The following is a 60948-nucleotide window of genomic DNA, read 5'->3' as shown; positions in this document are numbered from 1 at the left end:
AGACTTTCAGAGTCACGGACACATCTCAGAGGCGAGCCATCACCAACACGGCCACTATGGTCCTAACGGCGTTTGGAGCAAGCTGACTAAGGGAAATGTTGTAATAGTTGAGGATTTCAGGGACTAGAGGACGCAATGGAAAACAAAGACCGAAGTGGAGGTAGTTCTCATGCACAGACACATCCCCCTGTGCGAGCTGCCATGGCCGATCACATACGTAAGGGACTAACTCTATAGTCCATCGGGATATGATACATCTTGGACAGAGCCCTCACTTGCTCTTTACCGAGCTCACTATCAAAGTCAGAGTGGGGATAATACATCAGCATCACACCTCGGCGTTTGGCCTTGGCCCACTCCTTGGGTATAGGTTCTTCAGGTTCCTCCAGCTCCACCACTTCGGGAAGCATAAGGGAATTCCCCGTGACGTCAGCCCTCGTCCTCATAGATCCAATACTTTCATTAGGAGAATCTATGCCCCCATCGGTCATGCTCGGCTCCCCGTGGGGTAGTCCTCTCCCTTAATACATGAGTGCTAGATGCCCAAGGGGAGCTCTTGGAGTCACTGTTGTCTCTCCCACTACTGGTCGAGGTGGAAGAGGAGCTGCTAGGATCACTCCAATGTCGAAATTCATAGCACTCAGGTCCAAAGTCTAGGACCAGCATGTTAAAGATGGGAGTCCTTTACCTAGTGATTGTTGGAGGAAAGAAGACTTAGGGAATTGGCTGATTGGTGCTCGAGGTCTTTGAGATCACAAGTGAAGGCTCAAAGTTCGAGTAAATGGTGAAGACTCACTCAACCAATGTCCCTATTTAAAGGAAAGCGTACGGCTCAGATCTTTTTGATCCAACGATCGTAGACTAGCCGATTTGATAGCCCGAACCGACGAGCTACATGTGGCATCGACCTCAGGAAGATGAAATGATGCCGAAGGAATGAGCCAGTTTGCCCATCAACTCCGAGTCAGGAGCGACCTAAACCGGATGCCCCTTCGCACGCAACCTTGACCGATCAACACCGAAGCTCGTCCCATGTACGGGCTTGCATTGGATGACATCACCACTCGTATAGGGGCACGACCAACGAATGCGGACATCTCACACCCATGCCGGCCACAGTCACATGTTCTCGGTCCATCATGATCCTCCATTGAGGCAGGGAACGAACAGGGAAGTAGTCGCCACATAATCGCCAAGAAGAGTCCTCTGCAGCTGAAGCTGATGCCTCCACACAACTATATAGTAATCTCTTCGGCCGAAGCCGAGGTCTCAACTCAACACACCGTTCGACCTCGACCACTAGGGCAAGTGATGGCATCAGCTGTGCATCACCAACTCTCAACACTGAAGCCGATTAGTTAATCAGTTGATCGATTTAGCTAACTATCGGTTTGATTTGTTGGTTTTTTTTGTTTTTATAAAATATATTATACAATAAATATATAATAAAAATTAGTCGGTTTCATGGTTTTAAAAAATGACCCAAAAATGGAACCATTCTGGCCATCGGTTTTTGGGTCAACAATTTGACCATCCGGGTCAATGGGTCGTTCACCGATTCAATGGTTTTTGGCTAGGGACCGGATTTGGGGTAAAACGGAATCAATTGCCTGGACAGTTCTCGGGCCAAATGGTCCAATCTTCCGGGTCAATGGCGGTTCGTAAACCATGGCCATGGCCAGTTCAGTTAATTTTTGATTTTTTATACTAATTAACCAAAAACGAACCGGTAGCTTCCGCTTTTCAAAAATACCGAATCTAACCGATAAAAGTTCGATTAGCCAGAATTTTCAGTTCGGTCTCGTCGGTTCGATTTTTCGGTTTACTGCCGGCATGTGCAGCCCGCAGCAGCCCAAAAAAAAGTGCAGCAGATCTCTCTCCCACCATGGAGTTCAGACTTTAGAGTTCTAGTAAGTAGCAACTGTACAAGTGTAGAAGAAGGAATATTACTGAGTTAGGTTCGTGATCCGAGGGTTGAGGGAACTAAAATACAGCAGGCAGCAGCGTCGCGATTTCTTCTCCAGACTCCAGTCGGCAGCGATTACAAATGGTTGTACTGGTATGTTCTCATTCTCATCTCTTTACTTGGTGCATTTCAATATTCATGGATACTCTAACAATGCAAGATTTTGGATTTGAAGCAAATTAAACGGAAGATAACGGCATCAGCATGGCCAGATTCTCCCAGGGAAATTTAAGGGGAAACAACGGTGTCCTCTGCATCTGCTCATTTTAAGCCTACCTAAGACATTTTCCGTCTACACTTTCCTTGTAAGCTAGTCACATTGACTGAGAATGGGATTTCTCCTCTATCTTTGTCTTTTTTTTTTAATGGCATTCAGCCATTTATTTCTGCGTGTTTGGTTAGTTTCCTGTTGTTGTTGTTGATTCTGCTCATAATAAGCTTTGCCATGGCTTCAACCCTATATATTTAAATTAAGTTGTATTAGTGCTTAACTTTTTCTCTGACTTCAACGATGTGCCTTGAGATTGATCTTTCCTTCTAAGAAATAGTTCAAGTTGTACTTCATTATTGTCTGTTTTTGGTAAGCATTGAATTAAGTTGTTAAGGTGTCTTTAATTCGTAATCATTATATTAATTGGTTCTGTACTGTGAACCAAAAAGGAAAATCAGGGAAAGAAATTTTAATTAATTTCACATCATTTTCTGGTTTGTAGAACCGTTGCTTCAATATTGAGTGAATTGAGTTTGGGCTACATACTGTGTTACTTGGATTAATTTGGATTCTGTGTAAGACGTTTTATTTTTTCCCCCAAATTTCCTTCTTTCGCAACCTGTTCTTTTTCATACTGATTGAAGAGAGTTTCTCCTCTCTCTTATCTTTTAAGAAGCAGCTAGTCATCGAATTTTGTTTCCTCTACTTGCCAATTATAGCCTGACTCAACCTCATACTTCTTGGTCAATTTGTTTCCTTTTCTATTTTTTTTAAATACTTATTAGGTTAAGTTGTTTCTCTTGTTTTTTATTTTAAGCATTATATTATTTGGATTTCATATTTTAAACTCAGAAGGAAGCATAAAAATATCAAAATTGTATAAGAAGATGGTGTTTGGTTCGCATGAATATTGCTTTAATCTTGAGTGTTTTGATTTAGGGCTCTTGACTGTTTTTAAGGCTTAACATGTAACATGTAACATGTATGGTTGTGTAGGTAATGGAGGACCAAAGATGTGACACTATGGGGCTTGATTTGAATCTTGAACTTTCTGATCCACTGTCTCCTAATTTAGCACAGACACTAGAAGAAATATTAGCAAATGGAGCTGGAACCATCCATCAGGAACAGCTTCAACAAACTGAAGCAGCTGTGAGTAGGCCCAGTCCCAGGTATCACTGGAGCTTGAGACAGTTCCAATTCCCACCTGAGGCAATGCAAAGGAACAACAATAATGTTACAGTGAGAGCGGAGCCAATTGTTGATCGTGGTAGTGAGGCGCTGCAGGCCAGGGATGGCATTATGGTTGCAGAAGAAAGGAACATTGATGACAGCATATCTTGCAATGGAAGTGCTGGTGATTTGTTGGACAATCCAATGCAGAATGGGAAGGATGTTGAGAAGTGGAGTGGAAATGGCATTTGTGTTTTTGAATGCAATATATGCTTAGGCATGGCCAGAGATCCTGTTGTTACCCGTTGCGGTCATCTATACTGTTGGGCATGTCTATACCAGTGGTTGCACATTCATTCAGATGTAAAAGAATGTCCTGTATGTAAGGGAGAGGTGATGGATACAAGCATTACCCCAATTTATGGTCATGGAAGCAATTCAAATGAAATGGTAAAAGAAGGGGAGTCTGGACAGGGGATCCCTCCTAGGCCTCATGGACAGCGTATTGAGAGCCTAAGACAGACCATTGATAGGGTGACAAATACAAATCCTTTTGATATTGATGCATGGATCAGCCACATTCACAATAGGATTGATGAGATGGGGGGTTCACCTTCATCACAAAACCTTGGTGGTTCCCATGTGACATTGGCTGATGATCCTAGCTCATTGACAAGGGGAATTCTTAATCCCAGGGGAATGCATAGAGAGGGATTATTGGCACAAACTCCAGTGTTGACAGCAAATATGATTGGACCAGAACAAGAAACTGTTGATTTAATGCAAGACATTTCATCCAATTTTGAAGCAGCAAGTAGGCAGCGTCTTCTTTCTTTGCAGATTATGAGACTGCAAGTACAAAGAATTGTTTCATATGCACGCTTTCTTTCTGCGATAAATTCAGCTGAGAGATTGGTTCAGGCATATTTTCTTGGACATTCTACAAGAAGAAACCATATTCAGCTTCCACCGGTTGATGATAGAGATTCCAATTCCAGTATTGGAGCTGTTATACAGTTGGGAAGCCAAACAGTAGATGGTGCTGCAGAAACAGATTCTATTGGTTCTAGAAGAGAAGCTGATGCTCCAAGGGCATCAGATGGGGATATTGGAATGTTCCCTGCAACTAGACGGCAAAGGTTGAACTGATATGAATCTGTGTCTAGTTATTGCCTTCTAGGACTTTAGAATCTAGGTTTCCTGTAAAATTCGGTACCATGTATATTGCTGATACATGGGTAAGTGCCAGTTTTTGTTATGAGTTTTGGCTTCAAGCTGTTTTCTCTTTTTCATTTCCCCTCCTCAGTTTGGAATTATTATTGAGTTAATGTAAACAGTGTATTAAAATGTTTGCTGTATACACAGGGGTTGGTTTGCTATGGATGACTCTGTCGTTCAGGTTCTCCTTTAAAGAGCTTACCTATGTTATATGTATGTCAAGCCAATTTGTATATAAACAAGCAAGTCAGGTTATTGGTAAGTTCTGTGTACACATTTGCAAAATTCATAGTTCCATAAACGTTTGTTTTACATGATATACATAATTTTGGTGTTCTGAGGCACTTAATTGTAAACTGAGCATTCACTTTCTGTAGTTCCATTTAGATTTAAACAAAACTGGCTGGTTAAGCACACCATCAGCATATTAAAAGGAGAGTGGATCAGAAAAGAACTAATATACAGAGAGGCAGTGGCATACTTTTATTTTTAAAATTTACTCCAAATTTATTTGAAGCATAGTTTTGCAGAATTATTATATTTTAATTTCTTTTGTGATGTAATTATCAAAAAAAATCTTTTATGATGTGTATTCTATATACGGGTAATGTATAGGCTGGAAAGTAGAATATAGTTCACATGGAAGAAGTTTGCAACACCAAAGAGGAGGCACATCTTTGTACAGCCAACTGATCACAATAGTGTAATCAAAACTGCAAATTTCTACTTCCTAGGAAAATAACATCACAATGGATATAAAGGGTGAAAATCTCTGTTGCTATAAGGTACAGGTGCAAACTAAAGCTGAAAAAGGTTAGAAACAATATCTTTGTCAGATAAATGTCTCATGAAGCAATCTAGGAATCCTCTAAATTTACTTAACGGTTGAGGTTAGGCAACTTGATTGAGTAACCTCCCCAAAATGGAGCCTTGAGTAATATTATGTACCATGGCTACCATATATGTATTTCTCTCTTCTGTGATAACAAAAGGAATAGAAAATAATATATGGTTAAGATTTAGTAAAATCTTCTATGGAACAAAGGATCACATAGCAGCACTGATACTTTAAATACTTAGGAACACAATTGCATTACATTGCATGTGTACAAATCCAATCCTTTATTGATGTAACTTTGACCCATCTTAAGTCCATTTTGTTATATGCAAAAAGTTTCAAGGTTATGGGTAAGTTATCTTTATACTGTACGCACCTGCAAGATTCATATTTACATGTATATTTGCTTTTCATGATTTACATAGTTTTGGTGTTCCAAAGCATTTATCCATAATAAAATTGATTGTTAGCATGTACATTTACTCTTAATGTTAATAGAAAATGTACATGAAAGTTGGTTGTTAGCATATTATCATATGCATTTTCTTTTCATATTGTTACATAGAGTTTTATAACCAAATTGGCTGGTTATTACACCATCAGCATATTAGTAGGGGATGTGTAAAGAAAAGTACCAAAAGAAGTATCAGACTTTATATTTAACACTTGGTCCCAAATTATTAAAATCTACAAAATACACTATAACTTGTTGGAAAAGTGAATTTCCAAAGCTAATTTCAGTAATTTTGATTTTTTTTTTCAAAATTAAATAGAACCAGTTGAGAAGATAAATAGAAGTGCATCTTGAAGATGGTTGAAGGCTCCCAAACATTGTGCAAGGATTAGTGGCAACACTATCTCCAAGATTCAACCTAGAATACCTGATTCCTGCCTTAGAATTTGCCCTGTTCCAAAGTGAATTTTCACTCAAAACAGACATCTAGTTTTCTGTTTAATTTTTGTTGTATTTGTAATTTCTCAGTAAATTACCCAAGTATATGGACTTGGGTATCATCATTATCCAAGCCTTATCTGAACTATATGGAGCATATAACTATGTACTACAGTGCATAATACCTCATATATGCCATGTTTATTTATATTTTACTGCTGATATGAGTTGGGACAATACTGTCAGTGTATTTCTTGGCCATGAAACCTGAGATTTGTTTCACCATGCTTTGATCTAACAGGTGCCAAGCCAGCGCCACCCCGACATTAGAAACTTCATTTATACATAAGCATTATTTTTCTTTTCCTTTTACTTTTATTTGTTTATATATATATATATATGTGTGTGTGTGTGTATGTGTGTTTTCCTTTTGGCAGCCATTGCTTGATACTTGCATATATGTCATGTTTATTTAGATATAACTGTACCATATCAGGTTTGTTATAAAGATTGGACAGGATGATTGGCATAAATGTGTTTATCAGCTTGGAGAAAATTGGCCTGCATTGTGAACTATATGGACCTTCTGTTCATATGGTCTTGATGACTATGATTTAGGTCAAGGCATGCACCTGTTCCCTTCTTTTCTCTTGTGATTGGGTTTCATTGAAGGGTCAGTTTTCCCATTGACGTTGTTAGTTTTATCACACCTTTTGAAGCCAAACATGTAACTATTTTGGCTTCAGTCAACCCCTAAAAGAAGCTGCTTGCACAAACCTTGTAGACAAATAGTGATATTTGAATTCATCATCATGATAAATGTTTGAACTTTGAATTCGATCCTTCCTTGTGTAAATATTGCATTTAACTAATTTAAAGTTGCATTGCCCATGTAGTTCCTAAAAAACCATTATCTTGTGCATATCATTCTTAGACTTCTTCCCTTTGTTCATGTGTAAACAGTCTATCACCTTGGATTAGCAGCTTTTTTCTATTTTTATTGTGTTCCTTTGTTTTCTTCATTTTTTCTGAGGTGTGGGGTAAAGCTGGAGAACGAGTTTGTGAAGTTTCTTTTATTCTTTGCTGATTAGTAAGATGAGTTTGGAAAGTTCTCGAGCTGATTTGTTTTGATGCTACGTATGGCATATTACTTGGCTAAAATGACAGACACCATAATACTCACATATTACAGTTGAATAGTATTCTGTCTTTACATCAAGAATGGAGTCTCCCAAAAAATTATTTTATTTAAACACCATGCTGTCTGCATATTTCAATTGGACTGTCTAATAAAGTCGTCAGCACATTACATTTTTCATATGATATGCTTTTATCCCTTGATAGCCTTCCCAAAAGAGATCATTTGCATGGCCCATTTAGGAAATTTGCTGTGGGAAGAGATGGTTTCTGTAAATTCTGATTTGCTTACCACTTGACTAAGGGAGTGTCTTTTATACATGTCGGTACATCTTTAGACTGAGAATGCTAGACAGATTATCTCTTTTTATTGGTGTACATAATTGGGAGTGTCTTTTATACATGTTGGTACATCTTTAGGCTGAGAATGCTAGACAGATCATCTCTATTTATTGGTATACATAATTAAGTATTACAATGCTAGACTGCACCTGCTAGTATGTAAACTTGACTGAAATGTGCTTTTACAGTGATGTCATGATCAGAGGAATACGGATAGGATTATCTAAAAAGTAATAAGTTTTCTCCTTGCAAAATCAAAAAGTCCAGGATATCATCAGGGAATATTAACTAGTATGTTTTAGTTTAAAGTTTTATATATATTGTTCTTTGGACAGAGGCTTCTTTCAGGACAGAAGTTTGGATTCAAGGGCCTGAGATTGATATAGTTTTGTGGGCTAGTGGGAAATCAAAAGACTAACTTCCTAGGCAGATTTATAGTTAGGTTTTTTACTAGTGTAAATCCTTTACAATGGAAGATGAAGGTTATGGTAGGAGCAAGGTTCAAAGTATCATGTATACACTGGATACGCATGAACATGCATACCGGGTGTTTTGAACCCACATATTTTTTTTTTCTTTTTTTAGTTTTAAAAAGGAAAAAAATTGTCTGGAGGGTCGGTCTTAGGCAGTCCTAGCCCCTGAAAATAGGGTAAACCCCCCCAAAAGCCCTTTATTTGGCATATCAGGATGAAATTTTGAACATTGGTTAGGAGATGTGGAGCTACAAAGAACAGAGTGAATTTTGTAATTGTGCTGTGCATATAGGGGGAGTTTGGGTCTGAAAGGGGTATGATCTAGACTTCTAGATAATGGAGTGAATAATGAAAAGGGGGGATATAGAGCTGCTCAGTGGATGTAAATATGTTGGTTGGAAATTAATCCTTCCAAAGGCTTTCCGGAAGAGGAAAGCAAAACTAACCAGGGAGGGAATAAATCCTTAGTATCTCCTGGACTGCAGCCAATTAAGAATTCAAACACTGACTCCAACCATGTAGAAATGTACCCATGCTCCTCTTTTGATTTTAACTCAAATATATATATATATGTGGCTTATAAGTTATAACACTACTTAAATTTTTGGAATAAAATATTTTCTTCTGGTTGGACACTCAATAAAGGATTTGTGAAGTTTCAAATCCATTCTGATCTCCTTTATAAACTCCAATTTAGATTCAATTATTTGATTATTTAATTTCTTTTCAACTGAGTCAAATCCAAAGGTGAAACATTTTTGAATATAGAAACGAACATAAATAACTAAAACATTGATCAAAAATAAAAGAGAAAAACAATTCAAATATGATTAGGATCGATACCCTCCTTGCAATGGTTATGCCTTTCTCAAAACACATAGATTTATGTAATAGTCTCATCGATACCAAATTCAAGGAAAATAAGAAAGTTTTAGCCCCTAAAGTATGTTGAAGGAATTGTAAGTTTTAGCAATTTTAAGGCCATAATATTAGGACCCTGTAAAGTATTTTTGACCCTTTTAAAATGACTTTTGGAGAAACCTGACTTCTTCCATATTTAGTTTCTATGCTTCCATGTCTGTATCTCCTCTCGGTACCTTCCTTTGAGATAAAGCTGGTCAATATAATTTGTATAAAATATTTACCCTGCATATAAAAAACAATATAATTATGCTGATGTGGCATTTAGTTCTGCTTTTTAAAAGGAAGACATATTTGTTACTATTTCTTTTTTTACCTGAAACTTTTGCATTTGATCAATACAAATTGGTATTCAACTGTTATCTGAGGCTGTTTATGGTTGAAAGTTGAAACAGGCATACCTTAAAGAATTCGTGTATGTGAGGATGTTTGTAGAAATGTTTAAATTGATGTTTTTGCTCTAAGAGGGGGGGGGGGTGAAGTGAACTCCGATAATACATATCTCTCATTAATTTGTTTTGTTCAATCCAAAATGTCTCCGGTAGGAACAATGGTACCAAATACAATTTTAATCACAAAGTCGCTTCAGCTTGGAGACTGGACTGCAACTGCACTATCGGGATTCTGTATCGTTTACCAAATGTAAAAGCATTTGCACCTAAAAATCAGCATCTTCAAGTGATCCGTAGGCATATAATCTCTGGATTAATCTTTTGAGTTTTCTAAGGAGATCAAATAACTGAAAAAAAAAAGAGATCAAATAACTCTTGATAGTCAGTCCTAGTTTAGAGTCAAAACACCGTATCAAAACAAAATAATTTTTTTTGGTCAAATATGGGACAAGACCACCTAGGTTAGGGTCTTATCTACTTCTACTCACTTGGAAGATGGTCCCTTGCCAATCCATATTAACGATGGGACAAGAGCATAGTTAAAGTATTGATACTCATGATACGCAAAATTTGTGTATCGTGAGTGTTCAAAGGGCAAGGGTAGGACTTTGGAGACCCCTTGAATATTCCATATGTTCATAGCTGCAAAAGCACTAGCCTTACTCCCCATTTTGTATGAGTTTGGGTTGAATTGTAATAGCAGCAAAACCTTTCAATTTTCTTAAAAGCCATAAGTTGATGATAATTTTAAAACCTAGTAAGGGCATTTTGGCTGAAATCAAGTGTCAAAGTATCAACCAACCAATGGTGGTTGTTCAGTTGGTAGGATCTCTGACTTGTAGTAGAGTTTTGGGATCAAATCCCACTATCACTAGGGTTGGTGGGTTAGGGGATGGGAGATGGATGGGGGATGGGATACCCCCGTTGTATAGCCTCATGGGGCAAAAAAAAGTTTCAATGTATCAGAAAAGTAATTTTAAGAGATGCATTGGGTATGGATATGCCAAGTAAGGTTTAAAATATCAACATGATACACCTGATATGGGGTGTATCATATTAATCACAAAGCTGGCAGTGGTCATGACCAAGGTTCAAAGTATTGATACATATTGGCCCGTATCAACCGATATGTATTGTATCGGAGCCTTCTCGATACACTCCTACAGGATGTGTTTTGGGTCACAAGTGGTTCAGGGGGTAGATCGGCCTTAAATCGACCCCTCTGAACCAGATTCAAAAAAAAAAAAAATGAGTACCAATACACCTACTGGTGTATCACCCTGTATCGATTCTTTGAACCTTGGTCATGACCACTGCTAAAGGTTTAGCTCCCAGACCACCAGCATAGATAAAAAAATAATGCTGATTTTATCAAATATTTTGACAATTTCTATAGGCTGTCTCAACAACCTATGGGAAATTATAAAAAAAGAATAACTGATTTTTTATATGTTTTATTTTATTGGAAGAAAGATAAATGGATCTATCAATGATCTTTTAAATTCATTAAATCTAGCAATAATTTATCTCAAGAATTCTTTTTGTAATTTTTAACAAAATTTTGAAAAATAAAAAAAAAATATATTTTATATATTTTAAATGATCTTCATGGTAAGAATAACTATAAGATTGATATATCAAAGATTTGTCAAACTCGTTGGTGCAACAACAATTTAATTTGAATTGTAGTGATGCATTATTATTAGTAAAATTATTGTATGATATGTATATGCTTTAAACTCCTAAGTATTGTTGATGGTAATGTGTCTCTTTACATAATTAGTAGAAGATTATATTTTTCATGTGCTTATAATTTATTCATAATTATTTTAACAGTAGATTTATTAGTATTGATGTATTTGTGGGATTTATGTAGCTAAGTGTATCCATTTCTTTCCATTATCGCGAAACATATCCATATCAAAGTTTGTTGATACTATATACAATATTTTGAACCTTACTTATTGCCAAGGAAATTCAAATAAATCACAAAGAATACATCAATAATGCACACATAAAAAACAACGTACTCTAATAATTTGTGTAAGGTCTGTCAGTATAAATGAGGCTTTGTGCCAAGTGCTGAGGTTGATAGAATACTTTGGCGTTTGGGACTAAGAATTGTACTGGGCTTTTAGGTCATAAAAATAATAACAGCAATAAATGAATTGAGTCTCTCAATCAATGGAGGAGGACTACGAACCCTATAGTAGAGCTCAATAAATCCTATCAATACGGCAATCCCTGATGAAAATGTCTCAGTCCAATAGTTATAGATTAAGGAGGACAGCCTCAGCTCAGATTATGGAGAGATAAAGTAAACCATAAACCACTGTTTGTAAACTTTTAGCGCTTCATTTATACTTTTACCACGTAGCAAGCTGGGCGCCAGCAGAAACTAGTTCAGTGTAAGTACTGCAAAACATTAAGGCCCACGTAGGCTGCCACCTGCAGATTGTCTACATCTTTCTTCCAGACCGTTCTCCTACTAATCCCGTTCTAGTTTCATTTCCTTTTTGTGCCCAATTCCATGTTCGTCCTCTATCCTGATCTGTTGAAGGGCTCAAAATTCTGTCTCTGGAGTCTGGAGTAGTCAGGACCCTTTCAATTTCAAGAAATAAACAAAGAGAAAACCACAGATTAAAAGCGATAATATTAATTACTCTTTTTCTATCAGATCACCTCTTTCTCTTCCAAGTTCAAACTAGATGTGTCACATGTGCAGACTTTTAGACAGTAGAGTCTAGAGAGCAGTAGAGCACTTCTCAAAGGGTGGCCACAACGCCTCTAAAGCCTGTTTAGGATTGAGGAGACAGGATTAAGCATGCTGTGGAGTACTCTGGGGTTTCTTTTCAGAAGGTGATATCATTCCAAGAGTTTGATTTGTGGTTATGATTATTAAAGAGTGGCCTGATTATGGTGTTTTCTTATAGTCTATATGATTATATGAGGATCATCAAGTGGGGGGATGAAGAAGAAAGCTGATTCAAGGTTTTGGTGGGAGACTGTAATGAGCAGAGGAGGAGGAGAAGGAGGAGCTAGGGTGGGATGATTCAGGGTGTTCAGGTGCTGTCTCCATTTGAGATCCTTTTCTCAGGAGCATGCCGGCGTGGGGACATGCTTTGGACATAACGCCCTGCAAACCTAGGGCTATCACCCTATGATGATACCATAAGCAAGGAAGGGAGGGAAAGTGAGAGCCTTTCAACGTGGCTAAAGGGGTTGTCACAGAAGGTGGTCTAACTGTCTAGGATCTATTTAGAGAATAAGCTTTTATATGAGCTGTTTTCACCTGCCACCTGGCTATGAATATGGCCACATCGGAACATGGGTGAGTCTCAATGTAAATAATGTAGTAATGGTAATATAATAATGTACTTCTGTCTGTATTGTAATAAGTTGGTGGGTGGGGGTGGGTCAGAGGCATCTGATGACGATTATCATGATTATGGGCCTGACTGACAAAAGCCTCTCTCTCTCTCTCTTTCTCACAGACATGATTGCTCAGCCCAAATGCTATGATTGACCACACGAGAGACGTCTATCCCAAGCTAGGTCAAGGACCAATTGATAAGAAGAGTTCATCGTTTCTTATCTCTTTCCTTTCTTTTCTGATTCCCCTTTTTTCCCCTTTTCTTTTAACCAATAGAAATAACAGTTGAAAGTCCTGTTTGCCCCTTACCCATCACAGATTTTATAAAATGCCACCCTAATTATCCTATTTCAGTTTTTATGGCGAATCCCAACTGTGAGATAAGGAGAAAAAAAAAACTGAGTCTTTGAACAACCATAGAAATTGGTATACTCTTCTGAAATGGTCCCATTTTATCCACAGCCCAACCTCACTCAAATGTCTGGTTTATTCTTCCCATGCATATTAATGGCATTGATCCATTACAACGCAGGAGTGGAACCAGAAATCTTCTCTTGGGGGAACCAATGTAAATCATAAATGAATTAGGGAATTAGGTTTCACTAAAAACTATGAAGGGTTCATTTTACCAAGTAGCATATTAGTCTTCAACTAAGCACAAAAAACCCTTATTAGATTAGCACCAAAACTGTTATATGAAAGATCATTGTATCACCTATTATATACACTAGGGGTTCAACTTGCGGAGGCTCTGGTTGAGTATTTGTTAAACTTTGGAGGGTATGCTGTATAAAACCTCCAAATTAGCTTCCCTAGTTGCAGCCTTGTATACATGTGGCATGTTCAGCAAAAAGTCATGAAAAAATGACTTATATTGGGTACTGCATTTTTGTCAAATTGATTTTCTTATAATTATTTCGGCCAAGGTAGAGACCTTATCAAATGGTAGGTCCTATGAATGGGACAAGTATAATGATACAAACAAATAATATACATAATGCAATGTAATATTAGCAAAAGCTTAAGCCTGGGGTCATAGAATAATTAAGATGGCCTAGGGTTTTATGACTTAACCATGAATTCCCACATTGTGATGATCAGGACCCATTATTGAATAATCCTATCGTGGAAATTAATTGATACTGGAAAAGTAACTAGTAATCTTTATTATATTAAAAAGTAGATACTTGTCTTGGTTTTGGTGCTTGTCATAAAATTTAAATTTAATTATATAAAGCCATCTTGTATCTTTACCCTTTACTTGTGCACGTAAATAATACATGCCCTTACACTAGCACAGATATAAATAAAACCCGGTCTTCCATTTACTTTGAAATCCAATTTATAAAACAAGTGTACAAGGGGAATACATTTTTAGTATTCAATGTATTTCTACTTGGGGGAAAAGGAATTAAGGGGAATCATTGGTAATATAATTGATCTAGATGGGTAAATTGTCCTTGAGAAATCAAGATGCAATTAATTGCTTAATTTCATTTTTTTTTGTTTGAGGTAATTAGACATTTAAAGACAAATCTGAAAAGTATTTTTTTTCCATTGGGTGGGTGTGGGGGGGGGGGGGGGGGGATGGTCCCCTTTGCCACTCTTTACTCTTTGTTCAACCACTGAAAAATGTACCAATCAGAACTTGATCCAGGTTGAGAAGGGCATATCAATGGAGACTGGATCTGCTCCTCACACAGAGCGTCTTACACCAACCTCACATGCACATCCTACCATGCATCGGGAACATCTCCCATACCATATCAATGTGGGTAGTTGGAAGTCCAGCTTAAACCAAATAGGACATGCACATGATCAGAAAAACCTATCCATACTGAGAATGTTGGCAAGGCCATTTTATTAGTCAAGTTGATGATTGATTCCCTTATTAGCAGGGAGAGAGAGAGAGAGAACCAATTTGTTACTAATGCACCGCGATTGGCGCTTACAACCATGCAAGTATATTATTTTGATTACTTCCACATGTCAAGAAATAATTACTAAAACATCCTTAGGAAAAACTCTAGTTAGAACTATGTTTTAAAATTTTGAATTTGTTCATTTAAGAGGTGTTTGACAACATAGTTGGTTTTGTTTTTGAAAATGAAAACAACTGCTACATCAATGAAAACAATATAATTTTGCTGACAGGGATATTGTTTTTGCTTTTAAAAACAAAACCAACTATGTTGTCAAACACCCCCCTTAAAAGTTTATTGACGGAAAAATAACTCACATTTTTTCACAAGGAAATGGAATGAAGATTTTCAAGTTATCCAAAGGAAAACAAAGTAATAAGAAAAAAATGTTGTAAAAAATCCTAAGTTGAACAAAAAATATAATATTAAATGAGATTTATTTTCTCTAAGAAAGAAATCTAATTTAGTATCTCTAATTGGTTAGCAAGCTACTAGCTATTGTCATCCTAATTTGATCCTTGCTTTTGCATTTAGAAGTGTAAGAAGACTAGTTGAAGTTTTTTTTTTCACTCTAAAGAAGATTGGTTGAAGTTTTGTTTATGTTGTAGATGCCTATTGTATTAATATTGTTACTTTTGTTCTTGAGGATTATGAAGGTACACAATAGATATGATCAAATATGTGAGGGCTTTTATCATTTGAATAAATACATCCAACTTTAGACCACATAATCTTTTGTTGTGTTATGATATATACATTAATTCATAATATCACTATAAAATATTATAAATAATAACTGATGATGCGCAATTCGGCCGGTCTTAGCTGTCAGCGATCTTGCCTCTAAATCGAGTAACAGAGAACCTGAAATGGAGGAGATGAGGAAGCTCCGGGGAGGACCCGGTGTAAAGGCTCCGAAGCTTAAGTTAGAATCCTTCAAAGGCAAGATAAACCAGATAGCGCAAAATTTGCATACCTCCTCTTTGGGGGTGGAGAGCCTTTTATAACCACCTCGCGCACTCACTCCTAGACTCCTATCAGGTCGGGAATGAGTATTTCCGTGCTTCTGCCAGTTCGGGCGTCATCGCCTCTGCTGGGGCAGAACCGTCACTGCTCCTTTTGTCGGAGCCGTCTCTGTAACTGGAGGCAGTGGTGACAGGTGACGGTGGCAGGTGGCCGTTGGAAATGCGGCCGTCAAGCGTCAGATCCCAAGTCAGTCAGGTACGCCGCCCCTGTATACGGACTCCTTCGGTGTCAGGTACGGCGTGGTTCGTCCAGTTCAATGCTCCGGAAGCGAAGTGCCTAAAGCAGTGCGTGAGGCAAAGTCTCGAGTTCGGATGAGGGGAGGCCCCGAACTGTCATAAGACGGGCCAGTTCAGGTCTCTGCCTTGTGTGACTCGGGGTCAAAAGGGGAGAGTTCGGGCTCCTCGCAGGGAGTCCGATCACTAAGTAGGGAGCTTGAGCACCTTGCAGAGAGTTCGTCCACTAAGTAGGGAGTTCGGGCCCTTGCAGAGAGTTCGACCACTAAGTAGGGAGCTCGGGCACTAAGTAGGGAGTTCGGGCCTCTTGCTAGGGAGTTCGGGCCTGCTGGTCCCTTCCCTTTGGTGTTTGTACCCTCGGTATGCTGTCTTGAGTGCCGAGCTACTTGCCTTTTTTGCCACGTGCCGTGATTTGCGAGCTCGGGTCAAATCTTCCTTCATCAATAACAATAAAAATGATTTAAGATTTACTTTGTGGCCAAAACTACAAAGCAAACTTATGAGGGTGACCAATGTCAATAATTTAATAATGGATATGGCACTAAATAGAATAGCAAAACAGAATTCATGTCGACGACCACATATAGCTGGGATAAGATGGTGGTGGTGGTGGTGATGATGATGAAACTTATGAGAATAATCAATTTTCATAGTAACATGTAATAAATAAATAAGGTGGTATGTAATAATGTACTATCTATTTAAAGGACAAAAATGTTCAAGATAATCAATAATTACGCTATTGAATTGGATGGTCAAAATTGTCCTTTGAGAAAACATGATGCAATAAATTTCTTTTGTTGCGTTTTGTATAAGCAATTAGATATAAGAAGTAGGCTCCACTATGATTAATATTTTATAAATGAATTTACTCCTAAAATCGACTTGTATGAGTTTCATTTTATTGGCAATTTGATGATCGATTCCCTTATTAGCAGGGCCTACAGTTCTTGAGTGATAGATGAAGAGAGAATTGATTTTCTATTAATGGGTCGCAATTGGTTGCTACAATCACGCATTTTGATTACTTCCACATGCCAATAAATGATTACTAGAATATTCTTAGAAAAACTCCAATTAAAACTATGTTTTACAAGTTTTGAAATTAAAAGCAAGGGTTTTTATTGATTCCCTCAATTCATAAATATGTATTGGTTTGTACAATTGGGAATAATAACATGTGGGGGCAATCTATTAAAATACAAGGGGTATTGTATCATAAGTGTGGCCTTTCATAAACAAAACTAGAAAACCAATAAATATTTATGAGGCGGAGCAAATCATAAATTTCTCGAAATAAAAAAAAAAAAAGACATTTTTGGTTCATTTAAAATTTATTGGGTGAAAAATAACTTGTATTTTTTACAGTGTAATATATTACAAATTTTTAAGGTTTCCAAATAAAAATAAACATAATAAGAAAAATGTTATCATAAATCCTCAATCAAACAATAAATATAAGATTAATTGACATTTAGGGGGTGTTCAAAACATGGTTGGTTTTGTTCTTGAAAGCAAAAACAACTGCCACATCAGCAAAACTATAGTATTTTTGCTGGTGTGGCAATTGTTTTCTTCTTTCAAAAACATCGAACACCCCCTCCTTACTTTCACTAGAAAAAGAAATCTATTTCACTATCTCTTATTAGTTAACATGCCAGTGGTTGTCATCCTAATTTAATCCTTGCTTGTAGAAGTATAAGAAGATTGGTTGAAGCTTGTTTTATGATGTATATGTCAATTTTATTAAGTTGTTATTTGTTCTAGATGATAATTGAGATATCTCAATAGATTTGATCAAATATGTCATGGCTTTCTTCATTTAAATAATTACATCTAACATTATACTACCTAATCTTATGCTGTTTTCTGACATATATAATCATATTAATTCATAATATCACCATAAAACATTAAAATCAAATAATAAAAGTGATTTAAGATTTACTTTGTGGGCAAAATTGTAATATAAACTTATGAGGATAATCAATTGTTACAAACTTATAAGTAAATAAGATAGTATTTAATTGTAGTAACTTTTAAAGGACAAAAATATTGATGAGAATCAATAATTACACTATTAAATTGGATGGTAAAATTGTCCTTAGAGAAATCATGATGCAACAAATCATCCTTTGTTGCTTTTTATAAATCAATTAGATATATAAAGTATGCTCCATTATAATTATTATTTTATAAATGAATTACTCCTATAATCTAATAAAATCTTGAGGAATTAACTTTTTGGTAAATTGAGGAATCAACTTGGTTCTAAGGTTTTTAATTAATTTCTCTAATATATATTAATTAATAATATTCTAAGGAAATTTATATGTTATCAGCTATTAGAATATATTTTTATATATTTATAATGTCCATATAGCATAAATACCTCATATATTTACATACATGCATATCAATCTTAGAGGCTTGAAATATTAAATTATGCATAACTATATTAAGAAATCAATTTGTTTGTTCTTTAAAATATGCCAATTATTTTGTTGAAATTTGACATTGTAAATAACAAAAAAGTTGAAAACAAACAACCAGGCTTTCGTATATACTTTGCCAACCATAATTGAAAGACTTGATAAAATTGATAGACAAAATATTTTCTACTTCAAAGCCCCACCAATTGAACCACTATCACATAATTTCAAAACCAACCCTTATTCCTTGGTCAACTTGATGATTTTCCTTCTACTTATTTGTATTGGTTTTGGTCATTCATTCTAGAAATTTGCTTTATTTCTTTATTTTTTTATTGAATATATTGTTTTCTTAAAATCAATGTTACAGTTTTAAAAAGAAAAAAAAAATTGTTTTTTTGTCCTAATAGTGAATGGAGAAGCATATATGGACATACCAACAACAGAATTTGCAGAGAATAATATGATCTCTAAAAAGAAAACATGTATTTATAACATTTACTAAAAGGACCATAGAGGAAAACTAGCTTACACATAAATAGAAGAAGGATACAAGAAAATCATTGTCAACCTCCAGCAAAATTCATAATTTAAACATTACTATAAGCTTCTTTGATTGCTAAGCAATCAAGAGAGAGAGAGAGAGAGAGATGAGGTTGTTCATTGTGGGTGAATAAGTATCTTCCAACAATAATAGATAACTGTAAGGGCACTAATGATAATATGGGTATATATAGATAGATTGCTATGAGTCATGAGTTATGATGATTACTTTGATTCACTATTCTTAGGTCACTTATGTCAAATAAAATAAAAATGTTAGTTATCTCATCATCATCATCATCATTATCATTCATGTCTAAATGTAATTTCAAATGGGATAGAGACATGTTTACTATGAGAGGAAGGGACATGAGGGATGGATGTAAGATAGCAATTATGATGATGACGACGATGATGATGCATGACAAGTAATACCTAATCATTCTGTCGACAGTCCTTTTAGGGTTCCCATGTTTGCATGCGGGAGTGCCTCTTTCCTTTTTGTTCCTCAATTTTTTTAATAATTAAAAAGTGTCCATGGGGCCCCATGGGGGCCCAAGTCTCCATGCCCCCCCCCCCCCTCCCCCCCTTCCCTCATGTAGGGTGGGGCCACCTTTTCTTTATCTAATTACTTATTGGCAATCATGTAAATGAAAGGTGGAAAGCTTAGTAAACAACAATGAACAATCCAACATGGTAGAAAACCTTTTGGGTTGCACATGTCAGCAAAGCTGACACTTGTCTCCTTTTCATTGGTTATGAACAAAAGTCTATCTAAACTTGTCTCCTTTCTGGACAGAGTCCACCAAAAACCAGAAAAGATCACTAAAAATACATCTTCATCTTGTTTGTAGGAAGAAATTCTGAAGATATAATAATGGATCATGATCATGTGTGCAATCCATCCCAGCCCTAAATAATAGGTGGGCCAATGGTGGGTTGACTAAAACCCAAAAGAAATTACAATAATTAGATGGCCCCAATTGCATTAGAATGTTCCTATTTATTTATTTATTTTAAAAGCTGGCTCTTGTCTAAAAAAATTTGTAGATTAGTGTTAGTGGAGATCACTGTTGAAAAATAGTATTTTCTTTATGCCTAACTTAATATTTTTATAATTCTTTTCGGGTAAACACATGAGCAAGAAAAAAAAAAAAAAAAAAAACATTTTCACTTGGGATTGTCTCACGTGAGGGATTTTGGTTCACATGGTACTAGACAGATGCCATCCTGCATTAATCCCTTCCCACTATGAACCAGTTTAAAAGGTCATATCTTGACCAAGTTAATTAATAAATAGTAAATATATGAATGATGCTCATAATATACTTATTAATAAATTTTTCAAAACAGGATAAATACTTTTACCATAAAAATTAGATGCCAAATTGTTTAAAGATACTGAAAATTGTGGTTCTATTAAATATAACAGTTCAATAATATGAATTTTCAAAAGATGGGATAAAATACAATTTTTTTTTATTTTTATATGTTTTTTATAAATATGCATATTTTTTAAATAAATAATACATACATTTACATGTAAAATATGATGAAGTTTTCCTTGCGTGTTTTCTCAAAAAATTAAAAAAAAATAAAAATAAAAGGGTTCGTTTTTAACCATTTTTTTTATTATACTTCCCTTATATGATTGAACTTTTAACATATTTTTAGGGTAAATTATAAAGACCTATTGACAAATATTTCCGTGAACTTTCATTTGCAACAAAGACCACCCTGTCCGTTAAGTCAAAAATGAAATGTATTAAATTATCAAAATACCCACCTGAACTTATTTTATTTTCCTCGATCTTTTCTCTTAAACCCTAATTGACCAAAAATACATCCATTTCTCCTAACGAAATAACAATAATCATGTCACTGGCATAGAATATATTTTTTTTTCTAATTCTTGATTCATTTCCTCGATCTACCGTTTTATTTGAACATTGAATCCAGCTAGCTAGAAATCTGCAAGGTCTATTGGAGCAACCAAGGCGGGGACTCCAATGCTATATTTAGAAAACTAATTGAACTAGTAACAGTTAAATGAGAATATTTTTCAAAGTTAACTAACGAAACTCTAACGAAAATGGGTATTTATCACAAGTAAAAGTTTTTAAGAGGGTCTTTTTGTCACAAATGATAGTTTAAAGGTGTTTATCACTGATGCCATTATAGAAGGGGGTCTTTATAATTTACACTAATTTTCTAATTCTTGAAAATGAATTGTTTTTCATTTATATACAACTACAACTTTTTGTCCTTAGTTCATACATTTCATGAGGATCTATATAAAATGGGCCCCATGGATTGGAATGGGTTCTACTAGACCACTACATCGATCCGAACTGCATCCAAAAGACTGAACCGTACCATTGAAGCAGACCCTACGAGATCCATCATTTTCATGGCCCCCAATTTGGACTATATAAGTAAGAGTTCACACCAGAGTGGCTTGATTAGCGAATGTTAATATCAAAAAAAACATGAGGGGCAATTTGGACAATTAATGTTCAAAGTTCTCCTGCTTTTTTAAAAAAAACCTCTATTAAAATGCAAAAGAGAATAGGAAGGGCATAATGGAACGACGGCTGGTAACGGTCTGTCATATTTAATCCTTCTCCCCACATCGAGTCAAGCCAAGTTTTGGTAGGGGCTGAAAAAGAAAAAAAAAATTGGTAAAATTGTTCACGGTTTGGTTAATTGAATTATGGATTTTTTTTTCTAAAATGAATCAGAAGTACTAGTTTTTGGAAAATTGGTAATCAAAATTGAAGTGAAATTGATCGATTCGATTAATTGTCGGTTTTTTAGTTTTTTGATTTTTATAATATTATAATGTAATAAATATAAAATACTATATTATAAATATATAACTATAATATACAATGCATATATTCATTTATAATATATAAATATAATAAAATGTATATGATATCTGAAACGTGATAACCAATCAGGTGTTATTTACCAGAATTCATGGGTGAGTTTTGATTGGTGAAAAATCTTCTGATATATATAAATAACCAATCTTTCTCGCATTATAGATTTTCCTATATATATAAATAAATATATGTATACCAAGTCAATTCTGTTAACCAAAATCAAACCAGTACTTTTGATCATTTTAAAAATACCAAACCAATCGATTTGGTCTCACTGGTTTGGTTCAATTTTTTATGATCACCTTTAAGTTTGATTTGATCTTATCTCGAGCAAGAAACATGAACTTAAATTTGACTCGACTCAAATTCATATATTTAGATTCAACTTAAGTTCGACAATGAGCTAAGTTTCATATAAAAAATTATGCATTTAAAAATTGTATATATAAAATATATTTATTACTAAATTAAAAATGTTATATATAATATAAGCTTTATTATACTTGAAAAAACTTAAATTCAAGTTAAAAATCCATTTACATCAAGCCAAATCTAACTTTTCACAAACCGAACTGGAATAATTAAAAAAAAAAAGTATAAGGGCAACTTTTTGCTTTGAATATCAATAAAAAATAATATTTTTATAAAATAACTAAAATAAGATAGCATTTTTAGAAAAATATAAAAAAAAAGGTAGGAATACTGCTCATCATCTTCTCTGACTCTGTATTCATTCATGCGAAGAAAGTGTGCGATAGTTTCACTCTACTTTTATGTTTCATGGAGTAATCGTGTTAGTTGTTTCTCGATAAATCCATAAGGAAGAAAATATGTTAATTAGTCAATCTTCATATGTCGCTGCGAGCCACAGCTTCCCAAATGAATGGTGATAACAAATTCAATGGATGGTTGGTGGTGCCATTGACTTGTTTCTGCCGACTCACAGACTCACAGTTCTGAGCTCTATGCTATGGATCAAGAGGGTTCGAATGAGAGATGCCATGGCCGTAGCTTGAACTTCAAGGCACCGCTTCTATCAACAAGGTGTCTTACCGCAGCTGGTTCCATCGATGTAGATGCAAATGCAGATCCCCGAGGAATTGCTTGCGATATAAGTAAAAGGATCCCATTTTCATGGGAGAGTTCTCCTGGAATGCCCAATGACATTGAGAAAAGCGGCCTTCTTGCTGAGAGCTAGGGTTGTTCATAAGAATGCCTAACCCGACCAAACCAATCAACCCGGACTGACCCAATTCGTGTCGGCCGGGTTTTCATCAGTACCAGTCGGTTTCGGGTTGGACAAATATATAAACCAACCCGACCCGACCGAACTAGTCTTCTACTAATTCGGTAGTTCGTAGTTTGAGTAATTTCCTACTTAATTATAACTAGTCTTCTACTAGAACTAGAAGGCCCATTAGGCAATTACAATTAGAATAGGCAATCTATCATAGTTTCTAACTTTCTATAGTCTTTTACACCAAATAGGCAACCCATTAGGCAATTACAATTAGAATTCAATTACGTGTCCTTTTGTACAGAAGCAAAACTGAAACCGACCCAACCTAACTTAAATCGACTAGATCAGTTTGGCCTATCAGTGGGTCGGTTTTGGTTTTCACCTCAGGTAACCCGACCAGGTCGGGTCAGTTGGGAAAACCCCAATAAACCGACCCAACCCGACTCGTGAACACCCCTACTGAGAGCCCACCACCTTCAAGCTCCCACCGAGTCGATGGCGTCCTCTGGCGAAAGTGGCCTGCGATGATGATGATAAACTTGTCGACGACAACAACGATGATGAAGATGATAATTCAACGGACTGTGATGACGATACCGACGCCGACGATGATGAGGTTTTGTCATCAGATGTAATAGACGACAATTTCTTGTCAGCAGAGTCCATAGATATTGTTGATAGCATGAACCTTGGGGTGCGTGGATTGGAGAATGAAGGTTTAGAGATGGTGGAGTCTAGAGGAAATCACTCATCGAGTTTCATAATACGCCATTTTCTCCTGGCAGTAGATGCCTTGGCTTCTTCTTACTCAATTTCTTCAAAGAAGAAAATGCACAAGAGGGTTCCTTCTTCTTCTGCCTACCATTTCTCAAGTGATGATGATGATGATGATGGGTTGATCAATGATATTCAAGTCCCAGAAACAAAAAGATTTATTCATCCCCGAAGTACACTGGCACGATCGTATACACCTGCCAAGGCGTGTGGGCTTGCACCCTTCTTCCCTTGGCGCATGAAGCACACACTCTACGGATTGAAGAGCCCTATCGACATGGCTCGCCCAGTTCCAAATTTGATGGCAGTTCCAAACAAACACGAAATGCTTCCACCCAAGGAAGGTGGTGGTACGGTTGATTCATCATTCATGCCAGAATATAATCTAGATAGGGTTTATTGCAGATAAGGTCCATGAAAAAGTAGAGTGGAACCATTCACACATTTCTTCGCATGAATACAGAGGCAAAGAAGACGATGAACAGTATTCCTACCCTTTTTTTATATTTTATCTTATTTTAGTTATTTTATAAAAATATTACTTTTTATTGATACTCAGGGCAAAAAATTGTCTTTTTCTGCAACAAACCCAAAAAAAAAAAAACCTCGATTCATATCCAACCCTGAGTCCCACCGGTTTGACTATGAACCGAATCTCGGCCGTTTGACAGTCTTTAAACGCATATCTTCGATCGAATGGTCCTATTCAAGGGAATCAAAGCAATGCATTAGTTTAGAGAAGTGGGGTTTTGAATTCAAACACTGGGAGTGGAGGAAATCAACGGTGGTGGAGAGAGAGAAGAGAGATTCTCAGTCTCTGGGTCTCCGTGGGCGTAGGTTCAAGGGGTAATGATGACGGTTGACTGTCATGCACGCGTAGGGCTGACGGGACCTTGGCTGTGGCTGTGGGCTGTGGGCTGTGGCCAGGGCCAGGGGGCCTGGCCTGCAGTGCAGCGAGTAGCAGCAGCTGCTGCTGCAACCGAATCCGGAAAGGACCGTCCGGAGATCCTCTTTCCCTCTCTCATTGGGCGGATCTCCCAACAATCGGATTCGCGTAGCCGTCGATTCTTCGTACGTACGACCCTACTACTATAACCACTGCCATACCGAATTCCTCAATCACTGCTTCACTATTACCCAATTACTAATCTGTTCCCGTTTCTTCCTACATTTTAACCTAATCCCAAATATATAATTTAAATAATAATAATAATAATAATAATAATAATAAGAAGAAGAAGAAGAAGAAATCCGTTTCTACAAAATGACAATATTATCCTCCTATTATATAACTGTCGATGGGTTAGACCATGGTTTTGAAACCCCGATCGGACCAGACCAGATGGTTGGACCGGTTGAACTAAGAATTGTCTAGGCAATCGCTTCCATTTCACCCTAATATCGCTCTTGGGCCAAAAATTATTGACTTGGTCAATGATCCATTGACCCGGCCAGTTGAGCCATCAATTTGTCGATTCCAGACAATGGTTTTTGACTGTTTTTTAAATTAATTATTTTTTTATTTTTATTTCTTTAAATCATAACAGGTCATCCATTCAAACCAGACAATCAAACTATTTGACTCAAGAACCAAAAAGAGCTCCATGCCAATCCAATTTTTAAAACCTTGGATTAGACCTTGATTTGGAAAAATGCAAGCCAGTTCCCAATCTACTAGTAAACGGGTCTGACCCATTTATAATTTACATCTATAATTACCTACCTATGGTATAATAACTTTTAACTTTATTCTTGGTCATATGAAAGCATTTTATAAAACTTAAAGCATTGGAATTGCAGATCCCAGTGCTCTTAGTGATTATAAGATAAAAAATTAAAAAAAAAATGAATATTGGTGGTATCAATACATACATTGATACCCAAACTTCGAATATGAGGAATATCGATATGTTAATCCTAAAATAATAGTATCATGTATTGATAAAAATAAATGTTTTAACGAAACTTATCATATATACTATCTTCAAAATTTAATAAATATTACAATAAAATTATAAAACTTATATACATGATTTTCAAATCATGATACGGACAGTGTACCATTCAGCTTGGAAACTGTTCAGGCAATCAAATCTGTTTCACCTTTAATCCGTTTTTGAACAAAACACTACTGGTTTCGTCAATAATTCATTGACCTGGACGATTCAACTATTGACCTGTTCGACCTGAACAACAGTTATTGGCCATTTGAACTGGATGATCAAACAGCCGACCTGAAAACCAGTGGCCAAAAAGATTCTAATTACGGATCGATATTTAATTGTAGACCCATTGAGAGCTCTATGCTATTGCCAGTTGCCACTCTCTCAAACTAACCACCCATCTTATCTCTTCTTGGTCTTGGCTGTATTAAAAGAAATATCAGATAGAGACAAAAGCTTCATAATTTATGGTTGAAATCATTTTCTAAGATCAAACTTGATGAGTTTTGACTATTTGCCTTGAATTGAATATATACTTTCTTCAAGTCTAAGTAATTTTCCACCATTCAAAACGGGGAAAAAAAATCAAATCAATGGTCAAGAATCATTCTTTTCTTTCTCTATTATCTACTCATTCTTGGCCTTCCTCATAATTAAACGTTTCACTTGCCAAACTATCCTTATCATCCACAACTCTAGAGTTATTGAATTGTCTCAATGAGTCTATCATCAAATACTGGACCCTTTTGACCTTACAGCAATTTTTGAGCTAAAACTTGTCAAATTCATCCTGTTTCTAAGATGTTTGGTTAAACGAAAACGATGATCAGGGCATTTTTTTTAATTCTTTGATAACTCCCAGTGGGACCCATTTTAATTTGTTTGTGGGGCTTATATTTAATTTGTTCTTGCCTTCTTGGGCCAGTGCTAGCTAGGTGGGTGCATGGGCTTTATATAGATTCCAATTTGACAGCAAGAAAAGTAGGTCCCTCGTACAAGAGGGGTCCCTTATTGAATGGAAAACCTTGTAAGAAGTAGAATCCAATGTAGAAAGCAGGCATTGCAGGTCTCTCTAGATCTCTCTAAGTCCAAAAAAGTGCTTTTTTTTTCAGAAAATAAGCTTATTTTGAGTAAGCTAAAATTTTTTAGCATTTTTCAAACGCATTTACAGCCCGTCTTGAACCGCCTTAGAATTTTCAAAATATCTATACTACCCCATTTGAATTAGGGTAAACGCTTATTAGGGATGTTCACGGTTCGGTTAACTTAACCATGGGTAATTTTTGCAAAATCGAACTAGTACCAACAGTTTTTTCATTTTTCAAAACCAAAACCGAATCGGTACCACCAGTTAACTGGTCCTCCGATTTTGGTTTTTGACCAGTTTGATTCTTCGGTTTTTTATATTTATAATATATATTATATAAATATATGTATAATATTATATTATAAATAATAAATGATATATAATATATGTATATATTTATATATAATGAATATATATATTTATATATAATATATAAAAAAATATGTGACATATATTGAAAATATACAAAATATACATATAAATATATATACCAGTTAGTTCGGTTAACTGCTGGTTTTTTGTAGGTTAACCAAAAACCGAACTGGTCATTCGGTTTTTCAAAAATACCAAACCGAAACCGAACCGATTGGTTTGGTTAACCGCATTTTCCAGTTCGGTTTGGTTTTTCGGTCTTTCAGTTTTTCATGGACACCCCTAACGCTTACTAATAAGCACCAATGTTTTAAAAAACTACCTAGAATTGGAACCGTTTTGGACACTGGTTTTTGAGTCAACGGTTCGACCAACCAGGTCAACAGGTCATTGACCAGTTCAATGGTTTTGGCCAAGGACCAGGTTTGGGGTAAAATAGAACCAGTTGCCTAAATAATTCCCGTATCGAATGGTCCGACTGTTCAAGTCAATGATGATTCGAAAACCATGATAAGTACATATCCTATAAATGCTATGAAACAACCAAACAGGGGCTAAGACTTAAAGAGATTCTTGAGGCTTATGCATTTTGTGTGAATCTCTTCTTAAATTGTTTACATTTTGTCATTTGTGCTTGGAAGAACCAGCCAAGCAGCCAAACTACATGATGTTTGGTTACGTGTAGAGTTGTCAATGAGTCGGGTTTAGCTAGGTAGACCCACTAGTCATGAACCAATTATTGATATTGAAAATTATATTGAAAATTATATTTGTTTGTTTAAGTAATAATATAAAATTTTAATTTTAATAACATAACCTCAACAAAAATAAAAAATACTAAATTATTCATTTATTAATAAATTAAACATTTTTTACTAACATGATCTTATTTATTATTTATCAAATTTACCATTTTAAACATAAAATAGGATAAAAAAAGTTATAAGAAAATTAATAAAATATTTTATATATTTAATAAAATAATCGGTTCTAAATTTGAATCAGTTCAAAATACACATGAACCGAAACCAACCCAATTATTAATCAAGATAAATCATAAATCCAGAACCGTTATAATCAGTCCGATCAATTCAGGTCCATCGGGTAGACCCAACTCATTGAGAGCCCTAATTACATGAATATTGTTTCGTCATCTTCTTTATATCCATTATTAAATTATGAACTTTTAAATCATTTCTTCTGCTTCAACTCATGTCGTTTTCAGAAGTTAAATGAAAGAATATGAAATTAACGATAGTGATGAAGGAAGATTTGGCCCGACCTCGTAACTACTCTACACGTGACAAAGGCAATAACTCGGCACAACAGCACACCAAGGCGCGAGCTCCGAGAGGAGTAACCAGCAGTCCGAACTCCCTGTGAGGAGCCCGAACTCCCCGTAAAGAGCCCGAGCTCTCCCTTAGGCCCCGAGCCTTGCGAACACAAAGGGCAACAACCTGAACTGGCCTGTCCCATGGCAGTTCAGGCCGCACCTCTATCCAAACTCAAGACTTAACCTCGCACACCACTCCAGCACTTTGCCTCCAGGACACCGAACTGAACAAACCACACCGTACCTAACACCGAAGGAGTCCGTATCCAGGGGCAGCGCACCTGACTGACTTGGGATCTGACGCTTGACAGCCGCACTCCAACGGCCACCTGCCACCACCACCTGCCACCGCCATCTCCAGTTACAGAGACGGCTCCGATAAAGAGCAGTGGTGGTTCTATCCCAGCAGAGGTGATGACACCCGAATTGGCAGAAGGACAGAAGTAATCATATCCGACCTGACAGAAGCTTGGGAGTGAGTGCGGGAAGTGGTTATAAAAGGCTCTCTACCCCCCGAGGACAAGGTATGTGAACTTTGCGCCATCTGGTTTTATCTTGCCTTTGAGAGAATACTAACTTGAGCTTCGGAGCAATTTCATCGGGTTCCTCCCCGGAGACTCCCCACTTTCTTCTCCGTTTCAGGCCCCCTATTACTCCAATCAGAGGCAAGATCGTTGATAACTAAGACCGGCCGGATTGCGCACCATCAAATAGGTTATGACCAATTCAGAACAACCAAAACACAAAATCTAGAATAAGACTAGAACATAATGCAGACTTAAGAACCGATATAATTGTGTATTTTTAGCTCGGTTCTGTCGGATCTACCCAGTCCATTTGCTTGTTGGCCTTAACCTGAATCCAGCTTATCCACTATTAAGGGTCCTTTGATAATAGCTAAAGTTGCTGAATTGAAAATTTATTATTTTGTTTTTAATTAATAAAATAATGGTTTTGATTATAATATTGGAACAACTTATAAACCATATTTTTAAACCTTGTATTTGCACTCTTTTCACACTGAACCTTACATCCAATCAACAGATCATAAAAAGGGGTAATCAATCAAATCAGTTTTCATCAAAATTCACTATGGTTTGATTGGTCCAAAGTTAAAATTTTCTAAAAATTTTGAAGGATATAAGAATCTACCCTACTACAATTTCAGCAATTAAAGAGCCCACAACTCTTAAAACTTACTTCCAAAAAAATAAATCTTCGACCAAGGTTTTTAAAACCAAACTAGACAATGAATCAATCAGGGGTCTAGGTCGAATGGTTTGATTGTTCGAACCAAATGGATGGTCTGTTTTGACAAAAAAAATAAAAAAAAGTTAAAAAATAGTCAAAACTGTTAGATAGTTTGAATGGTTCGACTGTCCAAATTAGTGGTTTACTGATCAAATCAACGGTTTTTGGCAAAATAACGGTTATAGGGTAAAACAGAACCGGTCACTTGACAGGTTCCCAGTTTTTCCGATCCAACCGTCCAGTTTTGAAAACCATGTCTTCAACTATTATCAAACAGTTATTATATTTGACTGGGTGGTTGATTAGGATATATTAGTAGGGTTCGGGTTGAATTTGAATATTGCTTGATAAATAAAACAGGGTCCACTTGATTCATAATTGGAATTGGAATTAGAATGACCTATTCTCAAAGTTTGTAAGGTTTAAATAATTTGATTTCATTGCCAAGGGAGAGGGAAGAAACCCCAATTCTCCAAACGGGGAATGCCAATTTACCAAAAATGAAAAAGAAATTTCAATTCTACCTAACCAAACAATTGAAATCGATTCCGATTCCAAACTATTTCCGCCAACCAAATAGGCCACTTTTTTATTTAATTTCGCGAATATTTTTTTTTATAATTTTTTACCCCTGTAAGTCCTTTGCTCTTCTTTTCACCCCTTATTCTCACAGACTGTGTCAGGTGTCACCCAGGTTGCACAATGCTACTATGTTAGTGTCACGTGGGTAGTTGGCGGAAAAGACAGAAACACCCCTAAATAAATCTGTTCTGTTTAAGTACTTAATAATCATGATTAATGGTTAATGAACAGGGGATCAGAGAGATAATTAGATGGAGATGTAAGAAGAGAAGATGAGAGAGAGAGAGAAAGAAAGTAATGATGAGGAGGGAAGGTGAGAAAGGGAAGGAAAGGACGTGAGAGACGAGGGGAAAACTGGGAAAGGACAGAGAGCGCCAAAGAGAGACCATTCAATCAGCCCATAATAATTGCGTAGGTTCTGGGTCGAGTGTGTGTTTGTGTTCCGTGGGGCCCACCCAAGAAAACGGGTAAAAGAAAGAGAGACTGCCGTACTAATGATTGCTTCTGTAGAGTTGTCCCCTCTGGACGGGCAGCTGTCCCCTCTCCGCCGCAACCGCTATCATAGTCCTCCTCCGCCTCGCGCCCCCCACCTCCCCTCATTGGCCCACGTCATCCCTCCTCCCACACCCCCCTCACGTGATTCCCCCTGCCCCCACCCCACCACCCTTCTCTCTTATTCTTATTATTAATATAAAATCCAATAATATCCTATATCTTATTATCTCTGCTACCAACAACACGCTCCTAACATCTTCCAACATGTCATTCAGTCGTTTGGGGCTATAGATTTGAGTCCGAACCAAGTCCGTCTATAATTTGGCACGGTCGCACGGGCTGGGTTTAAATTTTTGGTTTTTGGGTTGAGAGCCTGGGCCCAAAAGTTCGAACTTTAAAATTTTTTAGGTTAACCTTAGGCCCTTAGATAGCCCAAACCTATTTTAGGTCTGACCCGATCTTATTGCGACGTGAGTTTAAATTATACATACATGCATACATACATATACACACATGTATATTACATTAGTGTGAGATAATTGGCCAACCCAAAGTCTTGTTTGAGTCCAAACCTAATTTGAGTACATCAAGTTTTAGTGCAACTCGAGCTAGGTTCAAGTTTTAGACCCAATTCTTAAGGTTGAGTTTGGATTGAGCTAAAACCCGATCAAGCCTATTCAATTTACACCTTTGATAATGGCAATTGCACCAAGATTCAAAGTATCAACCTATATCGATTGATACGTATTGTGTCAATGACTTCTCGATACAACTCCTGTAGTCGGGACTTAAACCAATCCTTCTAAACCAATTTAAAAAAAAAAAAAAGACAAAACATGAAAAAAGCACTGACACAGGCCGATATACACCAACACCACATATCTCATATAAGGCGAGTCCCACTTTATGGTGGGTTCCAGTATCATGATAAGGTGTGTTATGTCCAATGACGTTGGAAGGGTGTTGGAATGTGTTTTATTGGCAAATGATCCCAATCCTTTTTATGAAGGACAGATGTTCGTAATTGGGAGCGTTTTGTTTGTAGCAGATCCTTGCCCAACCACGGCTCACATGACATGAGCCCAATCCAGGGCGAAGCGGACCACTCCATTTAATGGTGGATGGACACCTGCCGCTTATTCTCCTCCTCTTCCCCATTATCTGCCCGCCATGCCCAACTCTACCCCATAAAGGGTCTCCTTCGTAATTTCATTCCTGCGTTTCTGTGCTTCGGCTCCTCCCTAGTTCCCACCAAGATTCGGACAGATCTCGCGTTTTAATGCTCGCTCTCTCTCTCTCTCTGTCAAACTTTTTCAATAATTACCAAACACTCCCGGAAAGAGAAAGAGAGCGCCAAACGGCCAAAGATCTCCCGTGGTTTAAGGGAACCGTGGCAGAGCGAGCCGGGTGTTATGGTGCGTGGAGGAGCAACGCAATAATTACCTCGTATTTGCCCAATTACTGCCGAAACAGAACGCTGGGGTTAAAAAGAAGCTACACAGAAGATGGATCTTGGGTGGACCGTTGATTTCCAACCCCTACCTAGGTGGGACCAGAGTAATTGATTGCTACAGGAACAGGACCAATTAGTTTTTTTTTTTCTTTTCTCTTGGGCCGAAACCAGTGTGGAATGTGGTACGGCACGTTTTGACCATGCACCCAATGATACATAACTTGAGCCTCACGACACCCCATGTTGCCTTCTCTTCTTCGTCTGATCATCCATCCATTCCACATCACTGCCCCGTGGGCCTGTCCCTGGAAAAAGCCCGTGGGCCCATCTTTAGGTGCATGTTTCATGCCCATTGCATGTGACCCATGTTTACACCCACATCATCATACTACTACTCGGTAGGCCCATCCCTCTCTCTCTCTCCCTGCACTACACCTCAGACTCAGAGATCATGCTTCTCCCATGCCCGTTCCTTTCCCAACCAATCTTCTTCTATCATTAAAAGAAAGTCGGCATGACTTCAATTATTTCAATGATCTCGAAAGCATGACATTTGTGACCTCACCTCCACCGGCTATCGCCGGTCACCCATCGCCCCTCTCTTCTCACATTTTCTTTTCCATTTCTAACCCTTGACCCTTGATTTGTACACTTTGTCCAAAACCAAAAGTTGATCCAACCCGTGAATCCGACCCGATCCAACCTGAAAATACAGCGTGAACGTCTCATATCTAGTTACCTGAATTTGAGAATGACCTGAACCTGATTTTGAGTTGGGTCGTTTGGGTCAAGAGTCAACCCAATGACAAAAAGTTTTATTCCTTGATTTCTAGCATTTAGTCTTTACTCTTCTTTGAAATTTCAGTTATATTTAGAGTTGACCGAAATTGGGCCATGGGTCAACCATAATATGAACATTTACGGTCAGGGTCTAGAATTTTCTAGCCAGACCCCAATCAACCCAAAAGTGCCACGGCCCAATCCGATTGCTAGGAATATTCATTTCTGATAATCAATCACGGTTAGGATGAAGGGGTAATTCTGGTAAAATCTCCTTCCCATTAATTAATTTCCCAACTGATCAATCATCCAAAGCCGTTTGTAGGGGGTTGAATCCTTGTATGTGTTAGTTGGTTGGTTGTTGGTGAGTCAGCCGACCTCGCCCATCAACAGTTGTTGATGTGGGGGTGGGGCCCCCTTAGAGTAGAGCGTAGGTCATAAAGCTAGCGTGGTTGGGACGATCACAACCGTCTGATCGAGACATACAATAATTCCATCAGCAATGTCAAGTCAAACAAAAATCTCGCATGGAGTCATCTTCGTTTACCGGATCTCTTGGAGTGCAGAGATGACGTGGCGCATGTTAGTAAAGAACGCAATTATTGTAAAGTTCTAGGATAATAAATGTGTTGATTGAGCCACGCTCTCCTGTGTTCTGCCTGGAATTAACTCTTCTACCCATTTCACCCAAAAAAAAAGAAAAAATTTTAAAATATTGTATTTCCAAATTCTAATTTCTTATATCTTATAAAAAATAAAATTGATTGTCTTTTTTCTTTTCAGTTCCAAGGTGTAAAAAGCAAAAAAAAAAATAATTAATTAATTAAATTAAAAAATATTTGAAAAAAGTGGAAATATTTATATGGATTTCACGTGTGATTGTCAACCTGGGTTTGTCGGTCAAAGCTGTTGGCACAAGGCAAAAGAAAAAGGACTGTTTGTGTATTGAGTGTTTAAATTAGGAGAACAGATAGGGTCTCTATAAAGACTCTTTTGAGTCCTTTTTCAATCCAAACCTCCGTCTCTCTCTCTCCCCTCTCTGAAAGACTGGAAACTCTCTTCCTTGTTTATTTTCTGTCTGGCTTTTGGTTTCTTCTTGCTGTGTACGAGAGATGGAGTTGGGGTTGAGCTTAGGAGACGCGTCCAAGGCGTTTCCGTTTGTGGAGAAGGCTCGTAGGATTAGCGGGAGCAGTAGCAGCAGTTTAGGGTTTTGCATGGGGTTAGGTGTTGGGGTTGTTAATGGTGGAGAGGAAGACAGGATAGAGGTCGATGAAGGAGAAGATGGTGGTGGAGATGGGCAGCAGAGGGAGGAGAGGAGGGACTCTGCAGATCCGCCTGTTCAGCTCGATCTTCTCCCTCCTGGTCCCGTCCCTCGTAACCCGCCTTCTTCCTCGCCGCTGGGTTTTCCATGGCCAACTGAAAACGGTAATACCCGATAGGACCGACCGAGCATCCATTAAACTCTCTCTCTCTCTCTCTCTCTCTCTCTCTCTCGAGCTTTGGATTCTTTTCTTCATTTCGTTAGGCTCCCTTGCATGTGGGTGTTGATTGTTTGGTTTTTGGGGTTGTTGCAGGTAATTGTGAGGCGGGTTCATCGGGCCACTTGGGGGCATCGGCGAGAGGGTTCGACGTTAATCGGTTGCCTGCGGCGGAGGATGCTGACGATGGGGCCGCCGTCTCCTCTCCCAACAGCGCTGTTTCCTCGTTCCAGATGGATTTTTCCATTTATAGAGGTGCTGGTGGAGGCAGCAAGAAAGATGCAGAATCTGCGGGCAATGAAGTTGAAGCGGAGAGAGCTTCCTCGAGAGCCAGCGATGAGGAAGAGAACGGTATGACTAGGAAGAAGCTCAGACTCTCCAAAGAACAATCGGCCTTTCTTGAAGAAAGCTTCAAGGAACACAATACTCTCAACCCAGTAAGTATCAAACCAGGAACCAGAGAGAGAGAGAGAGGTTTCATTATTAATTCATAGAGGAAAAAATGGAGAAAGGAGTAGTTTCTTCTATTACTTTTAACTTATTGGTTCATTTTACAAATACTGCAGAAACAAAAACTTGCGCTTGCGAAACAACTTAACCTTCGTCCTCGCCAAGTAGAAGTCTGGTTTCAGAACAGAAGAGCCAGGTATTCATCTGTTCATATTTTTCCTATTTTGTGCATAATATATATTTGATTGAAGTTGGAGTCGATTAAAAACTTGTTTTTGGGAAATGGGATAGCATTAAATTTCCATTTATTTCTTGAAAAACAACATATACAGGACGAAGTTGAAGCAAACGGAGGTAGACTGCGAGTATTTAAAGCGGTGCTGCGAAACACTGACGGAAGAGAACAGGAGGTTGCAGAAGGAGTTGCAGGAGTTAAGAGCCTTGAAGACTTCCCACCCCTTCTACATGCAACTCCCAGCGACCACCCTGACCATGTGCCCCTCCTGCGAGCGCGTCGCCACCACATCGACAGCTCCCTCCGCCATGACAGACGCCAGCGCCACCACCACCCCAGCCACAAACAAGGCATCCGCTTTTTCTCTCACCAGACCCAGGTTCTATCCCTTCTCTCAAGCCCATGCCCCCCACCCGTCCGCTGCTACATGAGATGGAAACCAGGCGTTTCCGGTGATGGGTATTAGATTAAATAGATTTGATCTGTAAATACAAAGACTCTTATCAGTTGTTTTTTTTTTTTTTTTTAATTTGTTTAACAGTTTTCATTTGGTGTGTCATTAATGGCGGAGATTCTGAAGTTGGGTTTTTTTGCTTCCTTCTTCTTTTGGGTTTTGTGAGGGGGAAAGAAATAGGGTTAGAATTTTAGAGAGAGATAGAGAGAATTAGATTAAAAATCCCTCCTTTTTTCTTTTTTTGCCATTTCCCGCAAGAACAGAGCGAATACTACTTAGTTGTATCTGTTCTTATTTTGTACTAAATTTGGTAAAGAAAATACAGGAATTCAGAATTCAGATGGAACTAGTCTTCGTTGAATGTTTTACTCTTGGAGCTGGAGAAGGTCGTTTTGATAAAAGGGGGCGAAGGAAAAAGAAATTAACCCTTCCTTTATTCAGGCCTTTAATTCCCTACACGAGAAGACAATGTGTGAGCGTGCACTGGTTACGTAGAGAGCACGAGGGAAACAAATGGACATAATCCAGCCATCACAGCAGTCACGTGAGGGAGCATGAGTGATGAATGTGATGTCTCATCCCCACATGAACTCCCCATCTCAACTATGCCATTAAATAATAATTATAATACTAAGTGGTTAATTAATAGCTTAATTAGAACAAGTGGGCAATTACCAATCAGACATGGGTGATGATGAAATACTTTGGATGAAGATGATATTCTCTTTTATTAAATGCTGTGATGATGCTTGTATGCATGTATGTATGTGGCAGCAGTGTAATGGATTATGGAAGGAAGGCTGATGATAATTGATTAAGTTTTAATTATTTGTTTAATCTTGGGTTTAATCAGTGTCAAGCATATTAAAATAATAATAAAATATTGCCGACCATCAAAAAGCCTAATTGAACCCCTGAAGGGACAAAAATGGGTACATGAGCTAAGAGGGAAAAGATCAAGTAACAAATATAAAATAGGTCATCCAATGATTTGTACCGGGTAGAGTTGGTAACACTTGCAAGAATTTGTCTACCATATGTCTTATCTTTTGCTGCTGATGCCATCAACCCGTCTTTTGTGTGAATGCTCTAAAATAATTAGCATACTGTCAAAGGGGGGCGTCTAGGTCTGATGACATGATACATTTGCCACGTGTCTTATGCATTGTAAGACGTGGAAACCCTCACTGGGGTCTCACCCACTTGTAGCATCGGCATGAATGCTCACGATCATGTCAATTTTTAACCATTTGATTGGTGCACTGTTTTTTTTGGAGATTGGAGATTTGTTACAACTTGCAATCATTCATGTGTTTCAGCTTAAATATATTATTATCTTAGACTCACTCAATGGTAGGTATTAATTCTTTCCTTTGGATATGAGAGACATGATTATTTATTGGCAGTCTGTCTGCGTCTAATTTCAGTTTTTGCATTTGTCGAATGTGGGTTTTGAAAATATTGTTAGGTGTCAATTGCCCAAATTGTAAATTTTCAAGGATTGCTTCAGCACAACCCATGTCAAAGAATGGGATTGCTTGTTTTAGTTTATTATAATCGGGGGGGGGGGGGGTTCAATACCCTAAAACATTCCCTTCTCTATGTAGGAATGTTGTGGAGCAGCTATCAAGCTTAAATCTTTGATTTTGGTTCTTTTTCACCCAACCCTTCTGTTATCTTTTTCTCTCTTAGTTGGAGGCAAAATGGGTCTGGTTAAGCTTAAGCCCATTTTTAGAGCTGAACCTGCCTAACCCACGTCACTTCCTTCGCATTTGATCCTAGCTTAGATGGTGTTTAATCTTTGATTTTGGTTCTTTTTCACCCAACCCTTGTGTTATTTTTTCTCTTGTAATTACTTGACAAAATGGGTCTGGTTAAGGCTGGTCTTTAAGCCCATTTTTAGAGCTCAACCTGGTCTACATTACGCTTCCTTTGCATTTTTTATCCTAGCTTAATCTTTGATGTTGGTTCTTTTTTTGACTCACCCTTCTGTTAGTTTTCTTTTTTAGTTGACAAAATGGGTCTAGTTAAGGCTGGTCTTCAAGCCCATTAGACCTCAGCCTGGTCTACCCATGTCACTTGTTTGCATTTGATCCTAGTTGAATCTCGACTTTGGGTTTTTCTTTTTTTCAGCCAACCCTTCCTTTCATTTTTTGTCTTTTGGTTGGAAAATGGGTATGGATCTAGTTAAGGTTTCATATGGTCTTGTCTTGTTCATGGTTTTTAATACTGGGGATGGTGCTGGAGTTGAGGTAGTACAACCACTTAATGGGAGTAGATGAAGCGGTCGAGTAAGGGGGAGTCCAATTAAAGAGGTTGTTGCTTTGTATGGAGGCCAATCCTTCTGAGAAATTTCTGATAAGTGGAAATCAAGAATGTGATGGGATGTGGAGATATGGACCGAGGAAGAGTAGGTGATGGTACTAGAAAAATGAGAAAAAAAAAAAAAGGAGAAACATGAGAAAGAGAAAAAGCATGGCACAAATGTACATAATAAATGAGGTATCCGGACAGGCTCCACAAGTGGGAGGAGGTTGCCATCTTCTACACGCAATGTAGAATGATTGGGAAGGATAAACGTTAGTTTGGGAGAAACCAGAACCCAGAGAGAGAGAGAGAGAGAACATGTTTGAAGGGTTTGAAAATGAAAAAAGAATTTGTCTTTTGACTTGGAGTGGGAGAAGATCTTTGTAAATCTGGTTCATCCGTTAAATCAAGAATAAAGCTTTGAAAAGACGATGATCTGAGCTTCTTTTCTTTTCTTTTTTTATTGTTTTTGTTTTTCTTTTGGGTTGAAATAGAAACAAACCAAAAATTAGGTTGGATGGGTTCTTGTTCCTGTTGTTGTTGGCTGTAATTGAATATGATTAGTATATTATAATGTTGACGGAAGATGGAAATGTTCATGGGACCACTGAAACATGCCTCCCTTCTCATTTATTTTTCTTTTTGGCTTGGCCTGGTGACATCACTGCTTTTATCTACTTGATTTCGATTGACTAACATCCACTCTCCCTCTCCTCTGTACTCATTTCTTCTTCATCATGCTTTGTGCCATGTTTAGATAGTAGAGAGAAAGAGAAAGAGGGATGGAGAGAGAGAGAGAGAGGTCATCATGGTCATTAAAAATGAAGAGTAAAAACATGGTGGGGCTGGGTTCTGCACGGGCTGGAGACAACCCGACCAAATCCAACTGAACTAGGCCCCAACACAAGACTGGCACCATCTTTGATTTCTTACCGGAGACCAGTTCCATTGAACCAAATCACTTGGTTGACCCCGCTCGGGATTTTACTCCTTTACACTTTAGGGTTGGTAAATGAAAATGAGTCCTCAAGAATGTATCAACACAAAAGGTGGTATAAGTTAAAATATAGATGATTTGTTCCTTCTTAAAAATAAAAAGTTTGTGGGACTTTATCAAACAGGTGCGCTTCGGTTTTGGGGTAGAGGAGTAGAACTTATTGATCAGGCCCAACTACAACCAAATTGACGTATCAATTAATAAACTATAACCCAATTGACCCAATCTTATACAATCTATACTTCGGTTGATCTCTCTCTCTCTCCATACAATTTGGGTATGAATGAGATCAAAAGAATATCAAACCCTAATTAAGATCAATTTGACATTTGAAATTGACTTCACGTTTGTATTTGGATATTTTATAATTATCAATCAAGTAGTTTGAAACTCAAATCACATAGTGCTTTTTTTCATTTAAAAATTTTCATATATATACAATTTATGAAATATTATGCTTCTCATTCTCAAATAAATCCCGGCCCAAATTTTGAAATGTAAATATCTCTAGATTAAAAAAATAAATAAAAAAAAAAACATATTATGGTGTGTAATTTTAGATGAAATAATATTATGGTGTGTAAAATGGTTTTTTGAATTTATTTAGGTAATAGATGATTGGATGTTTATTTTATTATTTAAATCTATTTACTGTTTAATTAAACAATTAAGTTTGTTGTACCTATTTCATGTTAATTCATGTTATGCGTGTCATTTAATATAGAATTAAACATGCCATCGTGTTAATTTGGTAACACAGGTAATGTAGTGTTATCCTTATAATAAACAGGTTGTATTCATTTTTGAAAATATAACAACTAATTAATCATATTGTCTTCGTATTGACCCATACATCTGAATGCCCTTACCTCGGACTTTATAAATTATTCTATCTCATAAATTTTTATTGGTTTGTAATCTATCACAAAAACAAGAAGATTTGAAATAATATATTTAAAAAACCCAATAAAATTTTTTGAGAGTAACAATTAAACTACTTTTGGATTAAACAAATAGGACCATCCAAAAAATTAGTTCCACATTTATAATGTATACCACCTAATTATTTATTGTCATGACCTAAACTGTATATTCATTACTTATTAGAACAAAACAGCATGACCCATGACAGGATGGAGTGCCTGAACATGATTCCTTCCAGGCAATAAAGAACTCCCACAGATACATTGAAACTGCATTTCAATATATACATCCATGGATGCATGAATAAGAGCAATTTATTCTTACACACAATACAGGAAATAATGTGCATTGCATGAGGTATTAATGGTGGAACCAAAAAGAGAAGCTAAGCTAGAGTAGGTCAAACTTTATCCAGTTCTTCTGTATGCATTAAAGACTTGAAGTTTCTCCTGAAAACTGAGATAGATAGAGACTAAACAGCTTTGTATTCTGACAATATGTTTTGTAACATTTTGTATGATCAGTAATAACCCCATTTCCATATTCTCCAGGAAGAAATGATTAGGCTTGATCTATCAAATCAATGGGTGGAAAAGTTAGTTAAAATCAATCAAATCAGTGTACATAGATGTGGAAATAATTGATTAAACTTGTCAAATAGAATTAGTACACTTGGGCTGATTAAAGTCCGTGAACCTCACAACACTGTAATTGAAAATTATCCGAATGTCGTATCATACTGTTAGCTTTCATTTGAAGTATCAACAAATTAAGCTTCCAAATCAAGAGTCAGGGATTTTAGATTCTTCACATGTTCCTGTTCTTTCTCCTTAACTTCATCCAGAGAATTGATTAGCTCTGAAGAAAGGTATGATATGAATATAATGATTTTATATATTGATACTTGAGCCAACGATATATATTCACTTAATCAAGCAACGATGATGGAGGCGTTGATGGTTCTTGGCTGCTCATTGCTCTTGTTTCTCCAGGCTTTTCCCAAACTAATTTGAATTGGAATATAATACAGCAAAAATGTGAATCACATGTATTTGCATCTGGGTTTCAAATTTGTAACCACATACATGCATGCGCATCTCCTTATAAAGCCAGTAATGTCTCAGGAACGTGCAATTGTTGGAGTTGCTTCAACTCATACGCCGCAATTTGAATGTGATAGAACTATCTATCTCTTCCTTAGATCTCTGTTGGTTTGTATTTGTAGTGGGGAAATGGTTTTGTTTTTATCCGCTTAATTCTATGGATCTGTAAATGGTTTCTTTCCTCTCCTTTTTCATGTGGCCAAATGAACTCAGAAAGTCAGAATGTCAAATAGATCGGCGACCCATGAAATCTAGTCTATGATATCACCTTCATATTCAAGTATTTCCTTGATAAAACATCAGCCCTTTGCAACTTTTGAAATTTTCAGTCAAGACAATGCCCAAACTGGACTGCTTTTGATTTTCCTTTTGGATAGACTTTTGGGCTCTGATTCTGAAAGCTTGAAATCCACTTGACCAACTGAAGTAATTGGCAGTGTAGGGTCCCAATGGATACAGAGATGACTTCTGTAGCTGCTATAGCTTCATTTCTGAGGATTCTCACTTGCAAAACCTTCTCCCCCAGAGTCCCAATGGATACAGAAACAATTACCCTCCAAACCTGTGACTCAAATTCAAGATTCAATCCGTCATTCAATCAAGAGAGGACCCAACAAGTAACAAGGAGAGAGGACTATTGCTATTGGGGTAGGGTAGGAAATGAATAGAATCCAAGTACAGTCATCATGATCACTCCTTAGCAACATTCATTCAGACATTTAAAACTCGTTCTGGACATCTTCCCACCATGAAAGCTAGACTCCATGTTATATTCCCATTTCCAATGCGAACTCGTATTTCCGCTGTTTGGTTTAAGAACACCCTCGGCGCGCATGGAATTCAAACCTACAATTTTCAATTTTCATCATTTTTCCTTGGATCGATAAGAAGTCGCTGTCTGCTATTGCTTGTACCATCACAGTAAGTCAGTAACCCACCTTATATCTCTAAACAACAAAATGCGGTTCTTCTCCTTTCAAATCAACTCGCACAAGACTACAAACCCTAGCTAGCTATCATCATTACGTCTTTCGAATTCCATGATGGGCCCATATTAATTCCATCACCAACCAGGTCTCTATGCTCAATCTCATTATTGCACCCAGTATATATAGTTGTGTGTTTGATTGGTTCAAATAACAGTACAGTTCCTCTCTGGTTAGAAAGCAACCAATGTTGCGTTTGGGATTTTGCTCATGAGAGACTAAGTGGAGCACTTTCCATTGAAAGTTGAAACATCCCATTAGGTCAAGGTTTTGTTCTTCCATGTACAAAAGTGCTTTTCATCAGCTCATCAGCACTGCCTGTTGGTGTATCAGCCAAATTTCTATATACCCAAAAGAAATAATATTCAAATGGGCAAAAAGTCATATAATCATGCTTGTTTTTTTAATAAACTTTTCGGTGGCTTAAGCAATCTTTCCAACAAAGACTGAATCAGTGGTGGGTTCGGCCGGGCTCCATGTAGATATGAGATGAGATGTTCATCAACAAATGGCACCTCAGAGGGGATGTTTTGAGTCTGAATACAAATAATCAAGTCGCTCTGAGGGTGTTTGATTCTTGAGTTGTTGGCACGTTCAGTCAAGAACTCCAAATGTAAGGAAGCAGCATAACAAGAGCAACAAGTCTCCTCTCTCTTTCTCTCTCTATCCCTTCACATCCAAAGACACATGCATGCAGCTAGCAGCAGAAGATGAAAAATAAAGCCATAGATCAAATAAAACAGCAATGTTTCTGAAAATGAATATATGAAAGGGAAAGAGCACTCCACCTTGGTCCCACCCACAAGGACCCCAAACATGTACAACTCTAAACCCTCCAAAAGAGATTGATTGATCACTACCCCACTCTCTATAAAATTCCTTTAGAGGGTAGGGGCAAGAATATATATGCAAACAAAAGTAGGCAGGTTAATTTAGTCTGTCATTTCCCAAGCTACAAGTTGATGAGTTGATGCTAGACATTCCATTTCCATCTATTTGGAATCAGTCCAATCCCTCTATAGTTATAGTACTGCTATTGATCACTTCTGAATCAAGACATAAAATTACAACAAATGAACCAGATACAGGAAATAGGATAAAGTAGTACCCATTATTCTGAGATGCTGGTATTATTTGAGGAAATGACTGTCTGTGATCAGAAAAAATATGGTTTCTTTAAGGAAAAGAAGGTTTCCTAATCAGGTCAACTAGGCAAACTTGCTAGCTAGTTAGCTATAAGAATTCAACTATTTCTGTGTATATATTCATTCTCCAAAGTCCAAACCACTTTATCCTTCTTTTTTTTTTTCTAATTTTGATTTGAAAATTTTCCCGTGAATAAAGGTTGGAAGGAGGGTCTCAAAAGAAGTTGTCCAGTGGAAATTATCCGTATCACTAAAAGAGAAGAAAAGAAAGCATTCATCTCTCTTGTCTCTTAAAAAAAAACGAAAGAAAAAGGAAGAAAAACAGTGGAGAAATTAAGAAGAGCACCAACAACGGCATTAATTTGGGATTTCCACATATTGTTTATAGCAATATTGAGAGATTCAATAAAGTTAGAAGACAAATGCTGAATCTACTCTTGCAAGTTTGATTGACATTTCAGCTTTGCTGAAAATATCAGATTTATCAGTCAATAATATTGTTTAAGAACTCGAACCTACTGCAAGAAGAACGAGGTTCACATCGCCTCAACCCCTAGAATTATGAGACATGATATTTCATCCGAGATAGGATATATCCTATCTAAATTGTCTATTAGAAAGGGGTCTTTGTGGTGGTGTCAATTGGAGTGGATTTGGTCCAATCCAATCCAGTCCAATGTGAGTCCATTATTGATGGTGTGCAATCCGGTTGGTCCTACCTGTCAACGATCTTGCCTCTGAATGGAGCTACAGGGAGCCTGAAACGGAGAAGATGAGGAAACTCCGGGGGGAACCCGGTATGAGTGCTCCGAAACTCAAGTTAGAATTCTTTCAAAGGCAAGATAAAACCAGATGACGCAAAGTTCACATACCATGTTCTTGGGGGGTAGGGAGCCTTTTATAACCACCTCGTGCACTCACTTCTAAGCTTCTGTCAGGTCGGGTATGATTACCTCTGGGCTCCTACCAGTTTGGGTGTCATCCCCTCTGCTGGACAGAACCGCCACTGCTCTCTTTGTCAGAGCCGTCTCTACGACTGGCGATGACGGTGGCAGGTGGCGGTGGCAGGTGGCCGTTGAAGTGCGGCTGTCAAGCGTCAGATCCCAAGTCAGTCAGGTGCGCCGCCCTTGGATACGGACCTCCTCGGTGTTAGGTATGGTACGTTTGTTCAGTTCGACATCCTGGAGGCGAAGTGCTGGAGTGGTGAGCGAGGTGAAGTCTTGAGTTCGGATAGGGGAGTGTCCCGAACTGCCATGAGGCGGGCCAGTTCGGGTCATTGCCTTGTGTGAGGCTCGGGGCCTAAGGGAGAGTTCGGGCTCCTTGTAGGGAGTTCGGGCTCCTAGTAGGGAGTTCAGGCTCCTTGTAGGGAGTTTGGACTGCTGGTAGGGAATTCGGACTGCTGGTTCCTCCCTTTGGGGCTCGCGCCTTGGGCGTGCTGTTGTGCCGAGCTGTTTGCCTTTGCCACGTGTTGAGTGATTACAAGGTCGGGCCAACTCTTCCTTCATCAATTGCCCCCTACTCCTCGTGCTAAGGGTCTTGCCTTGGCGCGGGGAGTTCGCAAAGTGGTAGGTGGATTTGTCCCATACTTCGAATCTCGGTTGACTGATAGCACGAGGTGCGTTGTCAGGGTTCTTTGGGTTTCTTCGAGCGCCCAAAAGGCGGGAAATGCGCCGACCTGCCTACAAATGCTGACAGACGTGACAGCGCGTGCTTTATTTCAAAAATTCAAAAAGCGCACCGCTGGGAGACATGACAATAGGCATCTTTTCAAATTTTGAAAACGTGCCGTTGCTGCCTTTAATGTGAGGAGACGTGCGCTGGTGTTCTGTCAGTTTCAGAAAGACGTGCGTCGGCGCTCTATCAGTTTCAGAAAGACATGCGCCAATCACGTCTCGGTCTCAGGGGACGTGCGGTCAACGTGACTGCGGGCCGTCGGATTGGCTTTGATCTGTGTTGTTGCTTCTCGGTCACTGTGGGTATAAATAGTGGGGGACTCCAGTCGCTTTGTCACTTTTGTGCTTTGCCTCTTGAACTCGCGTCCAAGTTTCAGCAAGCGTCCAAGCTTTCAGTTCGCGTTCAAGGTCCCGTAGTCTTGTTCAAGCTTTTTTTTTTGGGTGAGTACCTTCCTGGAATCCACCTTCTCTCCTCGATGTCTAGCTCGAATAGCTCAGACGGTTCTTCAAGTGGGTCAGATGCAGGTTCCACGAACCGAGTTGCATCCCCTGATAGTTCTAGCGAGCCAGAGGTAGAGCTCGAGGAAGAGTTCGAACCCGTAGGTCGAGTCGCCTCGGGTAGTTTGGCATCCACCTCTTGTCGAGGTCGGACGTTAGACAAGTTTGGCTCCTCAACCATGACGCCTGAGGGGCTCCAATCCCTTATTACCTATTACAATTTGCCTGGGGAGTACGCTTATTTCATACCTTCGGGTAGCTTTCCTTGAGAACACGGTCCTGATGAGATCGTGATATTTTGGGAGCAGCTCGCTGCGGGGCTGCAATTGCCTTTCCATCCCCTCCTTGTCGGCCAGCTTCACCCGAACTCCATTCGTAATTTGGTGGGGACAATCTCCCTATTTTGCGAACAGGGCTTTCCTTTAGACTTGGAGATCTTCTCTTCCATCTTAATGCTTAAGAAGCAAGCGGGTCTCCTCCCCGGGCGTAGGCGGGCGTATTACCTATCTCCTCGCCCGGGTTTTAAGCTTTTACATGAACTTCCTAACAAGGTCCCGGCGTGGAAGCGGGACTACTTCGGGGTGCGAAGTGTGCTGGGGTGGCCGTTTCAGACCGGGTGGGGGATGGCCGCCCCTGACTCCGGTGTTACGCTTGACAAAGTGACGGTGAAGGGCCTCCAGCAATGGGCGCGGCTTGGGCTAAAGTGCCAACAGTATCTGACGGAGGCCAAGCTCATTGCGGCCGGCCTGAGTTCGGGTAGGTTCCTTACTTAGAGGTTCTATTTTGCTTTATCTCTTGCTTTTTTCTAATGCCAAACTCTTTTTTGCAAGTGTGATGGACTCAGGAAGGACTCATGGTGGGCACTTGTTTCAAGGCATGAAGAGGAGGAAGCGAGTCGCCAAGCGAACTCGCGCCAAGCTGCCTCGGGATGCGGAGCCCGATGTACCAGACTACCCATCAGAGGATCCGCCCAGGGAGCCCGAGATGGCTCCTCCAATGCAAGAAGCGGCAGGGGGCCCGTATGCTGAGACTACTTACACGGGGGCTCCCACCTACTCTGGTGCTCCTGCTTACTCTGGGTCTGCTCATACGCGAGCTGGGCCCTCGGGCTCGGGGGTCCCAGGGGAATTCAGGAGTGTGCTGTCGCTGACCCACACTCTTCAGAAGAGTAAGGAGGTTGCGGCGTGGACTGATCTCCCTCTGCACCAGGTGGCCTGTCGTGCTGTTACTCATGCCATGGTGGTAAGTCAGACTTTTTATCGAGCTCTTTTGCTTTTACCCTTCTTGCTGTCGTTCTTTTGATCACTTGTTCTTTCTTTTTGGTAGGTGAACTCTTCTATCCATGCCTTGGCGGCCCAGGTGGAAAGGAGCTCGAGGCAGGCACGAGCTGCCGAAGAGGCTCTTCGTGCTGCCAAGACGACTTCCCGAGTTGCTAAGGTGGCTGCTCGTGCTGCAGAGGCCAAGCAGGCGAGGTCTCAAAGAGATGCCGAGGCCATGGGAGTCATAGTGAAGCACGTGGCGGACCTGAGGCTGGATTTGTAGCATCAGATCGAATACCTTCAGGAGGACATTAGGGAGAGGTCGTAGATCTTTTCTCAAGGTATTGAAGATGCCAAGAAGAAGGTTGTCAATGAGTACATCGCCTCGCCGAGCTTTGACGACCTAATGGTGGACTCGTACCGAAGGGGTTTCAAGCTAAGCCGGTGGATGATCCGGACTACGTACCCCGAGCTCGATATCAGTGCCATGTCCACTTCGCGCATAACTCAGGAGATGGCCAATGCTGCTGATGGTGAGCCAGATTCCGAGGGCGAGGCAGGGCCTTCGGGTATCGTTGAAGTGCCTTCCGATAATGAAGAAGTAGCTCCGGGCCTGTAAATTTTTTTTTTCCGAAATGTACTCCCTTATTTTGAAATGGAAAGACTTTTCTTTTGGTTAAGTGTTGGTTGTTCTTTCTCCCGAACTGAACGTATTTGCCGAACTGATCATACGTCCGGTCTGTTTCATGCCCGAGTTACTGCACTCGCGCGACCTATTTTGGTTTTAACCGTCTCTGAGATGCCGATGTCCCTATTAGTTCGTTGTCTCCGTTTCGCCTTTGGCTGACTTTTCTTTGCTTGCCTATGCCAAGGTTCCTTCGTTAGCTCGACATCCTAGCCCTTAGGCTTTGGTGGCGATTTTATCCACTTCGCTTGGTGGTCTATAGGTAGTATCGCCTTAAGTTGACGATGTTCCATGCTCGGGGTACTTGCTTACCCTCTAAGGTTTCGAGCTTGTTTGCCCCCACTGAGTGCTTTCTTTACTCTGTAGGGTCCTTCCCAATTTGGTCCGAGTTTGCCCACGCCAGGTTCGGGTACCATGATCTTATGGAGAACCAGGTCGCCGACGCGGAAGCTCCGCTTCTTTACTCTGGCGTTGTAGTACCGAGCTACTTTTTGCTGGTAGGCCGCTGTTCAGATGTGCGCGAGGTCTCTTACCTCATCCAGTGGGTCGAGGTTGGTGCGTAACACGTCTCCGTTTGTCTGATCGTCATATGCTTCTAGTCGTAGTGTAGGTATTTCAATTTCCGCTGGGATTACCGCTTCGGTGCCATAGGTGAGGTTAAAGGGGGTCTCTCCCATGGCGGTTTTTTCCGTAGTTCGGTGAGCCCATAGAACACTTGGTAGCTCGTCCGCCCACAACCCTTTAGCTCGGTCTAGTCGTGCTTTCAGTCCGCGGAGGATGGCTCTATTCATTACTTCTGTCTGACCGTTTGCCTGCGGGTGTGCGATCGATGTGAAGTTCTGACGAATTTCCATATCTTGGCACCATTCTTGGAACTTGATATCTTCGAACTGTTTGTCGTTGTCGGAGATCAGTACCCGAGGTAGCCCGAAGCGACATACTATGTTCTTCCAAAAGAAGTTCTGTATGTTTCGGGCTGTGACTGTTGCCAGAGGTTCAGCTTCTATCCACTTTGTGAAGTAATCTACTTCCACCACTAGGAACTTTCTCCCACATGTTGCTGGCGGGAATGGCCCCAGGAGGTCGATGCCCCATTGTGCAAAGGGCCATGGACTGGTGAGGTACTTGAGGTCGGCAGCAGGCTGATGGTGGATATTGGCATGCTTCCGACACTTGTCGCATTTTCTGACGAGCTTGACAGCTTCTGCCTTAATCGTTGGCCAATAGTATCCTTCTCGAAGTGCCTTTTGGGCGAGGGCTCTTCCCCCAAGGTGTCCGCCGCACAGACCTTCATGAGTGTCACGGAGTACGAGCTCGGCTTCGGCAGGTCGCAAGCAACGCAGGTAGGGGAGCGTGTAGGACCGTCGATACAACCGTTCGTCTATTATGACGTATTTGGCTACCTGGCGCTGCACCCTATTGGCTGCACTGCGGTCCTCAGGGAGGGTTCCATCTAGCAAGAAGCTTGCGAGTGGGTCGATCTAGCTCGGCTCTGCTTCAAGGACGGGAGCGACCTCCTCTGCCCCACCGAGAATGCTAGGCTGAGGTAAGTCCTCTATGTACATGATTCTCATGGTGTTGTGACTCGTGCTGGCTAACCGGGACAGGGCGTCGGCCTAAGTGTTCTCTGACCTCGGGATTTGCCTGATGAAGTGTGACTGGAAGTTGAGCAGAGCCTCCTTTACTTTTGCCAAGTATGCAATCATAGTGAGCTCGCGTGCTTCGTATTCGCCCGTAAACTGGTTGACCACGAGCTGGGAATCACTACAGATAACTACGTGCTTTGCTCTTACCTTGTGCGCTAGGTTCAGCTCGGCTATCGGTGCCTCATACTCCGCCTCGTTGTTGGATGCCACAAACTCAAAGCGTAGTGCGTATTCCAATTTTGTGCCACTCGGGCTGCGTAGCACTATTCCAGCCCTGCTGCCCTGCTGGTTCGAGGAGCCATCTACGTGAAGGATCCATGGCTCCTCATCCCAGTTCGCATTTGGCCTAACCAGGAGAGTTGCCACACTGGCTGCTACTTCACGGGGTTCAGACTCTATTGGCTTGGGAGCTCCGGGCTCGTCCAAACTGGGGATCTCGGGCTTGACCGGCCCAGGAGCTTCGAGGCTAAACGTGCACTCGGCGATAAAATCTTCTAAGGCTTGGGCCTTAATAGCAGTTCTTGGCTTGTACTGGAGGTCGTACTCGTTGAGTTCGATGGCCCATTTCGTCAGTCGACCGGAAACCTCGGGCTTGAGTAAAACTTGCCTCAGAGGTTTGTCAGTCAAGACGATGACAGTGTGAGCCTGGAAGTATGGGCGGAGTTTCCGAGCTGCTATCACCAGTGCGTATGCTAGCTTTTCTATCTACGGGTACCTTGTCTCTACTCCCTGCAAAATTTTACTAACATAATAGATGGGTCGTTGGACCCGATCTACGTCTTTTATTACTACCGAACTGACCACCTCGTCGCTTGCCGGAAGGTACAGTTCCAAGACCTTGCCCTCCTCGGGCCGGGCTAAGGTTGGCACACTAGCGAGTTATCTTTTTAGCTCGTCGAACGCGAGCTGGCAGTCTCGGGTCCACTCGAACCCTTTGCCTTTGATTGCTTTAAAGAAAGGCAGGCAGCGGTCTGCTGATTTGGACATGAAGCAGCTCAGAGCGGCTATACGGCCATTTAGCCTTTGAACTTCTTTTACTTTCCGGGGTGGTCTCATATCTAGGATGGCCTTTATCTTGTCCGGGTTGGCCTCAATACCGTGCCGGTTGACAATGTACCCTAGGAACTTGCCCGATGTGACACCAAAGACCATTTGTTAGGGTTCAGTTTCATGCTAAATTGACGCAAAATTTGGAAGACAGAATCTAAGTCTTGTATTAATTCCTGTGAAAACTACGTCTTGACGACCATGTCGTCTACATAACATTCTATTTTCGTGCCAATTAAGGGCCGAAACAGCCTATTTACAAGTTTTTGGAAGGTTGCCCCGACATTTTTTAATCCGAAGGGCATGACCTTGTAGCAGTACAGGCCGAACTCGGTTATGAAGCTGGTTTTTTCCTCATCGGACCGGTCCATCCTGATTTGGTTGTAGCCCGAATAGGCGTCCAGGAAGCTTAGCAACTCATGTCCCGAGGTCGCGTCCACTAGGCGGTCAATTCTGGGGAGGGGGAAGCAATCTTTCGGGCAAGCTCGGTTCAGGTCGGTGTAGTCGACGCACATGCGCCACTTGCCGTTTGCCTTTTTCACCAGCACTGGGTTGGCTACCCAGCTCGGGTAATGAACTTCCCTTATGAAGTCTGCTGCGAGGAGCTTTTCGACCTCATCGTCGACCGCCCTCCAGCTCTCTGGGGCTAAGTTGCGTTTCTTCTGTCTAACGGGTCTGACTATAGGGTCAGTATTAAGTTTGTGAGTTTTAAGGCTGGGGTCAATACCGGGCATGTCGGCCGCGGACCAGACAAAAATATCTAAATTTTGAAGTAAAAAACTCACCAGTTCAGTTCGTAGTGGTTCCTCGACGGAAGCACCGATCTGTAGTGTGCGAGCTGGGTCTATAGCCGAAGTCGGGAGTGCGACCGTTTCCTCTGTGGGTGAAGCTTGTTCCTCACCTTGCTCCGTAGGCCGCTCCAGTTCAAGGTCATCGGCCGCCTTGGTTTTTCCCTTCAGGGCGGCAACATAACACTTGCGGGACTCAAGCTGGTCGCCCCGCGCTACCCCCACACCGAAGTCTATAGGGAACTTCATTGCAAAATAGTATGTGGAGACCATTGCCCGCAGGATATGCATAATTGGTTGCCCTTTTATGGCATTGTATGGGGAAGGGGTCGCGATCACCAGAAAATCATGGTTGAGTATGACCGCACAAGGCCATGTGCCAACTTCCACAGGTACTGTTATTTTTCTAAGTGGCCTGACTTCCTCTCCGCTAAAGCCCACTAAAGGAGTGTTCGCGGGCTTTAGCTCGCTCTTCTACAACTGTAGCTGGTCAAATGCTGACTTGAAGAGGATGTCCGCCGAGCTGCCCGAATCCACGAGTACGCGCCTGACCTCGAAGTCGTTGATCCTCAGTTTTATGACAATCTCATCATCGTGGGGGTAGTGGACCCCTCGCGCATCGTTTTCCGTGAAGAAGATCGGCACTTCAGTCTTCGGTCTCTTTGGGGGGTTCTGTTCCTCTTGGGCTGCTTCGCGAACTGACGTCCGGGTCACTGCCGAAGTACACCCTGCTACCACCGAACCTCCCACTATTACATGGATGGTTCCCCGAACTGGCCTCTCTTTCGGAGGCTGTCGTTGCAACGGTTCGGCTGGTCTGCTGCTAGATTCGGGGGCATCCTTTCCGTGCTCCCCTTGCCGACCTGCTTTATTGTTATTATTATTATCATGCTGTACAAAATTCCTCAAGTATCCGTGACGGATGAGTCCCTCTATCTCGTCCCGGAGATTATTACACTGTTTGATACTATGACCGTGGTCTCTATGGAAACTACAGTACAAATTTTTATTTCTCTCGTTCGGATTCCCCTTTAGGCGAGGTGGCCACTTTACGTATGGGGCGTCCTTGATCGTCATCAAGATCTTGGTCTGCCTCGTGTTTAACGATGTGTAATCCGTCTGAACTGCTAAGGGAGCTCGGAACGACTGGTTCGGCTTCGGCTCCTAGGTCGGGTTTTTTCTGTCGACTGGGTTAGAGGGCTCGCCTTCCCTCTTTCTTTTCTCGTTCCCGCTTTCGGTCCGTTGGTTGATTTCTTCCTCTGTTCTCATGAACTTATCCGCGAGCTTGAGGAATTCGGTTACGGTTGCGGGCTAGTTAGCTACCATGTGCCATTTGAACTCTTTGTGCGTTACTCCTCTCTTGGCCGTCGCGAGCTGCACCGCGGGGTCTAATCGCGATATCTGCAAGCACGCTTCATTGAACCGCTTGATGTAGCCCCAGATGGATTCTCCTTCTCTCTGGACTACTCCGAAGATGCTTTCCTCTGTTCTGGGGCACCGCTTGCTGGTGACAAAGTGTGCGATGAAGACCTGCACGAACTGGGCCCAGCATCTTATCGACCCGGGGGCCAGGTTCCTGTACCAAGTGTGGGCTACCCCCTTGAAGGTGGTGGTGAAAGCCACGCACATGCACGATTCACTGGCCCTGGCAAGGTGCATTTGGGACTGGAAAGCATCAACATGGTCGTTGGGGTCGAAGGACCCATCATACTTGTCCAAAGGTGAGAGCTTGAAATATCTGGGCATGGGGACTGCCAGGAGTTCTGATGCGAGGGGGGAAGGGACTGAGAGAATCGGGGCAGCTTTTACCTCGTTCGAGCTCGTCTCTTCCTTACCTCTAAGCTCGGGCAGGATACAGGTGGCAGTTCGGCGACTTCGCCGATGCCTTCGTTGTTGAGTGGGCCTGGTACTGGCACTGCTGGCCTCTATGTTGCCGAGCTCGATGGACCCGGAATGTTGGTAGTCTGCTGCCAGGGCGCTGAATCGGTTCTCCGTGAGCGGGAACTCGGGCCTGGAGCGCCGAGGTGCTGACCTTGCGGGCGAGGTTCCTGACCCGCCTGCGAGCTGCGAGGCGGGGGTGATTTTTCTTTCCCTTCGGCCTGGGGATGAGGCCTGGCTGTTAGGGGGGTTCTGGGGTCGGGAGGCTTTTCCCTGGTGGGGGCGTCCACCCTGAGGGGAGGCCTTAACCGGCTTCGGAGCAGGGTGCCGAGGTGGAAGTAGTGGTTGGTTCAGAGGCAGTTGGGGGAACTGCTACTAATAGTGATACTGGGAGATGTTGTGCAGTAATTGGTGCTGCTGGAGCTGATGTTGCTGGAATTGTTGCATTTGGGGCTTGCATTGCCCGCATGCATTGCATCAGGTCGTCCAACTGGTTCTGGCTGGTTGCCAGGGGGACAACAGTTGGTTCAGTAAAGATTGTTTTGATAGGGAGAGGAAAGGGGATGCTCATGCCAGGAAGGTTTACGGGCGCCACTGCTTGTGGCGCATTCAAGCTGGGGATCCCATCCACCAGAAGGGGGATGGTGAACTGTCCGACGCACACCATGGGGACTTGAAGTTGTTTGGTGTTTGTCTCCGTGCCACATCCGGCGTTGCTGGAAGAAGCCATGAGTGTTGGGGTTTTTGGAGAAAAGAGGTTATGAGAGTTTTAGAGGGAGGCTATTAGAAACTTTTCCCACAGACGACGCCAATTGATGGTGCGCAATCCGGCTGGTCCTAGCTGTCAACGATCTTGCCTCTGAACAGAGCTACAAGGAGCCTGAAACGGAGAAGATGAGGAAGCTCCGGGGGGAACCCGGTATGAGTGCTCCTAAGCTCAAGTTAGAATTCTCTCAAAGGCAAGATAAAACCAGATGGCACAAAGTTCGCACACATTGTTCTTGGGGGGTAGGGAGCCTTTTATAACCACCTCGTGCACTCACTTCTAAGCTTTTATCAGGTCGGGTATGATTACCTCTGGGCTCCTGCCAGTTCGGGTGTCATCCCCTCTATTAGATAGAACCGCCACTGCTCTCTTTGTCGGAGCCGTCTCTGCGACTGGCGATGACGGTGGCAGGTGGCCGTTGAAGTGCGGCTGTCAAGCGTCAGATCCCAAGTCAGTCAGGTGCGCTGCCCTTGGATACGGACCTCCTCGGTGTCAGGTATGGTATGTTTGTTCAGTTCGGCGTCCTGGAGGCGAAGTGCTAGAGTGGTGAGTGAGGTGAAGTCTTGAGTTCGGATAGGGGAGTGTCCCGAATTGCCATGAAGCGGGCCAGTTCGAGTCATTGCCTTGTGTGAGGCTCGGGGCCTAAGGGAGAGTTCGGGCTCTTTGTAGGGAGTTCGGGCTCCTAGTAGGGAGTTCGGGCTCCTTGTAGGGAGTTCGGACTGCTGGTTCCTCCCTTTGGTGCTCGTGCCCTGGGCACGCTGCTGTGCCGAGCTGTTTGCCTTTGCCACGTGTTGAGTGATTACGAGGTCGGGCCAAATCTTCCTTTATCAATTATAAATGGACCAGGTCCAATCCAGTCCAATGAATGTTTTGGACCATTTTGGACCAGTCCAATTTAATTTCTGAACCTTTCAGTCGATTCAAATTCATTTTGATTTAGATCGGTAAACCTGGTCGATTGACACCTATATTCTTATCTTATATCAATGGACCAGATATTGGCTTAATCCAACCCAATCTAATATATAAATTTATTACGGATGGGCCAGGTCCAATCCAATCTAATAAATATTTTGGACCGAATTGATCAAATCCAATATGTCTTGTTGGTCTGTCCAATCCGTCCAAATTGATTTTGGATTGGACGGGGTCCAACCCAAAACCGGTCCATTGACACCCTTATTTGTGGAATTACCAGTAAAAGCATCTCATTTGCTGAAACATTGTTGCAGACAAAGAACACAAGATGCCATTATTCTCTTTTCTTCTTCATTTCAAAATTTAGCAAAGTATTAGACATCATCGGCCGATACGTATAGTATCGGTCTGTCACCGATGCACTGCTTTTAAGGAATTTTTAAGAAACACTTTTTTTTTAATGTTAAATATTAATATTCTCTCCCTTCTCCCAAATTTTGATGAAAAATCTAAATACAAAGGTTAGTATGAGGTTCAAAGTAGGGCTGTTCACGGGTCGGGTTAGGTCAATTTACTGGCATTTTTCTAACCGACCCGACCTGGTCGGTTTACCTAGAAATGAAACCGAAACCGATCCAGTACTAAGTAAAACCGACCTGGTCGGTTTGAATCGGTTTAGGTTGGTTTGGGTCGGTTTCGTGAATGATTCTCTTGGTGTGAACGGTAAAAGATTCAAGTCTAAGAAAGCAAAGGCTGGATGCCTGGAAATGAAAAATGATTTGATGGATTAGAACTGATATTTTATATATCAGAAATATATATTAAAACTGAAATATATATATATATATATATAATATCTGAAATATATTATATATATAATATATATCTAAGTCGGTTTGGGTCGGTTCAATTTTGATTTTCATGTGTGAAAACCGAAACTGAACCGAACCATCGATTTATGTTTTTTTGTAACCTGAAACCAACCAGTGCTAAAGAAAAGCCGACCAACTCGGATTGGATCGGACCGGGTTGGTCGGGTTGGGTCTTGTTATGAACAGCCCTAATTCAAAGTATTGATACACCCCATACATCATATCTAGGTATATCGATACTTTGAACCTTTATTCTACTAAAAGCAAACATTGTTTCTTTCTAATACCTTGATATTAAGTTGTAGGGGTACTTCGTGAATAAAAAACAATAGATGTCCACGCACTTAAACATTTTCCGCTTAATTTAGGTGGTCACCTTACAATTTCCAAATAAATTCTTAACATAAGGTCGATTAAGTAAACCAGTTGAAAAATATAGGGGTGTTCTAGTAAAATATAAACTATAGTGTAGGTTTTTATAAATCCATGAAAGTATAGGGGGTGTTTGGTAAATGACCCAAATTTTATATATTATTTGTATATCATTAATTAATTAAATTAAAATTTATCAAAATATATTATTAATTTTTTTGAATGCCCAATATATTATTAATTAAATGAATTAAAAATGACTTTTCTTATTAATAGAAAGAAACTAGAAATGACTTTGACATTTTATATTGTATATGATGAATAAAATGACTTCAGAGAGCTTCTATTTAAGCTTTGAAGGTATGACTCTCTATTGATCAACATAGACAATTCAAAATTTCAAACCAACTTTGTTAATAAATGCACATTAATGGTATGTAGACGTAAGCATAAATAATTAAATATTATCAAATTAAATCAGTGGTAGATTCATATTTAATCCAATTGAAAAGGTTTCCAATAATTCAGATCGCACTAAATGATGTGGGATCAGGTTTGAGGTACAGAAGTAGAAACAGGGTATCGTTTGTAAAACTATTGATAAGTCTTTCAGTGTTAAGCATTTGTCCTTGTTGGCCACTGATCTCTTCTTGCTTCTTGGTAATGGTTTGGAAGAGAGTTCACAACGTGGTTTCCTTCTCTTAGTTTGATTTGATGGTTTGATCTAAGTGGGATGCTATTACACTCCTCACAGAATTTGACATTTCTACAATGGTTGAGTATATTCTCTAATGATGGTGTAGTTTTTCTTGAAGACAGTGCATTGTTAGGAACCCTCAAGTCAAATGCACGCCTATAACAAATGAGTGATTTCCTCAAGCCAAATCCATGCTTATAATGCTTATAATGAGAGAGAGAGACTAAGAACACCACCATTTCCTTAGACAGCCATAGAAACAAGCCATGAGGCAAGGATGGAAGAAACATGCAAGAAAGTCCAAGAATATGCTCCCCTGCATACGTATATTGTGTTGATTATAAAGACCCCAAAGTCTTATATTCAGCACAAGTTGATTATAAATTAATCAATTTGCAAAGAATGGACCTTTGATCATGTTCAAATACAGTACCATTAAAAGAATATTACCCATACAAGTCTTAAACTACTTGTGTGTGCGTGTGTGTTTATATATATAAATAAAAGAAAAAAGGGATCATTGTGAATGTCCTTAGATGGACTGGAACGTTATCCTTCTTACGCTAAATCCATTTGGGGTAGGTTTGGTAGTATTGTCGTTTTTTTAAGTGGGCGTTTATACCTTGGAAATCGGAAAAGTAGGTATTCTTCTGCATGGAACCCTGTATAGATGTTTTATTATTATTTAAGATAATTATTAGACGCCATTAGACACCATATAGCAAGAAATAATTTTAATGTTTTCTTCAGAAAATAATTTTACGTAACCTGAAGGCAAGAAAAAATACTTGAAATGGTTCAACCAAACAAGAAAAGTATAGGTGTTTGGGCAAAATTAAAATATCTAGCCACATGGCGCTGACTTTACACGTTTCTTTTGAGAAAGGACCATTGAACCAAACATACACTTGCATTGAGAATATCTCCATACTTGTATGCTTTATTTCATGAAGAGATATTCCCAATACAAGGTTGCAAAATTCTGTTAGAACAGTATGGGCACAGATTTGCCCAGATAGAAGACGATCTTCAATCTAGCAGTCTAAACTCTAAAACATCCTTTGAGGGGCTTGGATCTGCTACCACATCCCTACCCACGGGACATTACAATTGTGCATTGGGAATATCTCCCTTATCATTCATTGAGAGATGTTCTACATGATAATGATGTTCTATGGGTAGGGATGTGAAAACAGTTTATGGGTAAAAAATCCAGAATTGTTTTTGAGGGGAATCCTTCATTCCCACCGTATCAACGCCACCATGATGAACAGCACCCCCCTTCTCCCCCCGAGACTACGTTTGGCTTAAGAAACTGCACAGGGCCCATTACCTTATTTTCTTTCAAGTGACAAGCTGACAATTATAATTGCAAATGGGTGAGTAGGACTTACTAACAACTAATTAAAGCACCTTTCTTTTTTTTTAACGGAAAAATTTATGATGCCGAAAAGATACGGTACCGGAAGAGCATTGACCAAGCGAAACCCACCCATAAATACCATATGATTGGTTAATACATTTATGATATGGGTTGATTGGTGACAAGTTGTTCGGATATTATGTCTTTCCAGTATCATAGTGGAACCTTTTTTTTTTATTAATTTCCATTCAAATGTTTAGGTTTACAACTTGGCATGGGCCAACCTGAAACCCAAGTTGATTTTGGGCCCCGCTTGAGCCAGGGTTTCATAAATTGGGTTGGACTGGATTCTTTGGGCTGAAGGTGAGGGTGATCATTTTTAGCCTGGCCTGGCACAGAAAGTTTTGGGCTTGGGGCAAGATTTTGTATTTAGGCCCAGTAAGTCCAAGATGTATATTAGAGTCACTGGCCTGGAACCCGGCCCAGACATGGGCTAGAGCCCCTTAGCATAGGTACTAGGCCCCATGATCACCCTTAACTGAAGGTCAGCTGGGGGTTGCCGTGGCCATACCCTTGCCTAGGTTGCCCTTGGATTGACCTAACCAGTCCAACCTGGCTTGTGTTGCACCCCTACAAATGTATACAAAGAAAACATGTTTTTTGTTTATTTCCTCTTTCTTTCACTGGCAACCAAATGTTGCCCTAGGGAAAACTGTAGGATATGCTATGTTCTCCATATAACTTGCATCAGTGCATGAAAAATAACAAGAGTATGATACGCTCAAGTTATCTAACAAGAGGGAGAAGGATCTAGAATAAGGAGAAGAGAGAGAGAGAGTTTGTTTGTAGAAAAGCCAATGCCAACTCCATTCATTCAGGCTATATTTATAGCCTTATGGTGCTACAAACTGGGAGTAGAAATAGGAACTACTGCCCCTTAATCTTAGGAGCTTATCAACAAAAAAAACATAATGCACTTATCTAGGAAACAGAATGCACTTATCTAGGAACAGAATCGAAGACTTATCTAATGCACTTATCTAGGAAACAGAATGCACTTATCTAGGAACAGAATTGAAGACTTATCTATTCTAACAGAATTAAAACTGAATGGATAAGGCTTATCCCAACTAAGAGCTAACATGACCGGGTCTTCTGCTGCTATCCACTTTGACTGGGTCTTCGGCTGCTGCATGCATGCACGTATCATTTTCCTCCCCCCCTGAAGGACCCTTGTCCGCAAGGAAGTCGGGATAAGATTTTCTGAAGCGCCATTCATTCTCCCAGGTTGCATCCTCAGCTGGCGCCCCAATCCATTTGACCAAGACTTCGGATTTTGGGCGGTATTTGCCCTTGTGAATAATACGACGATCCAGGATTGCTTCCGGTTGGGGTAGGATGGTCGAAGTATCCGAGATTGGAGGAAGCTGAGTGGAAGTAGGGGTGATGGGTCCCATGTGCTTCCGCAGCAAACTGACATGAAACACATTGTGGATTTGAGAGCCGGGGGGCAAGGCTAAGCGGTAGGCTACTGGACCAATCTTCTCAATGATTGGGTACGGCCCAAAATAACGTGGGGCGAGCTTCATGGAACGCCGAAACGCCACCGAGGTCTGCCGGTAAGGCTGTAGCTTCACATACACGAAGTCACCTGCTACGAACGAGACTTCTCGTCGGTGCTGGTCCGCTTGACATTTCATCCGGTTCCGGACTACCTGGAGGATATGTTGTAGCTCGCGTAGGATGATGTCCCGGTCACGCAAGTATTCGTCAACTGCCCCTACTCGAGCTGTACCCGGTACATAGGTCAGGAGACTAGGGGGTGGGATTCCGTAGACTGCTTCGAAGGGTGTCATTTTGGTGGAAGAGTGAGTGGAGGTGTTGTAGCTATATTCTGCCCAAGGAACCCACTCTAACCATTTTCGCGGCTGATCACCTGCAAAGCACCGTAGATATTGCTCCAACGTCCGGTTAACAACTTCGGTTTGCCCATCGGTTTGGGGGTGGTAACTTGAGCTCATACACAATTTCGTCCCATGCATCTGAAAAAGTGTCTGCCAGAATGAGCTGATGAATACCTTGTCACGGTCGCTAACAATGGATGTTGGTAGTCCGTGTAGAAGGACAACGTTGGCAACAAATGCCTTCGCGACTGTGGTGGCAGTGAATGGGTGTTTTAAGGGAATGAAGTGGGCATATTTTGTCAACTGATCCACAATTACCATGATAACCGTGTACCCATTGGAGGGAGGCAATCCTTCGATGAAGTCCATGGAGATGCCTGTCCACATTTGAGTAGGAATTGGTAATGGCTGAAGCAATCCCGTTGGTCTCATGCAATCTGTTTTGAAGCGCTGACATACGTCACATTGTTGCAAGAACTCCTTCACCGTCCGATGCATGTGGGGCCAAAGGAAGCTGTGCTTGATGCGAGAGAGGGTCTTATGAAACCCAAAGTGTCCCCCTACAGGGGATGAGTGGCAGTTCGCCACCACCTTTGAAATCAAGGTGGAGGCGGGGCTCAAATAAATCTTGTCCCCCTTGAACCATACCCCATCCCGTTGAAGCAACTTGTGGGAGGGTCGCCTTTTCATCAATTCCCCATAAAAGGTGTCTTGTTTGACCTCTTCTTGTAGCGTCGGCCACCAGTCTGCGTGTGGTATAGAGATGGAAAGAAACTGAAATTCAGCCATACGTGACAAGGAATCCGCACCTTGGTTCTCAGCCCCTTCTTATACTCGATCTCATAGTCGTAGCCCAGTATCTTTGGCAGCCACCGCATTTGTGCCGATGTGGTTATCCTCTGCTCGAGTAAATATTTAAGACTTTTTTGGTCGGTGCGGACTGTGAATGGTTTCCCAAGCAGATATGGGCGCCATTTCTTAACGGATTTGACAATAGCTAACATCTCCTTCTCATAGGTGGATAATGCCAAGGCTGAACCTTTCAATGCTTCACTGAAGTAGGCCACCGGTCGGTTTTGCTGGATGAGGATGGCGCCAATCCCGGTTCCACTCGCATCGCATTCAATCACAAACCGTTGGGAGAAATCTGGTAGACGTAGGATTGGCGGTGAAGTGAGTGCCTTCTTCAATTGCTGAAAGGCCAGCTCTGCTG

General features: G+C 40.2%; 2 protein-coding genes across 4 annotated transcripts; both read left to right on the top strand.

The window, feature by feature from the left end:
- The first annotated feature begins 1777 nt into the window (after positions 1 to 1777).
- On the top strand, positions 1778 to 6535 carry LOC104603566 (uncharacterized). Of its 3 annotated transcripts, XR_016081926.1 has the most exons (5): positions 1779 to 2059; positions 2142 to 2271; positions 3174 to 4588; positions 4716 to 4826; positions 6180 to 6535. XR_016081926.1 is itself a non-coding variant. In XM_010267636.3 (3 exons), exon 3 carries the CDS (start codon positions 3177 to 3179, stop codon positions 4497 to 4499), a length of 1323 nt encoding a protein of 440 aa, XP_010265938.1. In that variant the 5' UTR covers positions 1778 to 2059; positions 2142 to 2271; positions 3174 to 3176; the 3' UTR covers positions 4500 to 5023. The 3 variants fall into 3 exon arrangements, 1 of the variants encoding a protein (XP_010265938.1); XR_002023004.2 differs by lacking the exon at positions 6180 to 6535 and having other exon boundaries at positions 1778 to 2059; positions 4716 to 5023; XM_010267636.3 differs by lacking the exon at positions 6180 to 6535 and having other exon boundaries at positions 1778 to 2059; positions 3174 to 5023.
- Positions 6536 to 34280: 27745 nt separating this feature from the next.
- Positions 34281 to 36253, top strand: LOC104603567 (homeobox-leucine zipper protein HAT14-like). Its single transcript, XM_010267637.3, has 4 exons — positions 34281 to 34715; positions 34865 to 35205; positions 35335 to 35414; positions 35551 to 36253. The coding sequence occupies exons 1-4, from the start codon at positions 34403 to 34405 to the stop codon at positions 35882 to 35884; spliced, it is 1068 nt and encodes a 355-aa protein (XP_010265939.1). The 5' UTR covers positions 34281 to 34402; the 3' UTR covers positions 35885 to 36253.
- The last annotated feature ends 24695 nt before the right edge of the window (positions 36254 to 60948 follow it).

This window comes from Nelumbo nucifera, chromosome 2 (assembly GCF_055504915.1).
Source record: "Nelumbo nucifera cultivar China Antique chromosome 2, China Antique-T2T, whole genome shotgun sequence".
Lineage (NCBI taxonomy): Eukaryota > Viridiplantae > Streptophyta > Magnoliopsida > Proteales > Nelumbonaceae > Nelumbo > Nelumbo nucifera.
Note: the sequence above shows the minus strand (reverse complement) of the source record. Positions and strands in the feature narration are given on the sequence as shown.

Bases quoted from the DNA above. Each gene is read 5' to 3' on its own strand.
- LOC104603566 (XM_010267636.3), top strand. From the start codon at position 3,177: ATGGAGGACCAAAGATGTGACACTATGGGGCTTGATTTGAATCTTGAA.
- LOC104603567 (XM_010267637.3), top strand. From the start codon at position 34,403: ATGGAGTTGGGGTTGAGCTTAGGAGACGCGTCCAAGGCGTTTCCGTTT. The intron at 35,206-35,334 runs GTAAGTATCAAA...CAAATACTGCAG, and splicing joins AACACAATACTCTCAACCCA to AAACAAAAACTTGCGCTTGC. The intron at 35,415-35,550 runs GTATTCATCTGT...CAACATATACAG, and splicing joins TTTCAGAACAGAAGAGCCAG to GACGAAGTTGAAGCAAACGG.